The following is a 70,344-nucleotide window of genomic DNA, read 5'->3' as shown; positions in this document are numbered from 1 at the left end:
TAGATAACTTTCAAATATTATTATTGAATTTAGAACCATTACTTTTTATGAGAGGACAAAAATATCGATGACAAGTGTTAACCACCGTAAACCAACTTTTATATCGGTTATATAACTAAAAATAATAATTTTAGCAATAAAAATGTATAATCCGATAAGGAACCGAAACCTGAATCGGAACCGACTTAATTAATGGATATGGATCTGGGTTTTCAAAATATAAGAAAAAACTGAAAGAACCGAACTCGATAGTAACTGCTAAAAATAGACTCAGAATCGAAACCGATAAGAACCGAACCATGAACACCCCTTATCCAAACTACTTACATTAAATACAGCCATAATTGAAGACATTAGGCATGTTGATGTTATGTGGATGTAATTTTGTGGATGTAATTTCTTGAATTAATGCATAATTTACATAGAAATATTAAGGCATCTCCTCGCTGAATCAATGTTTTTTTTTTATTAGTAAAAAAGTGTCATATTATAGATAATGAGGTATTAAGGAGATCCAAGGGAAACATCCAACAATATACCCTTACAGTGACGGAGATCTCACATTGATAACAGAGTTAAAATCGAAAAAATCAAGTACACAATAGTATTAAAAGAACGAATCAATGCAGATTTTTTGTTGATTAGATTGATCATAACCAACCTTTCTTGACAATCAATTCAAATCAGTAGTCGCATGGCATGGCATGTAATGTCGTTATACACTCGACAATCAATTCAAAACAGAAAAAATACTGGTCCCACACAAGTTGACCGAGATCTCACATTGATAACAGAAAAAATATCTACACAACAGTATTAAAAGAAAATCAATGCGTTTTTTTGTTGATTAGATTAATGATAACCAATCTTTCTTGACAATCAATTCAAATTAGTGGTCGCATGGCTAGAGTGTTTATGGGTCGGTTCTTATCGGTTTTGGTTCTGGGTCTATTTTTAGCGGTTGACTCATACCCATTAATTAAGTCGGTTCCGATTTCGGTTTTGATTTCTTATCGGGTTATATATTTTTATTGCTAAAATTATTTTTTTTAGTTATATAACCGAGATAAAAATTGGTTTACGGCGACTATAACACTTGTCATCGATATTTTTGTCCTCTCATAAAAAATAATGGTCTTAAATTCAATAATAATATTTGAAAGTTATCTAAAATTTTTAAATATATTCTCATACATTATACGTATGTGTATATTTTAAATCGAACATATGTATATTATACTATACGTAATGCGTCATATATAGAATAAATACCACATGTACTACAATTGTTAGTTAGCATTGTACGTATTCGCTATCTAATATATATACATGTAATGTATCAAGCACGTACACGTTCATACATTAGTTAATATAGACAGTGCATTAGTTAATTCATAGTATACGACTATACGTGTAGACGTAGACATGTAAACATTATTATTAATATTTATAATACACATATTTAATGTAATATTATAAAAAATACATTTAATAATACACATTCAGTATTATATTAAATGTTATATATATTTAGTATAATTTTATATCTAACAAATATAGACTATATATAATAATAATATTTGGGTTTGTTTTTATTTAGTGTAATATAATACTAAATTCTATATATCAAAATCAAACTAATCGGTTTCAGTTTCAGTTCGGGTACCCATCAGTTTTTTATTATTCGGTTCTAACGGTTTCGGTTTTTATCGGGTCGGTTTTTGAAGACCCACTTTAAATGGGTCTAATACTTTAGAACCCAGAAACGTTATAAATAGTTTGGGTTCTGGTTCCGGTTTAGATAATTGGGTACCCATGCACTCCCCTATATGGTTAAACACTGGTTTAAGAACATAATCCACACCACTAAAACTATTGGGTTGCGCTTATCCCACACGCGTGGGCTGATAGCAGCCGACTTTGTGCAAACACGAATTTGGAATAAAACCTCTCGACGTAACAGATTTGTTTTTTCTATAATTGGCATAATGGAAAATTATAGTTTCAACTTTCAACCATACACTGCTGGTGGGCCATAATCTTACATTGACGCTACAGTTAGTTCAATACTTCAATGTACATAGGTTGCTTCTTATCATTAGTTCTTCATTGCTCTGTTTCTCTATTTTTTTCGCTATAATTTTACTCTGTCTCTATTATGATTAGTTCATTATTATGAAGTATTAACATTGGTAAAACTATTGTTTTTGCCCCGTGTTTTTTTTTTATAAAAGTTTTGTTTGCATTTTCTATAGAGGAAAGGAACAGGTATTGATGCAGGTGCTAACAAGATGGTAAAGCTTTTAGGTGACTATATCCATGGCAGGCTTGTCAATCAATATATAATTATATGGGTGGGTAAATCTATGGTGCGCAGGGTGTATTGAATCTGGACCACTCATCCAAATGGGGTGAGAGTGTATTGCATCACAAAGTACTGCATACTGCATCTATGGTCTCTTGGAGCCTGCGCACCATACATCTCGCGCACTGAAGAGACAGGGTGTCAAATTTTTGGAATTATTTGTCAATTTGAATGCTTGAAAGTTTTGATACTTCACCAAATATACCGTGCCAGAGTACCTTAGAGCATCTTTAGCAGTGATATCAACCTAGCATCAAACACTAAATTCTCAAGAATTTGATGGCTTTTCAACTTCAGGAGAACTACATATTGATGAAAACACAAAAAAAAACACCAAACCAAACACCAAATCGACCAATATTTGGTTCCAGGTTTGGTGCTGTATCAAATCACTCACGCAGTTTTACCAAACCCGCGCAGTTTTGGCAACACCGCGTGGGCTTGGGCTGCTAAATGGGCTTTTATGACGCGGTTTTGGCAAAACCACGTGGGCTTGGGCTTCAATGATGTGCTTTTGCCAAAACCGCGTCGTTTTTTTTTTCAAATTAGAACGTAGTGCATAGAACTTGAAAAATTATGAGTTGTGCATAGAAGTTAAGAAATTAACAATTGTGCAATTGAAGAAATTAAGAATTGTAATTCAAAATCGAAAAAATTAAAGAAATTAAAAATCTATGATTATGATTATGCAGTCCAAAATCTATAATTATGATATAACCATATAATATCCAAAATAATCCAAAACCTATCATATTACATCAAATTTATTTAGCTCTCTTCTTATGCTCTTTACCACTCGATCCCTCTCCTCTCTATTTGGGCGTTCAAGTCGCTCTCCTCTAAGTTTCTAATCGAGCATTATGATCTTCTCTCGCCTACCGCGGAGGTTAACTACTTCAACTGAAGTTCCTCATATCCCCGATGTTCTTTGCGTGTACACTTCCCGCATATCCTCATCGCTTTTCGAAGTCTCGTCATATAATGACCGAGAGATTAATTATATGTCCGAGAATATGCCTCCTCTCTTTATTGGCTATAATAATATAGGCGATCCTCATCCCATCAAACATAAGAACACGGTTCTCATATCTTTCCAACCTCGGCTGAAAATCCAAGAAAATACGATGTGAGTACATATTATATATATAATGAAGAAGATAAATAAAATAATTAAACTCACCATGGTATATCTTGATCAAGATCGCGCTCTAACTTCGAGAAACGAGCATGAGGCACCTCGGGAATGGAAATATAAGTAGGCTCCCCATCGTCCACACCGCGGCAAACATCCGAGGATTCTTGGCGGACCACGAGAGATGGTCGATATGCATTCGAGAGGTTGTGGGTTGTAAACATCTTTGTGGCGGATGAGGAATCACGTAGCTCACGCCTCATCCCTTCCAGGCCCACAAACTTCGAAGTTGCTAGCCCGACCAACGAGGAGGCAACAACGGACCCATGGAACACGGTTCCACCATCTATAATACGATAAGCGATCGCTCAACAACAAAAGAAGACGATCCGGCCAAGGACCACCACTGGCATGAACTTCATGAACTTGAATTCTACCCCACGACTTTGCATCACTAACATCTGGCATGGGAGCACATGGAACTCCATAACGTCCAGTCATCTGCCTCCAACATCTGTCGCCATAGTACCAAACCTGACAGTCACGTGCGGCAAAAACAACTCTGTGACATGACAATACACAAGCATGCTGTACAACTGAATCGTCAAAGGCAGTAGACAAACGCCAAGGTCTCCACTCAATAGATGACAATGATCTAATATCAATCTGAGCACGAGCCATACAGATATTATTCCTAATTTGCCCTCTGTTACGAGTCAAGTGAGGCCCTGACCAACTAGCAAATCTAGGGCGAGTATCAGCAATCATGTCTATGTTAAGACAAAAAGACATCGAAAGTACTCATAAAACCAAATCTCTAAAAGTCCCGTGAATCCTGCGAATCTAAGGGACTTCTACTTCCGAATGTCCGTGAAGCTTTATCTAACGCCGATATCAATGTGGCATATCTTGAGCTACTCGGTCATAATCTCTCATAGTATGCAAATCGGATACATAAGCATAATATCTCGATTAAATGCAGAGAGAATGACCATTGGGAAACAAAACATGCCCAATAAAAACATAAAAAAGCCCTAACATATCTTGACGGGCACCCTCACTACCCGGTAGAATAGTCAAAGCTAACTCCGCTCGTGTATCAGGATGCAAGAGGGGTTCCATATATGCAGTCTTAATATGAGATAGCTTAATCCCAGAAGAATCATAAGCATCCGCACCCAAACGAGGAAAACTCATAAGCATACTATCCATATTCTCATAATTTGTATGAAAAGGTATCGGTTGGCCTATACCGATACTCAACCCAAAAATCATAGTGAAGTCTAGTGGTGTGAACCCTAACTCCGCTGGGAAAATGAAATGTATGAGTTCTACTCCACCATCTTTCTACTAAAGCTATGACCACGCCTGATCAACCTTCTCATAATCCGTATCAATCAAAATACCCAAAGGTGTATACAAAATACTATCTCTAATATGTACAAACTCATCCAAACTCCTAATAACCTTCCACCACTCTCTAACACCAAGTAAAGCCGATCTAACTCGGTAGTCAACAACATCTTTGATATTATAAAAAAAATAATAATGCGTATAAGATAAATAATTAATTGGTCTAACTCAACTAATTAATATTCAAAATATTTAATCAAAACTAATTAATTACCTGAGTATTAGCCACTGCACTCGACACGTGTTTTGTATCACGTGTAGAAGACACAACTTCCATATCAAGTGCTTCTCCAGGTGCAAATTGCCAATCGAAGTCGTTCATCTGATACTCCAGTACATAGGGATGTCTATCAGTCGGCGCGACATCCTCGGGTTCTTCTTCCCCACTGTCTTCTCCCCCACCGTATTCTACTTCCTCATGTTCTTCTCCCTCATCGCCAATGTCGTCTGTGTACTGCCAATCATCACCGTCGAAAGGTTCAAAAGGATCCATATCAAATTTTAAGAGTTTAGGTAGGATTTTATTTTTTTTTTAACTAAGGAAAGGGTTTTATAATTGTGAGAAGAGGTGAAAGTGACTGAACTGCGCGGCTTTGGAGCTGTTTATATAGAAGTAGCCGCTGTTTCGAACGAACACCGCCGTTTTGCCAAAACCGCGTGGGCTTGGGCCTGTCGGTTGGGCTTTAGTGGCGCGGTTTTGGCAAAACCGCGTGGGCTATATATAAGTTTTTGCAAAACCGCGTAGTTGCTTGGTGTTTTTTTGATGTTGCTCCTACAGTTGCTTGGTGTTTTTTTGGTTCAAAATTTTGGTGTTTTTTTGGTTGCTCTGCTAAAGATGCTCTTAAGTCTGTAATACATCGTGTCATGTCACTCGAAAACTAAAATTCTAAGAGACAAGTTTTCAGATTTTCAGACGAAATAGACAATAATGACATTTATAAGAGACAAATTTAAAGAGCCATCCTTTTATGTTAAAAGCTTTACATAAAGTCCCACCAATGGTAAATAGCACACAACTGTACATTGCTCATATCACACCAGTCGTGTAGCGGGCAGAACCAAAACAGGGGGCTAGTTTCAAGTTCACTTCTATGATTTTTTTTTTCTTAATAGAACCAATCAAATCAAATCATTCCATCTACTCCTTTTGTCAAACGAAACTAAACGAATATCTATTTGAGATCATAATTAACTAACATTGTAAACAAAAGAGTCGACATTTTCATTATAACACTAAAATGAACAAAAGAATGAGTGTCGTCACTACAAACCTAGACAACTATAACAAAGACATTTAAACAAAATACAAAGTATTGCACTAGTGAAATTTTACCTTACGTAGCTTCTTAATAAATTCATCTACTATCCCATCCAAATCGACTTCTTCAGCAAACTCTCATTCAATATAGACAATCATACAACCAGCAAGAAATACATCCCCCATCTTGTTATGAAGCCGTGTTTTGACGATTTTCATAGCTGAAAATGCTCGTTCTGTAGTTGTCGTGGAAACAAGGAAGTGTTAAGATAAGACAAATCAATCTATCAATAAAAAAAATAGTGTTTTGACTTTTTTGTTTCAACTAATCCTTGACATAACTTGGAGATTGTAAACATTTTCTGAAAAAGAACATGATTAACCACATCAATCTTGTAATGTTGTAGTTGATTTCTCAAAATATATATCTCTTGCTTAGTAAAGTTTTCACAATAAAAACAATCAGCGAGCTTGCAAATATCATCAATATCAAAGAACTTAAAAGTACAACTTGGATCCAAAGTTGAGCTAAGAGAAAGAAGCTTCATTGCTTCATCAGGGAATCTATTCTTTAACTTCAGTAACTGGTAATCTATTATAGCATTAAAAATATCGAAGTGGTAATGATGCTCAACTGTAATGTAATCTCTCTGCTGACAAGAACGACTTGTACCGACCTGTAATGATGCTCAGATTTGTAACAAGCAAATTGTAATGAGCAAGGACATTGGATATAACTTCTTTCAAAATCAATGCACAAGTGTTTTTTACGCCGATAATGCCCAAAAACCGCTCTCTAACAAAACCACCACTATCAACAAATCTTATGACAATCGTCATTTGTTTTTTGTTTGAACTATCTTGTGCTTCATTGACAAAGATATAAAATTTTGCATTACCAACTTCTTCATGAATCCTCTTTCTCACTTTTTCAGCATATATATTTAAAAGTTCCTTTTGAATTTTAGGTGAGGTATATTTGGCATTTCTCTGAACCCCACCTATTAATTCCGTAACTTTTTTATTCAACATCGCCGCAAACTTCAACACTTTCTTGAAATTCCCACTATTCTTTGATTCGGTTGACTCGTCATGACTTCTAAAAGAAATCCCTCATAGCGCAAGCAATTGAATGCATTGAACAATAGCTTTGACTAGCAAACGATTATTAGCAAGCTCTTCTTGACATTGTGTTTTAAACATATTATCAATGTGTCGAGAAGAATTCATAAAATTCTCACAAGACAAGGTGGCTGACCTATGTGGTGAACATGGACCTCCTTCATGTTGCCCTCGTAGCGCAAGTAATTGAATACATTGAACAATAGCTTTGACTAGCAAACGATTATTAGCAAGCTCTTCTTGACATTGTGTTTTAAACATATTATCAATGTGTCGAGAAGAATTCATAAAATTCTCACAAGACAAGGTGGCTGACCTATGTGGTGAACATGGAACTCCTTCATGTTGCAAGAAAGCACACTTCTTTATATCATTAACTTTCTTCTAGTTTGTAAAACCTTCAATAAAAAATTATAGACGTTTTGGCGGATTTGTTTAAAAAATGAAACAAGAAAAACAATAAGCTTTATCCTTCTTTATTGAGCACTCTAACCAAGGAAATTGTGAGAACCAATTATACTTGAACTAACGACATTGCTTTCCAAACTTAGTGCTTGGATATTATTTTTCATGTAGATGAGGTTGTGTAGGCCCCTTGGAGAGATAATATATTCTAACCACTTCTTGTTGATCAACCGGGTATTTGTAAATTGGAACACGTAAACCCGGATCTTGTTCAAATGAAGAAGTCGCATCAACTTCTTGAAGCACAACACTTTTGACTTGAGGGGAATGCTTAACTTCGTTGATCACGACCGGTTGGATTTGAAGAGAAGGTTCACTTTCTTCTATCACAACCCTTTGGACTCTGGAAAGACGTTGCTCATTGCCATCAACTTTTAAAGTATCAAGATTAGGCATAAGAGTTTCTTCACTTTCCGATATAGCAGCTTTACGCTTAAAAAACGATAATAGAGTTTTTGTTTTCTTTGGCTGTTGGTGTTGCGACATGGTAACCTAAGATAGTAGATCTAAACTCTTTCGACAATTCCGCAATTCGACAATCAATGAATCAAGTGATCAACAATGTGGAGTTGGTGTGCGCAATTCAACAATCTCGCAATTCGATAATCAGAGTTGGTTGGTGTGCGCGAGGCCGTGAGCTGAATGCCTCAATGAGAGAGAGGGAAGAAACAAGCCAGGGTTTGAAGCCCGAAAAAGTGAAAAGTTTGTTTTTGTTTCCGTAAGTCAACTTCTCGTTTTTTTTTTTTTACTAGTATATATACCTTTTTTTTAAGGAAATTTGGGGGTTCTTTGTTAGCCCTCCCTGTTGAACCCCATAGGCGTGTAGCCTCATTGTTAAACATACATTTATTTTGTATAATTTGTGTCAATCAAATTTCAATAAAAAGACCATGTCCACTGCAACAATCAAGTCCTAAGGAATTTGAGCTCATCTTTGCCCTTTATGCTAAATTTACTGTATTAGTAATGGGGATGGTTATATGAACTCCACTTAAAATGACTCTAAAAAAACTCCACCACTAAATATAATGAATTAGAAACTGATTTTTTGTGGAGATGTTCTCCACATAATAAAGATTATCCTCACAAAAAATTAGTTCATTTGAAGATGTAAAACATTGCCAAAATCGTTTAGAACTAGGTATTGCCCGTGTCGAAGACACGGATGATATTACCAACTTTCTCTACACTATATATACCTCATCCGTATATTAGAATCACCTCCCAGCTGAAATACTTTCTATAATTTTTAGATATTGTTTTATAATTTGTTTGGGGGCTAAAGTCTTAAAAAAGAATAACCGGTGTAGACAAATTTGTTTCTATAATAAAAACTGTGAAATATAATATTAATACCACCAATTCCAATCATTTGTACACATTTACACACACAATTAGAAAGTGTTATTATCAATTATATTAAACTAAAATCAGTAGAAAGAACATGTTATTCTTGATCAATGTAACAAATCTATTCCAAAGATGTAAGAATGAGGCTACATCCAAGATTCCACTCCCTTAAAACAATTAGGCGAGTACATAGTCATTATGAGTATATAACTTTTATACAAATTTAGCATAAGGTTGTAACAATAAGTTGTCATTCCGAAAAGCAGGCAACAAAAGATATTTCATGGTATCTATGTAAAAGTGTAATATTCCTACTTGCAATGTCTTTCTATCTCCCTCCCCCTCAATTGTAGCACCCATGAAGCTATATATAGGCATTGACTAAGTTTGAACACACTTTTTCATACCACCTATTCTTCAACACTTTGGTAGAGTTTCAAATTGAGAACTTTGGTTTACATATTCTTACGCTAAAAAGAAAATATATTTTATTCCATTCAATCAATTTACACCAATTTGGAAAAGGAAATGAAGAAAGACCTTTAACACTTGATGTTTGCCATACAATCAATACTTTTTCTTTTTTCTTTTTTCTTTTACTTTTTGGCAAAACTCAAGCTGTGGTGAAATGAAAATCCCTACTATAAGGGCATCTCCAATGGGGGGTGTAAACCGTATAAAGTGAAAATTTTACACTCCAAATATAAAAAAAAACTCTCTCCAATGGGGGTGCTATACCGTAGGTAATAGTGTATTAGCTAATAGAGAGGGTGGGGAATTTCCCCTCTCGCTATTGACGTCTGAGTGAAATAATTTTCCGACGTCACTTGGAGTAACGTCCCTTTCTAATTCTAAAGTAATTTTTTAACTCGGACGTCATTAAACTGGGACGTCACTTAAAGTGACGTCCGAGTTTAAAATCTATTTTTTTTTTACACTTCTCCATTGGAGAGTATAGAGTTTGGATATTTATAAGCTATACAATAGTATACAATTAGAGGTGTAAAATCCTAATGGCACCTACGTGGAGCCTAGGTGGAGGTGTAATTTTACACCCCCCATTGGAGATGCCCTAAGAAAACACAATAAATAAGTTTGTTTTATCAAATATCATGTCTTGAGTATCATTTCTAAATTGAGTTGCAATTTTATTTGAGAAAAGGATATGCAAACACCATCAGTTTGTCCCAACTCCAGCAAGTAGATGCTAACTGCTAAGGTATCAACCACCTTGTTAGCTTCTCTGTGAAAACGCGTGGCTAGAAAACCGCCGTGTATTGTTCACATGTTCATTTGTTAAATTATACCTTTAAACGACCTATCAAAGAATTTACATCTAAAGTTGCGTAAATTTTTCGAATACTTGTCTATGCTTAGTACCACTAATAAGGAAAACAAAGTACTACCATTTGTACATTCCCATGATCCACCATTCGAAACCCTCTATGTCCCTTTGTGTTTCAGTAGCTTGACCACGCGATTTAACTCCCTTTTTGAACCTGCAAAAAGTAAACCCAAAAAATAAATAATTAAGTTAATATCAATCAGCAAGGACTTTGCTTCATTTTCTTACTTAGAGACATAAAAATGTTTGGGGTATTTTCTCATACGGACTGTAAGATAACAACAATATCTTAGATGCTTGAAAAAAAAATAGTCTCAATTGGTTGTTCGCCATTAGTTTAAAGGATCGAGGATACCTTACAAGCGTTAGCAATGATAGATTAAACAAACAATACCAATTGACCGTTTAAATAAGGGATTGACCCTATGAGAAATTACATCTGACTATCGCAATAAAAAAATTCAATTAAAGTATAATCTGGCTTTTCAAATTATGAAAGGAAAAATAAAATTAAGATTTGCTGAACCAAGTAAAATAAGTTGTTCGAACAAATTTTTGAATTGAGTATGTAATTAAAATGGGTAAGCAAATTTAAAAGAAATTGAAGTTGATGGCTATTTGAAAGGAGATTTTCCATTTGATAAGTGCTTACACACAATGAAAGACAAAATGGCGAATTAGAATACATTATTCTGAGAAAAAATCATACCCTTGCTTGTGTTAAAATGAGCTAACCCTTTCTCACGAGAACAAAAACATAAAGATTTCAAAAAAGTCATTTGTACCTAAACTACCAATCCATTTAGAAGCAACCTTTTGAGTTATAAGACACCAATAACCACAAATTGATTAGTACAAAGTACAAACTACAAAATTATGAAAGATCTGCAAAGCAATCTTATAACCAAAACTGAAATTAAATCTTATATTATAAAACAAATCCAAAGATTCCAATAATGAGAAACATGAGCAAGCATAAGTTCTTCGACAGGCAACTTTTCGGTTGTTGTCAAAGATAACGAGTTCTAATAAAAATATCACCTTAAAAGCGAACTTTAAAAGTATAGATTGAGTAGTCCACAAAATTATTAGTGTAATGGTGCATGAAACCAAACAAGAGACATCTACCTTCACCTGCAAATTGGAGATAAGAAGTCGAGCATAAAAGTGCCACAAATTTCCCAAAGAAGTTAAATCATAAAAATAAGTAGCATAAAAATTTGAGGGAATAAGGATACTTTCGGTGTTGTTGTGGTGGTGGATGAAGTGAATTCCTCGTGTCAATTAGTGAGGGGGTTGAGGGAGGAAAGGGGTGTAATATGGGAAATCATCTGAATCCATCACCCGGATGACAATTTCTCGATCATTACATGTGCATCCCAAGTTTAAATCCCTTCCAAAAATAAAGCCTTGGAAAATTGTCGAAATAAACATACAGAAAATTAGAGAGCATGATAGAAGAGAGAGAGATTACATGATAACAAATACGAAGAGAGTAAAGATTAGAGTTGGAGTTGAGGAGATGAGGAGTTGAGACTTTAGAGGGGCAAGCAAGAGTGCGACATTTATTTGAAAGTTATATTAAAAAGTGTTTAGAAGCCCATGCCCATGCAAGGTTAAGTTGCCTCACATCTCTGCATTCGGTTACTGTATGAGTATGAGTATATGGAAACATATAATTAATGGAAACATTTCCTGAGATTAAATTCGTATAAATTCGATGTAAAGCTCAAAAGAGCTAAATAGGAAAGATAAACAATTTAGCAAAATATTTAGATGAGCAGTTACGGTTTCCTTCTCTCTTATGATAAAGAAGAGTTATGGTATTGAAAACCTCTATGGTAGGGATCTGTATTTTGATTTCCATTATAGCAAGTTCATTCCCTTTAAACACTCTTGGATGGCCCTTCTGGTTGATATGCTCTGCCTACTCAGCCCACCCATAAATGTTTAGAAACCAACTGAATTAGGTAACATATTTTGCCCACCAGGAAAGCTCGCTCACTCACAGAAATATTGGGCAAGTAACCAATATGCTTATTGGGAGTCCTCTTCACATCCCCAAAGTTCAAGGAGGAAATCATTAAATAAAGCCATCAATTACCACGTGCAAGAGCCAATGAGCATTTGGAAAGATGACCAGTTTACTAATTTACTTACATAGAGGACGTGGCGAAAACAGTAAGCTACCTCCCTTTCTTTGTTAAACACATAGTTGCACCATTATAGTACAAAGCTTTATACTCAAGTTAATTAATAATGGCAAAACAAAGCAGAAAATACAGCTCCTAGTTTAAAATACCTACTCTCACGAAATACATACACCATAAACGTACATTACAAAGAAATTTATTAAACATGGGTTGCACTTATAAGAGTCACAAAGTAAAATTATAACATGAAGCCTTGGGAGTAATAAGTTGTTTATTAGCCCAAGAGTTCAAAAATGGAACACCACCATTATTGTGGTTTTATCAAACTTGTCAATTAAAGGTGTTTCATACTCACTAAACACTTGTCTCCTCTCTAATAAAATCTCAACCTAATCCGGGTTTTCTTTATCAGTCCAAATTCTCAACAAATTCCAATTTACAACCCAATATCATTTGAAAGCTAGCATAGGAAATATATATGAAGTTTACATTGGTTTTTTCCCTAACTTTTTCTTAACAATGACATCCTTAGTGGACATGTATATACCATTATTTCCACTTCAATTGATTTCTAAATTCTTGGGAAATGAATCACAGGACCTTGATTACACTAAGCATATGCCTATCGACTTTCTAAAACCAAGTACTCCTCGGTATTTAGCTAACAATACCTCCTTTTAATGACTACTACCCTACCACCCTACATAACACACATACAAAACCCCAAATAATCATTTTTTTTCTTTTTAAAAAAAAAAAAAAAAACTCACAGTCTACAAAGACAAAACCCCATGAAAAAGTAAACATGCCTTGTTTATCTCAGCAAGGCATGGAAACACCTATTCCTGCAATACTCTCCTTCCAATATTCGGTTCCTTTTGTTGTCCCTATTCAACTCAAAAGTTCATATATAATCAAGTTTTGAATCTCAAACACAGTTTACAAAAACATAATTTTGAAAATGAAAAAGAAAATAGGGAAGCATGCCATTTCCATGGAAATCACCATAAGAGCAATAATGCAGTTGTTTTGCTTAGTAAAATCACATAAGCGAAGATAACTACTAACACTATTACTACCATGCAAATCTCTTGAAAGAAAAAAAAACATACTATAAACACCACGAAATCCAATGTCTCTTCACCTCTGTTTCAATCATTATTTGGTTTCTACATTTCAACCAACACCCCATGTGCCTTGAAGTTCACTTATTGTCGTCTTTCACTTCAACTCTGCGGTCGAGACACATTTTTTTTAAAACAACTTTCCTCTTACATTTTCCCTTGTTTTATGATAGTAAAATCAACCAATTGATAAATTATTTAAAATGTCCAAATAAAGTTTTACCATGTAAGACCCGTCTCTTCCCATTTCTTTCAATTTTTTCTATTTTAACCCTTCCATTTTATGCGTAGTTCTTCTTGAAAGGCTCACAGTGGATTTTCCATTCCTAGATGTTGGATCACACCTTGAATCTGAAGGTAACAATGCAAAGTGTTGGTAATATGGTTCTCAATATTAATAGGATGCGTAACCAATAACAAACTCTTGCCAAAACCAAAAACCAAACTATTAGCCTAAAATGATTTATTTGTAACCAAACATTCATGGCAGAGAATGGACCTTTGAATCAATACATTGACTAAGTTGTCTAAAAAAACTCAAAATTAGTAACGTCAATGTTTTCCAAATTGATGTAAAGCAAAATATACATTGTATGGATTATTTGTAACCACACATTCATGGCAAAGGTAATTCACATTGGATGAATATGAAGAGAGCTTAAGTAATTATCTAGTTTAGGTGAAATAACAACTTAGGTGTATGGTTACTATGAAGAGCTTTTCTTGAAAAAATAAAAGAAATGAAGAATTATAAATAAAATAATGAATCTAACACAAAAAAGCTCTAGGAAAACAGATAACAGGATTAGAGTTGTGCTTCTTGATTAGAGTTTATACCCTTTTCCAATTATGGTCAAGTCGAGTTTTGATCGGCTGCAAGTTCGTCATTGGACCTGAGTTAAGAAAAAAAAAGTTACTTCGTTGAGGCACTCTAACAAACAATAGTTCTTTCTATATTACTGATTAGAATATAACAAACACTTCGGGAAGTATAATTCGAATTCCATATTCAGTCAACAAAACAACAAATTAGAAAAGAAAAACTAAACCAAAATATATAAAAAAAAATTGCTTAGCCAAGAACATAGAAAATTTACAAATTGTAACATATGTGATTCAAGCTAGTGAATAATCAACACTCAGAAGGAACATTTAGTGAAGTCGAGAGTTAAACCAAGGCGTACTTAGACATGCACGAAACAATTGTACCTGAAAGGCCATCTTCATGTGATAAATGTTCTGCACAATGCAAACAAAGAACCTAGGCGATAAAACATAATCATATCAGTTTATAAGTGATCATCGTTCTAAAATAGAGTAATTTATTTTCGGGGATAGAAGAGTCGGTATTCCAGGGGTTTTTGGAATGGTTTCTGATTTTTTTTTGCTGGATTCTGACGTTACTCAAAAAGAATCCTTTAATGTCGTTTTAGCTTGGAAACGCTAGTTTTAAACTTCCTAGATTCATTAAATAAGATTCCAATGTGTCATACCTTGGGAAAGACTGCATTTCAAGCTACACCATTTATCTCACTTTCTCTTATCATGATTATCTGACTCAAATCACTGTCATTACAGAGAGATTGGCCAATAAATATGATACAAAAAGAAATTAAAGATTATTGTTAGAAAGTAAAAATTACGCATAAGTGTTCTTAAATGTTTGTTGAATTTTTTATTTGGAACTGTAATATTGATGATGCTAAAAATAAATAAGAGAAGAACAGTTATACATAGAATTATACAAATGGATGCACCTAATTCAATGGAGCCATGAACCATTATCAGAGAAAAGGAGAAGTTCGAAAATGTTTGTATACCTTCAATGTTGCACAAAAGACATGCTTCACAGAGTCTTGCCCATGCCTTTATTTATTATCTAGCAAACCAAATGAGATGGTTTTGAAGAAGAGTGAGATAACAACACCATTCCATACAATGAGAACGCCTAGGGACAGGGAATAAACTTGAAACGAAATTGTTTCACTTTTTGAATGAGGGAGATAGAAGGTTTAGAAGATGACGACTCTCATAATGTACCTTTCTGATTACAATTGTTAACATTCATCGAGAATTAATTAGGGGATTTACCTTGTGAATCCATTTAACCATGAACCATTAACGTCCGAAGCCCATTGCTTTTTTTCTCGTTTGTTTCTGTGTTCGCAAACCAACCATTCAGTCAACAACATTTGAACTTGTGTGGAACAGTCAAGTGGCACTATTAGTTCAAAATTGAGTAACAAAAAAATGTAAATCAATAAAATTAGCAATAGAATTCATTTTGCAAAAGAAAAAAGGGGGAGAAAAAAAAAATTGCTAGCAACCTAACCTTAAAAATGAAGAGAATGGAGTCGTGGAGACAAATGGTTGTTATTTCACTGTGTATTGAAAAGAAGAGTCTCTATTCAATTCAATAAATGAGAAAAGCATTCAATCGTTCAGTTTGTGCGTTTTAGTATTTATTATTTAAACCATGTAGAAAGAGCTTTTTGGATTCCATAGAATGTCATCTTATGCTTGAAACTGACAATCCAAGGGCAATGAAAATGCCCATATTTGAATTCGTTCAAAGTTTCAAAAAAAAAAATGTTTGATGAATGAAAGGAGAAGTTTGTGGGGGGAAAAAATCGAACAATCGAAAGAGAACCTACCTGAGAAAAGAGGAGTGGTGCATCATGGCAGTCGCAATCCATCTCAAGGATCAGAAATTGTTGGGAGAGGATGAGAGACACCGGAGTCGAGATGTTGAGTTTAGTTGTTGAAGCAACTTTGTTTTAAGCAAGTCTTGATGGTGGAGTTAATTCAGGGTCTATTGGAAGTGTTGACGTTTTGGTTTCTTCCTTTACGTTTTGTTTAGTCTAATAGAAACAAAGCCCAATCCAAAAGCCCACAACCCCCAAAGAGAAGCCGTTATAAATTTTGTTAATTGTTATAAAAAGAACAAACTTAAAGTTAGCCCATTAAATTTTTATTAATTAAAATTTTAATTAAATTAAAGTAGGCATCCGATGTGTAACCAGTGTATGAATTGAACACAAATTATGTGGTTCCAATGCTTAGGTTTAGCTCATTAAATTATTATTAATTGAAATATTGATTACATATCAATGCATGCATGCATTGAATTTGTATTACAAAACATTTAGTTCATCAAGTAATACTTTTAAATGGCATTGAAAAGGAGTTTCAAAATGCTCTAGATCGTACATCTGCTCTAATCTAACTCAGATCCCTAGACGATCCCGACCACTCTTTGTCCTGCCATTGTGTTTTATTATAATAGATGTTATAAAATTATCCAACGGCCTACATTTTTTTAATTTCATAACAATTTTTGACAAGGTTAAACTAATTCAATTGAACTTATTTTTTGTAGGAGTGTTCTACATCATGTGATGTATATCTACACAAAATATTAGCCCTCAATTCATCTTGTAAGTCTACTTTTAGGTGGAGTAATTTTAGAGTCACCATAAGATGGAGTTCATATAACTATCCCTAATTCCCTATTAGTAATTGCTATATATAAGTATGAAATATTGATAGAATACCAGAAAAACATTGGAAGATAGATTTTTTTGTTTTGCTTTTTTTTTTTTGGTGTGGTTTGTGGACAGGGTATGTTGAAGGAATGAAAGTTTAACTTGAAACAACGATACCGCATGCTGACTTTTTGGTATAATGATATCAACAACAACCAAATTTGATAAAGGGTGCCTAAGCAATTGTTGGACACGTTTTTGTTTGGATCTGCCAAAGGCCAGTCAAGTTTTCAGGATTGCATTAGTAAATGTTCCATGCTTCCTAACCACATTCACAGATTGACCCCAAAAGAAAGGGTAACAAATGCCAATAGTAGAAAAAATGGGAAAAAGAGAAGTCTTCCTTAATAAATGCTCCAAAGTTTCCAACCAATAGCACTTAAACAGCACCCAATAGGCCAAAAACTGTCTCAGTAATAAATTGTCCTGCAGGATAATCTAATCTACTTTTAACATCTGCAATGAGTTCAATTCAATGTAAGAAGGATGGGTGTACTGATTTGGGCAGAGATTGTTGACACAGTCTAATTTTCGACCGACATGATGGCACAAAAGCTAGGGAGGAGAGTGACTATTGCACATTATTTTAGTACAATTACCACTTGCCTTAAAAGGAGACTTTTGTTATAGGAAAAAATAACAAGAATAGAAAGAAAACATTATAATTACAATACTATTGCACATTATTTTAGTACAATTACCACTTGCCTTAAAAGGAGACCTTTGTTATAGGAAAAAATAACAAGAGTAGAAAGAAAAAATTATAATTACAATTTTTGCACTCCCAAAGACATTTTGATGTCAAACTGTTGTCTAAAGACACCATTGTTGAAATCACCCTAAAATCCAGAAATCTAATAAGACATTTCTATTTTCTAACCCTGCCTTCAAACTTTTACCTTTGATTTTAAAAGCATCCATTGATCCTTTAGCTTGGCATGCATCCCCGGCTGAGCCTTGAAAAAAGCACCTTTTAAGGCCTATTGCTAAGTACACTAGCAAAAATGCACGTGCTATGCTTATGGGCAATAGAGATTTTGGTTTCGAAATTTGTCCTTTGAAATTGGCATGCAGTATGTACATATAATTTTTTTTAGGATATGATTATTTGTTCTGTTGTTCATAGAGCGACAAGCTGAGATAATCTTAGAAAATGTCACATGGTTTTAGAGGTGGAAAGTTGAACACAATTATGTGTTATGAGAGTATGAGACTATTGAGTGAACAAATTTGAAAGGTCGACACAAAGTTGTACACAAAGACTTAGAGTTGCTCAATATCCCCATAATTTATTTATTATTTATTATTTATTTATTTATTATTATTTATTATTTATTTAAGTTTAGAGGTTACGACAAACCTCAACCTGTATTAGAAGAAATTCTCAAGTACATAGTTCTTTTTCTATCCTCTTCCACAATGCTATGTAACTTAAAATCAAGAGGAGGATTAAAGAAAATGGCAAAATCATCTTGAGATCTGTACAACTTTGAAAGGTAATCAGCTGCTGATTACCCTCTCTATAGACATGCTTAAAACAGTATTTGACAAAGTGTCTTCTAAGAGATTCAATTTGGACCACAATGTTGGAACAGTACCATGGGCTTTGACCTGGGCCTGGATGATATTAATAGCTCCTATGGAGTCTGAGTTGACTTCAAGATTGGAGATTCTTTGCTATTTCGCGTGTTGAAAGCCATTAGCTATAGTGAGGAGTTCCTGGTATATAACCGAGGGTTTATATGAACTACCTGCATACGCCAGAGTAACATTCCCCAAGAATCTCTGATGATCCCTCCAAATCCATTTCAATTGTCATGGACGGAGCCGTCTATATTTAGCATGTATGAGTCCTCCTCTAATGATGCCCATTTGATCCAGTTGGGAGCTGGCTTTTTGAAGTTTAGCTTCAGTCCCAATCTTGCTGCCAATATCCCCATAGTTAAGCTGCCCCTGCCTTCACCAAGCAAACTTCTTATTCATATAGATTCATGAGCAAAAAAAAAAAAAAAAAAAAAAATCCTATAATCGTTCAACAAATACTTGTCATAAACACAAACCTTTAAAAAAAATGTCAGATTTGTTTCCACATTGCAATAGTATGAGGACTAGTTACCATAAGCTAGATTGAGTGTTTAGACATCAAATACATTCCACAAAAATTGTATTAAATTTTTGGTACTTGCATAATCTCTAAAGTGGAGTAAACCACAATAGATCTACCTGAGGACTAAACTAAAACTGCCCTACCTACTTACACATTAATTTTTTTGTTAAATTAACGACTATACCTACTACCCTCATCCGTGGTGGAAAAAATATTAATTCCAAGAAACATCTCTATACTTCACACCATCGATCCAATATAAAGTTCAACTTCATCCCCTTAAGTAATCTCTAAATTGTGGGCATGGCACTGTCTTCTGAAGTTATATGCGGTTTGCACCAAAGAGCCCGATGCACAACATGTTTGTATAAGTTTTGTTCCGTGTGAAACCTGTAAATAATTCAGCCATTTTTTTTTTTTTTTATGAATGTGTAAATATATGATTAAGGGACTAAGTGAATGGAGAAACAAAAGTAGCGCAAGATAGTAAAATTGAATATAGACACACAAAAATGGTCAATTCTAAAATAAACCAAGAAATTCTAACCCATATCATTTTTTTTAATCTTAGAATGTTGAAACTTGAGGTTTAGTGCGCTATAGTTTCTTTGATTCATGGGGTAGAAGCTTAGTATAATAGTTCTCATTCGAAACCATAAAATACATAATAAGAAAGGATAACCTTTAGCTATGTCACAAAAACTTAAAAAATCACTCTTTGATTAAAATCACGCCACAAATAAATATGCAAGTGTGAGGTATCAGGGAGGCAAAAAGTTCAAAACCATTATAACAAACCACGTTGGAAATATGAATAGTCTAAAGCGTTGAAATCATAAAATGGAAGCAAAAAAGGTATGTGAGAATCACTGATGAGATAAGCGGCTTTCTCTCTTTTAAAATGAGATGAGTACTTTACCTTTATATATCCTAAGCACTTGTAACTCTAGGAGATAATATAAAGAAACCCACCAATTCTTAACAAAATTAAGTAAAATGAAGCAACCAAAATATGTCCAGTTAAGAGAAAGGGGGTGGGGAGTTGAACTTTTTAAGTTCAAACCCACCAAGCCTTGACAAAATTAAGTAAAATGAAGCAACCAAAATATGGACACTTAAGAGATGGATAGGGTGTGGGGAATTGAACTTTTCACAGTTAAGAGATAGGGTGGAGGGAGTTGAACTTTTCAAGTTCAAACCCATGAAATACCATAGCTGATGGAATAAATATTATCAGACAAATTACTGAAGATATATCATGCATAACTAACAATACCAAACTCAATAAAATATGGAAACTTTCTCATCAATGATGCATATCAAAGACAATTATGAACTCCCCATATGCAAGTAGCTAGAAAACTTTATAAATGGTTAAAGCATATAACTACATACAATTCAGCCCCATTCATATATTAAAAGCAAACATTTCCCTTTCTCTCCATTTTTGATAAATCCTTGTAAACTATGGCTTCAAGGGGATAATGAATGGTTGTTGTTCATGCCCATGAAATACCATAGAAAATGCAACAAATATATACCTAAAGCATATCACTGATATCTGGATTCTTAAAGGATATAACATGCATAGCTAACAATAACATGCACATGTGTAAGACGTACAATTATCAACTCACCAGAGCAAGTAGAAATCTGAAAAAATGGGTCAAAGTTTATAACAACATACAATTCAGCCCACCTTTTAGCTTCTTCCTTAATGGTAATTGTATTGAGTAAAAGAAAAAAGTTACAAAGATACATAAAATGTTTGTATCCAAATGATAGCTTCAAGCTCTTCTCAACTTGGATTCAATCAATAACCCTACAATTCAACCTCAGTCACTAAAAAATGACCCATCCCATTATCTCTGCTTTTGGTAAATTTTTTGTAAACACTCAAATCCTATTTTTGTGAAGATTCTGAAATTGGCACCTCATTTTTATTAAAGTATGAGTGGAAAATCAAGGAATGGGACACCCTCTAACATCCAGAAAAGCCCATGCGATCATTCTAATGTCTAATACTCCAGAAAATAAAATATGTACTGACTAATCCTGGTGAAAAAGTATCAAGAGGTGCTCAAGGATTATGTAATACCTCCGAATACATAGAATATATAGTCTATATTTGCATTTTGATTCAATCAGTAATACATTCAATTAAGCCATGGTAAACATCAAAATTCTGTTGTTATGCATATCTATCTACGCCCCATGTATAGAGTAGGAAATTGGCCAACATTTCTATATTTCACATAATATGTAAATGCTATAGAGTTTATATGGCATGTGGATAGCAACCCACCTGTAAACCATGTTGTCCGGCATGGTACTTGTTATCACCTTCAAGATTTTCAACTCCAACATTCTTGTCAAGAGAAGCATAAACATCCAGACCACCTTTAACACCCAGCTGAAGGTCTGCCACACACATTTTTCAGATTTATGTAAGAACAAAACCCTTATTTTCTAAACTTATAAAGTGTTGACTTTAGCCTAGAAAGAATACCATAAATGACTCTTTCGTCATAGAACTATGATCCACGTTCATGAATTGAATAAAACTTATGAGATCCCCTTCAAATAACCATTGTATGGTACTCTCTACAATAGTTCCCTGCATCAATAAACAAATATCTCATACTATCTCACAACCAACCCCTCCCCCCCACAAGGCCACAATAACACCTCAAAACAACTCAGACCATCTCAAACATGTCCTCAGCATAAAACCATAGTACAATACCTTCATTTTGTCTTCAAGCCTTTCGCAAAGAACTCTATTGAGTTCTTGCACGTCATGCTGCATGGAAGAATCATCTATATCCCATCCAAAAGATTTGGTAAGCTCTTATGTCGCAATACTATTCTCGGCTTCTCGTTGTATTGGAGCTCATAGAACAAACTCTGCAAAGCTAGAATGAGGCTACTTGATTGCATATCACTAACTGTTCACTGTTGTTGGCATGTGGTAAACAACCTATAGTTCAATAAAAGTACTATTAAAACACAAACTTCTTTTTAAAAAATAGTATCTCAAAATTCAGCGTACATCATAAATTATTGTCTAAAAGATAAGTACTCATCCATCATTCATTATTCTCATATATTGTCTTGAAAGTCTCCATAAATTAGTATTTAGGCATGCAAAGACCACCAAATATTATGACAATTCTACAATTCTAGCACCAAATATTCTTATATATTAGTGCTACCGAGAAACATATTAATTTTAAAAAATGAGCAAGGAAAATGAATCCCCAACTACCTAAGTATTTTCTTGGTGAGACCATCATAGTCTCTATCTACTATATATAATGAAAATCTTATCAACTGGCATGTTAGCTCTTCCCTTCACAATACCTCGTTACAATGATGGACATGATATAAGTTGGATAATCACAATAACACAAAGATAGAGGTTAATGAAGTATAAAAATAAAATTAGAAAGAAAGTCATCATACCTGCCATTGACTTCTTGACTGTGGTAGATTTTCCCATACAATAACTCTTGCATTGAAAAAAAAAAAAAAAAAAATATATATATATATATATATATATATATATATATATATATATATATATATATAATAATAATAATAATAATAATAACATAATTAAGATACTAACCTTTGATGAAGCACTCTCGTACTTCATGTTGTTCAGCAAAAGTGGCTATTGACAAAAGATCCTAGAGAAAACCAAAGCGAAAATAATATCCGAAATAAGAGTCACTCAGTTAAAGGTATACATATGGATCAAATTGAATATAGCATTTATGAAACTAGACTCTTGTACTAGACTCTTGTTCTTCCTCTTCTGTGACCAAAGCAATAAGTAGTGGTTTCTCTTCCTCTTCTACGGGAAGTGGTGGTAAAATTGTCATCAATCCTTGAAGAAAGAAATTTTTCGGGTGGCAAGTACAATATATGTAAGAAAGTGGCGTCACAGTAATTATTCAAATGAATGCATGTACAAAGAGATAAAAATGATGTAACACTTTTGTGGCTTTTAATTGTGCTTAAATGTTATTCTTGTGTACGTGCTATGCATAATTGGAGTTGAGGGTATGTAGTTTTAGATATCAATGCTTAGACTCCCTCTATGAAGACCTATCAAGCACTTGGTATGGCTAGTTGTCTATCTCATAGCCTTAAGCATACATGGAGACTTAAACCCTTTGCTCTCTGTAAATAAAAGTTAATAATATCCGAAGGACCCTCTTGTTCATGTTCAATAACTCCATAATTCTCATGATCATGATCATAAGGATCATATTTTTCCTTCCACTACACTACTTTCAAGCTCTATGTAATTTATGTCGAAGCATTAACTTTTCCTTTCCAATCACTTCTCTCAAACGATTCATCATTTCTCCAATAACCCTATACTATAACAGAATCTTCAAATGTTTTTCCTCAAATTTGTTAGTACTTGCCATACATGTCTAAACCCTAGCTGATGGAAGTGGATAGCTTGCTTTGCCTAGCGGGGGCTTAATTAGCATTGTATGGCTTGTTAGGAAGGGTTGGTGATGGGTAATATGGATATTGGTACGGCTCCAGTCCATATAACTGGCCATCATGTCAATTGTAGGAATTGGTGATTGAGAAAGGCATATTCACATTATATGGATAACTGAAACCATGATACATGCCCCCATAAACTCCTATAAATGAATATGAAAACTTAAGATAAAGTGATAAACTGACGATTCGACAAACTGGTAAAATTCTTGACAGATAAAAGAGAAAACCTCATTAATTTATATAGAAAACAAACCAAGAGGTCCAATGAAAACAATACTAATTGCATGTTAAACTAAGTTTAACGAACATACAGGGTGGGCATGAACCCTCTACCACAATGCTTTCTATGAGTGAAGTCCTTGTTTTTAGGGGTTTTTAGGACTTCCATTCCCTTTTTACATGGATTTGCACATGGTTTGAAATTTTTTATATTCTGCATTCGGGATTTGTGTGCGAAATTCAATTTCTGCAATGCATACTTGGGATATGCATAAATAGTAAGAAACACAATATCTATAAACTATATCAGTGGTGCTCAACCATGGTCTTACTTTGTAAGCATACAATGAGTGAGCGTAGCAAATCAAGATTGTAACAAAAGTTCAATTTTACTGCTCAACCATTAAAATTCAATTTTACTGTTAGCAACAACAACGATATCCATTAAAACACCTTTGGACATCCATTCGTGATCTATTCCATCTCCAAAATCTAGCAATAAATGCATGTGATATGCATCTCAAGTTAACTTCTATAAAAAAACTATTTTTAATTCCTAGGGCTTTAAATATTTAAAACTTTGAAATTCATATTCTTATAAAATGAAAAATTGTATATCATTTGTGAAGTGTGAAGTAAATGCAGTCAATTGAGACTTACCCCAAAATCCTCACAAAATAGAACTTCCATGGCTTTCCTTGTTTCATAAATCTAGTTCGAAGGAGTGGTGAACAAAAATATGTCAAAATTAGTTTTACAATGAAGAAAGAAGAAAATTGGGAATATAACAGGTGTGTTAATCTACTGCTCATCTCTAATCTCGTTTATAAGATGAAACTAGAAACTCTAAGAAATACCTAAAAGAATGAGCGACAATAGTAAATTGGACGTCTTCGGCACTATAACTTGACTGGTCGACTTTAACTGCATAGAAGCAAGTTTGATACTATTGAAGAAGCAACAAAGAATTGAGTAATAGAAGGTACATGTACATGTAACAAAGAAAAAATGCTTCAATAATATAAGATAATTGGAAATGAACAAACAACCTCATGAAAGCCACCTATTCTTCCCATATCAACAACCTTGTAACCTGATGAATGTTATCTATCTGAACCTGAACCATATTTACAATAACAATATTCATGTGGAGCTTAGAAAACACATCATACAAAGGTAATAAATCACCACCATACCATCTACCAACTACTTACATGCAGTAAAGTCCAATGAAAGAAGACACATAAACGTTGTTTATCTGCTAACCATCCCTAGGAAAGTGTTCAACCATATGAGTAGAAATCCAGTACATAATACCATGACCTTACAGATTTGGTTTTACAACGGATGTGGAAAAAAGAAGAAGAATATAATTTCTTAATTCAAATATAGTGTTGGACCAATGTACTATAGAATTAGCACTAAAGGAATTGAATACAATATTGATTTGGTTTTGCAGCAACGAACAAAACCAATACACTGTCCTCTAATTCAACCGACACGCAAGTTTCTCTTCATTTTTTTTTCTAGTGTTATCCCCATATCTTCGGATTGAAATATTATGCTAAAAATCAAATTTGATAATTCTACATATGCAATCAATTAGTACAATCAAATTGAATTGAATTCAGCCGTATAATGATCCATGCCCAAAACTAATTCAATATATGGGAGTATGTCAAGAAAGCAGTTCCCCCGGCAAGCATATGGATGAAAGAAAACGTAGCGGCTCCTACAATTAAAAAAGTACCATATTCACCTGAATAAGTCCATATGACTATTCACTTGTCATATACACTGGCACATATATATGAAGTTTGATTATTTTCTTATTTTCCACCAGTAGCATCTGTGGCCTTGCTGAGAAGTGAGAACAGAAAAGGCCTTCATATCGAGGATCTGATTTTGGGTCCACTACGTTTGATGTTGTTTCACTCAATTTTAATAAAGACACCATTCTTAAACTTTGAAATAATTAAATTTTGTATGAGATGATAATTTCTACTGCCTAATGGATGAAAATAAGTTTAAATACAACTATAAATTTATATTCCCTGCAATATAACACATATAAGCATTACAATTGTATGAGAAGGTAAATAATTGTCGAATATAGAGACAGGTCATTCCAAACTAACTAATAAGAAAGAGACATACCTTTAGCTCCTCAGCCATAATCTTGTTGTTTGTATTTTGAATTCCATGCTTGACAACAATCTTTGCAACTTTGGTGGGTATTCTGACCAGTCCTTTCACCTTCAGAGTTCCAGTCTTTGCACCAGTCATAAGATCATCACACACTTTCTCGAGATTCTTGACATTCTTACAGGAAAAAATAATCCTCATACGATGTTCATCAGGTACTTTCTCCTCGTAACCCTGCTTTGCAGGCTTCTGCATACCCATCGCCAATCAAATCGAAGTATAGTGTTTCTCTCTTATCAACACCCCAAAAAGCGATGTAGAAAACAAATAAGGGAATTTACATAAAATAAACAACAAATCATAAGAACTGGTACTACGTTACAAGAGGAAAAAGTTAGGATTTTTTTTTTGAGAAAACCACTTTCAGATACTACACGAGGAAATATCTTATCTTTTGAAATCGAGAATTTTTTTTTGTGCTTTAATCGGCAGCAGAGATACAATTAAGGATATATGTTTTGTTTTGTTTTTAGGCTTTTAGCTTTTTTAAGAGAGAGCTAATGAGGGGAGATTTGAGAGAAGAAGAGACGTCTGGTTTTCCAGCATTTAAATTGGATATAAATGATAATAAATTCGATATTAATTTGAAGGGTAAGTCGCGAACAATTGAATAGTGGCGTGTAGTTAATTTCCGACCTGAATTTACACATACGTCCTTAAGTTATTATGTAATCTTAAGGGTATAGATGGTACTAAATTTTGAAATGACTAAGTAGTCCTTCTTAAAGGCATTGAATAATTGATTTTAATATTTTATCAAGGGTATTTCATGGTAGAAAAAAGGCTAGTCCAATTTAAATGTCCATATTAATTATGGTATACTCTACTAATTGAGATATACCTAATAAGAATATCTGGTTCAACCTTTGACACCATTGATTATGCACAATGGTCCAAGACGTGCATCTAGTACAACTTTGAGGTTTGATACTTTGAGTCTACCTTAGCTGTAGTGCAGTACTACATTTGAGTTTTGACTTCTGCCATATGGCATGTTTGAGCGGGTTGCATAGTGCAACTTCGTAAAGGGATTGCTGCTTAGCGTTCCTATTGCTAGCTTGATATTAGATGGGTTGGTTGTTAAACGATTAATAGTTTGGCGCATTTATTTTAATTATCACAAAAATATCTTATGAACTATCAACTATGAGGATTGCTGCTTAGCATTCCTATTAAGCTAGCTTGATATTAGATGGGTTGGCTGTTAAACGATCAACAGTTTGGCTCATTTATTTTAATTATCAAAAAAATATCTTATGAACTTTCAACTAACTATGAGGATTGCTGCTTAACGTTCCTATTGCTAGCTTGATATTAGATGGGTTGGCTGTTAAACGATCAACAGTTTGGCGCATTTATTTTAATTATCAAAAAAATATCTTATGAACTATCAACTATGAGGATTGCTGCTTAGCGTTCCTATTGCTAGCTTGATATTAGATGGGTTGGCTGTTAAACGATCAACAGTTTGGCGCATTTATTTTAATTATCAAAAAAATATCTTATGAACTATCAACTATGAGGATTGCTGCTTAGCGTTCCTATTGCTAGCTTGATATTAGATGGGTTGGCTGTTAAAAGATCAGCAGTTTGGCGCATTTATTTTAATTATCAAAAAAATATCTTATGAAGTATAAACTATGAGGATTGCTGCTTAGCATTCCTATTGCTAGCTTGCTATTAGATGGGTTGATTGGCTGTTAAACGATCAACAGTTTGGTGCATTTATTTTAATTATCACAAAAATATCTTATGAACTATCAACTATGAGAATTGCTGCTTAGCATTCCTATTGCTAGCTTGATATTAGATGGGTTGGCTGTTAAACGACCAATAGTTTGGCGTATTTATTTTAATTATCAAAAAAATATCTTATGAACTATGGGTTAGCGGTTAAACGATCAACAGTTTGGCGCATTTATTTTAATTATCACAAAAATATCTTATTAACTATCAATTATGAGGATTGCTACTTAGCGTTTCCATTGCTAGCTTGATATTGATATAACAATCAAGAGTTTGGCGCATTTATTTTAATTATCACAAAAATATCAACTATGACTCTGCGAAGAGTTCCATTTATTTTAATTATCACAAAAAATATCGTATTTATCAAAAATCTATATATCTTTTCAGCAATCTGCGAGGAACCGTTCAAAAATATAAAGATTTCTATATTCCGCTTTCAACCCATGTGACGTGGTTATTCCGGATTTTTTGAATATTATCATGACAGGGTGTTGTGTTGGCATGACAGGGTGTTGTGTGGAGAGAAGGGTGTTAAACAGTTAGAATAATGAATGCATGAACTGATGAACAAAGCGTGCTCCCATAATAACAATTTGGGCCCGTTTTTGCATGTTCATGGAACTATGGAAGAAGGATGCATCCAAAATTATGCATCATTCAAATTTTTTTCCTGCCACCTCCAATCTTCAAGCAGCTACTAGCTAGCTCGCCAATTGTCTATATCCCATCTCGAAACTCGGACCAAATTCTTGAATTTTCTAGTATGTATACATGATTTTTTTTGAAACATGAATGAATCTTCCCAAACACCATTCCGTGCACAGATGAAAGTTTTTGTTATAAACTTATATCTGACCAAATGTGCTAAACGTTTTGGTATTTCAATAATCAACTTCAAGACCTACAATAGATTTCATACTGGTCTTATGATATGTGCTGAACTAGTTTGAAACTCTGAATTATATTTCACTTATATTTCATGAATAATAAATTTGGTTTTTCGAGACTTCGAATTCCAGCCAGTTAGAGATCGATTTTTATTCATGTGTTGAAACATCCCTGGCCACCAGACTCTACCCTGCAATATTCAGTTTATTATTTACTTGAAGAACAGGGTTTAGGATATGTATGATTGATGTATGGCTGAGATTTATGGAGCTACCTAAATAGAGTGGTGATACATGCATTATCATGCATCATAGAAGGGTCGTATTCAATAAACGGTATTGAATTTGTACATATGTTGTCAGCACAAGGAAACAGTTAGATTCAGCTGTACACACATTTCGTATCTGCATTTATAACTAGTGCATGAAATATTCAATATTCATACCTAAACCTTAGAGCATCTCCAGGGTTGGTAGTATATTTTTCAAATTTGAAGAATTTTTTTAGAGAATCTGGTCACAAATTTCGACTAATTCTAGGTGGTCGCAAATATCGACCACAAAATTAATTATAGACCCCACCACGCACGCCATTAGTAATGTTGCATGTCAGTACTACTGTCGCGCGCCAATACTAATGTCGCGTGCTATTGAGTAGAAAGTCGGAAATTTCATAAATTGCTTCATTCTCACCCAACACTCCAAAATTATCTCCACAACCATAGCTTCTTCTTCATCATTCCAAAAAACTAGCCAATATACCAATGTTGGCGAATCAACTCAACAATCATGTTATTTTGATATACTCAATCAAGAAAGGTGCCAAATTTACACCTCAAGAAAACACCTTGCATTATCATACAAGTATCTGAACAAAATGTGTCATAAAGCACCACATTGTCAAGGTTATATATTCTTACCTAGAAGTTGTAACGAAGATGACGAAGAAGTAAAAATTTTGAAATGCATGTATGATATATGTCATGGTATGGAATATATATATATAGACAGTTTGTTGATATGCACATGTTGTGGTGAGGATGATCATTGGTATAGGTATTGTCCCTATGCACAGATACCATGCCCAAATGGTTGTGATGGTGTTAGAGAGTTGAAAAAGTTTGCGAACCTTGAAGAAAATGTCTTGATCTATTGAAGTGTTTAGTGTGTGAAAAATGTGAGTGGTTAGGTGCTGTAATAGAAAATGTTAAGAGTAATTAATCATTTTATTTTCTATGACTATGTACCTTAATATGTTTTTTTTTAATATGAATAAACTTTTATTTTATATAAATATATGATAGTTTAAATTAAATAAATAAATATATATATATATAATAAAATAGAAATTGATTAACATTGTTTATTGATGATTAAGAATAAATATGCATCTACAAAATTAAATTAAATTACAACAATCAACGTCGGTCATCCCTAATGCTCCATAGACGCTCGACAAGGTCGCTTTTAAGTCTATCATGTATAGTTTTTAATTGAACTTGTAGAGTCCCCTCAATGTAGTGTTCCCGAGTAGGTGGGATCTGTGGTTGCCTTTCTGGATCAGGAATGCACCTCTTCATTTCATAATTTTTATTCTTAGCTCCAATTATCATATTGTGCAATATGATACATGCTCTCATAACAGTACCGTACCCATTGTCTCCACATGCCATAATTTGCAAAGTTTTACCAAAATCCCAAATTTAGATTGCAAAACCCCAAAAGCTCTTTTAATATCTTTCCTTGCAGCTTCTTGCATCGTTGTGAACCAATTCGTCTTTATAGCATTATGGTTTGAAATTGTTTGTATAAATGCCGCATAGTCAAGATAGATACCATCAACTAAATAATAACCCATATTATAGCTATACTGATTTACATCAAAATAAACAGGTGAAGAAGTACCATTGATCACGTGCTCAAATACCGGCGAGTTGTCCAACACGTTAATGTCATTGTGTGACCTTGACATCCCAAAGAAAGAATGTCATATCCACAAGTCTTCGGTTGCAACAGCTTCGAGAATAACAGATGGTTTTCCAGAATGACCACTGTAAGCACTTTGCCATCCAGTTGGACAATTATGTCATTCCTAATGCATATATACAATCAATGCTTCCTAACATACCCGGCCATCTACATATGGCAGAATGTGCAAGCAAGCGTTCTGTATTTGTAATATTTGGCCTTCGCAAGTAGACTGAACCGTACAATTTGATAATTGCATCACAGAAATGCCTCAACGCCTGGTTTCAAGTTTGCTCGAAAATGTATAATTGATCGTCAAGTTGATCAGCCACCGTACCATAACCAAGAATACGCAAAGCTGCAGCCACCTTGATCAGAGGATCTATACTAGGTTTACCAGCATTGTTAAATTTAGGCTGAAAGTACTTAAAATGAGTCTGAATATCGTTGAAGATGTGAAGAAATAAAGATTTTTTTCATACGAAAGCGCCGTTTGAAATTCTCTTTCGGAAAAACAGGACGATCGACGAAGTAGTTGGCTTTCAAGATTTCCAAAGTCAGAGCATAGTTTCTATATTTCACTTTTTGACCCTTCTTTGAACCACCATGTGGTGCTTTCGGAGCATGTACTTGTGCTTGTGCAAGTACAACCAAATGATGTTTCATAAGGGGAATGACGTTAACAAATTCTTCATCAAGACTATTTACCGAGTCTTCCGCTGGAGAAGATGAAGAAGAAGACAACAATGAAGATAAAAATTGAAGGAGAAAAATCTCATACACTTCATAATCTATTTTTTTGGCAATGTGTGTGTGTGTTGTTTGTTAATGATTGATGTGAAATGATTGAGTTATTTGATAAAAATGTTTGAGTTGAGTGTATGTAAAATGAAAAAAGAGATGAGTGTAGATATAGGATATAGAATTCTGGCCGTTTTTTGCCCGTTGGAACACGCGACATTAGGAGTGGCGCGCGACAGTACGACTGGTGCGCAGCGCTGGTCAAAGTCAAAAAAAATATTGAAGCGACATTTGCAATGGCGCGCGATATTATCAATGTCGCTCCGCATCCGCATTCAAATTGCCAAATTTGCGATCAAGCAGGTGATGCGACCAATTTGAGGCCACCTAGAGATGGAATTTCGAGAAATTTCAAAATTTTCTTCAAAATTTAAGAATTTAACATGTTATCCTACCACCTAGTGCTCTTAAGGGAATTGAAACTGCCTTCAAGACTAAGTTATATAAAGCGAGCAGAGAAGAACCACATCAGAGAACAAAGAAAAGAACGAAAGAAGGATGGCTACTAATCCTGGAATTCTCACTGACTGGCCTTGGACAAAACTGGGAAGGTTCAAGGTATTCTCAAATTATTTAGCACTTCTTTTCTTCCTACTTAAGTGAATGTTTGATTGCACTAGTTTGCTAGAAGATACAAGTATTAAGAATTTAAGATCATAACTGCTTGCAACTGTTTAAAAAATGTTTCTTTCTTTGGTTCAAACTTCAAAGGTGGGCCTTCAACTATTTCCTGTCTTGCATTTTGTAGTTAGTTAGCGATTGCATTTTTGTGTACTTTTGGCTTGCTCATTGTAGTAAATTTCCTGTAACTAACTTACTTCGCTGGTCTTATGTACATAGGGCACTTAGAGTAGTCTCAAATTGATAGGAATGATTAAGAAAATCACAAATGCTACAACACTTTTTTGGTGTAAAATTAGATAACGTCATACGCATTATCATATTCATATGCATTGTATTGAACAAGATTGGGGGAGTGGGGCATGACATAGAAGTTCAAAGATACAGAGAATGTGAACTTATCAAAAAAAAAAAAAAAAAAAAAAAAAATGAAACGAAAGACAGAAAGATGCCAGAGGATGTTTGCAAGAAAACAGAGATCGACCAGTCGACCACCACTCGATTCTTTATACAAGTAGTTTATCCCCCGGCCCACATTAAGTTGTAACTTGTAACCAATAAAGGTTACCACATATATTAAGTGTAGTGTATGTAACTTTGAAGGGTAGCACAGCTGGTCCGGTTTTGGGTTTACTCTCCAATTCCCTTCGGAGCCAATGACGAGAGGCAGTATGCGTAAGCTGGCCCGGACACCGGTCAGAAAAATAATTTTTTAGTAATACCTAGGAAGCATGCAGAAAAAAGTGCTGAAAAATTACAAAATGAACCGACCAAAGTGGTAAGATTATGGACCCTTCGGTAGGGCTTCTGCCTTTTTGGCAAGTTTGGTAGGGATCAATGAATGGGCCACTTGCAGTCTCTAGTATATATCGTTTTCATGTTTCTTTTTTAACATAAAAAATATCTATGTACTCATTTAAAATTTTGTCTGGAGTTGAACAGGTCGCAATTAACTATGTAACCATATATTTTACATTTTACGTTCAGTAAGCCGTAAAATTTTATATTATGCTAATTTTTCTTCTCGTTTGTTTGAAGTACATCGTTTTGGTCCCTTGGGTGGGACGTAGCATATATTCCTACACAACAAAAGGAGAAGGAGAGAGGGATTTGACCAACTTTCTGATTCTCTCTATGATTATATGGCGAGTAATACACAACCAAATGTGGATTAGCTTTTCCCGTTACCAAACTGCGAGAGGGAAGAATAGGATTGTTGACAAGAGTATAGAATTCGAACAAGTTGACAGAGAAAGTAACTGGTAAGTCTTATTTATTTAAGTAACAATGTAACCATACTATATTCAAGGACGGAACCAAAAACTAAAGTTCGGGTGCGAATTACATGTATTATTATCTTTTACTATTTTAAAAATCCTGACCCCCACCTACAGTGGAGTCTTAGTGACCCCACCTACAGTCCGTAAAAAAAAAAAAACTACATATAAAAAGGTTAAATAAGTAATTCAATTTTTGTAGATTACTTTATAGAATGGCCATTGGTGCATCAGACTAGTAAATTTATAATTGACCTCTCAAATCTTCCCTAGGCGCACCCTGTGTTTCCATCCTTCGTTATATGTATAAATGGATTGATAATTTATTCGGTTTAATATGCTTGAGTTTGATGAATGGAGTGCAGGGATGATCAGATTATATTCAATGCTTTGCTATTTTACGTGGGGAATAATTACTTAAAAGGATTCCAAAATCTACCATTCTGGAGAACTGATGGTGTTCTGTTAACTGCTCTAATTCATATCGGTCCAGTGGAGTTCCTCTATTACTGGCTTCATAGAGCATTGCACCACCACTACCTTTACACACGCTACCACTCTCACCATCATTCCTCCATTGCGACTGAACCCATAACATGTAAGACTATCAAATTGGACTATATATTACATATGTCAACTAAGTAAAGGCGCAAATATATGCACCAACCATATTTTGTAACCAATTTTTCGTTTTCAAGAACTAATCTGTTTGGTTTATTTCAGCTGTGATTCATCCATTTGGAGAGCATATCGCGTATTTCTTGCTGTTTGGAATCCCAGTATTGTCCCTTGTCTTTACTGGAACAGCTTCTGTAGTAGCTGTTGCTGGATATATCACATATATTGATCTCATGAACAACATGGGGCATTGCAATTTTGAGTTTCTTCCCAAGTGGCTCTTCAAAGTATTCCCTATCATCAAGTATCTCATGTACACTCCATCGTAAGTACATAATGTTTGACAAGACAAAAGCAACCAACATTTCAAAATTTGCATTTTTACTGATATTGATAATTTACTCGGCAGGTTTCACTCTCTCCATCACACTCAGTTTCGGACCAACTACTCGCTTTTCATGCCATTCTACGATTACATATATGGTACTATGGATAAATCTACAGATACCCTATACGAAAGCTCACTTAGCCGACGTGATAATTCGCCACATGTAGTTTATCTCACTCATCCAACTACACTGGACTCAATCTACCATCTACATGTGGGATTGGCCTCCTTCGCGGCTGACCCCTACAAATCCAAATGGTACATGTGGATGCTGTGGCCACTAACCCTGTGGTCTGTGTTGCTAACTTGGGTGTCTAGTCACTCCTTTGTTGTGGAAAGAAACATATTCAATCATTTGAAAATGCAGACATGGGCTGTTCCAAGATATCGCTTCCAAGTAAGAATTATGCTATATCTCTGATATTTTCAAATCCAAATCGTCTCTGTCAGGGAGTCAATATTGAATTTTATCAGCAACGTTGGAATTAACACGCTTTTAATTTTCTTGCAGTATCTTTTACCATGGCAAAAAGAGAAAATAAACAGATTGATTGAAGAAGCCATCTTGGATGCAGATGCAGCAGGTGTGAAGGTGTTGAGTTTAGGCCTTCTAAACCAGGTGTTGACACGAACTATATTTCATTCTGAATTACATCAGTAACATATTCATGATCACTAGGGTGTAGAACATATTATTACAAATTTGTTGCCTCCTCTATAATCTTGTAGTAATCTCAAATGAAAACTTAACATTGTAACTCAATTTACCTTAATTTCTCATATTGGATTAACATTTTTTCCATTTCTTCAAACATACAAATACTTATATGCTCCCAAACATGCAGGGGGATGAACTTAACGGGAATGGTGAGCTGTACATCCAGAAACACCCAAATCTAAATGTGAGGCTGGTGGATGGGAATAGCTTGGCTGTTGCTAGTGTGGTTAATAGTATTCCCAATGGCACAAAACAAGTACTTCTGAGAGGAAACCTGTCTAAGGTGGCTTATGCTGTTGCCAGAGGATTATGTGAAAAGGGTGTCAAGGTGCATAAACTCACTTGTATCTATTTGTTTCATGAAAATCATTTCATCGGAAGTTTATCTGTTAATTTAAGTCATTTCTGGTTATTTATTTATCTCTAGATGTAGTTTAAACAAAACGTATTTATTAACTAACCCCTTAATGAACAGGTTGCCACACCTTGCAAGGAAGAGTATGAGAAGCTCAAAGGAAGGCTTGGCTCAGAATTGGGAAGTAATTTGATCCTTACAAGCAGTTATGCTGATGAGGTACATTGTATATCAAACTTATGTATATAAGTTTATTGTAGCTAGGTAAACACATAGTTTAACAAAGCCGTAAACTAACTTGCAGGTTTGGTTGGTGGGAGATGGACTGACTGATGATGAGCAAAATAAGGCAGGAAAGAACACAATATTCATTCCGTTCTCACAATTCCCTCCTATTAGAGTTCGAATAAATTGCATCTACTACAGTACTCCTGCATTTATCATCCCCAAAGCTGTCGAAAACATGGACTCCTGTGAGGTTAGTAAGACTTCAATGAATCACATCCATGCTCACATTAGAATTACGTTCTAAAAATATTCTAGTCTCATTTTGTCATACTCTTCAAGTATTCTAACTAAATATTTTCTGTATCCTCTGTTTTCATTTGCAGAATTGGTTACCAAGAAGGGTGATGAGTGCATGGCGGGTGGCTGGAATAGTTCATGCCATGGAAGAATGTGGCAAACATGAGTGTGGCAAGACAATGTTTGATATAGAGAAAGTATGGCAAGCAGCTCTTCGACATGGATTCCGTCCATTACATTCCACCTGATCCCATCACACCAACTATTGTTCTTCTACGGACATAAATGTACTCTTGACTCTTGAACAAGACTTTCTATATCATATCATACGTATTAGTGACTTTTAGTAAAAGCTATGTAATGGAATATAATTTCTGCAACAAGAACAAACTGTGAATATAAAGAAGGTTGGCTGAGACACGAATCGGAATGCTTTCTTTAAGGTTGTTTCGCGGCTGTTCCTCTTTATGCAGACAGAGCAAGTCAACCCCCAAGATACAACAGCCAGTTATACTCTCCTTTGTTTATTGCAGATAAACCAAAGAAGAAAAGGAAGAACCACGATACTGATCTTATGATTGCCCAAAACATAGTTTAGAAATTAGTTTTGCAGATACTATAGGCTGCTGTTATAGGAGTATTTATAGAGAAAAAACGTGGAGCACTTAATAGATCCAAATTGTAGGAAATTGCTTCAGTTTCCCGATAAGGATTGGATTCTACAAGTCCATCATGTTTCTGTTTCCCAAGCCATATCCAATTCTGTTTCCAACCCTATTAGGAAACATATTTTACCAAAAAGAAAATAAGGGATCAAAGAGCCTAAGCCCAAGCCCAAGTTCACCTATTGTTTTATTCAAAATAACACAACAATCCCCCACTTATTTTTTATAAAAACAAAATATAAAATATATTTAAGGGCAATCAATATCAGTATCAACATGTTATGCATAGATGAAGGTGTCAAAGACTTAAACCTTTACGTAGTGAAAGTTACTTAAAGTATAAGAGCCATAAGTCACTAGTTTTAATCACGCAAAACATATCCAGTGTTCTCCTTTCATATTCTGCACATTAAAGGCCCTGTGCTCTCTTCCTGGATCCGTGAATGATCTAGAGAATCAACCATCATTCTCATAGAAAGCGGCCTCTACTTTCACATTCACTAGGTGAGTCTATCAAGAGTGCTCCTGTAGCTATGCACTCCGCCCATAAGGACTATAGAACTTCATTAAGAGTTTTTTCCGAAAACCCTCAACCTATACTTATCGCTGCAGGATTTCATACATTTTACTATATATTCAACTACGGGACAGATAAGTAACAATGCATGTCTCACAACCAACATTCTATGACTTGTTCTTCCCTTTGAACCTAGTTCTTGGGATCTCCAGTCCCTAGGTTGGGTTACCAACATAGATGTTCATCTTTCAATTGACTTCAATCCCATGCTAATAGAGCAATCCACATTGTATCTCTGGCCAGAGCTTTGGTTTGTGAATCTGCAAGGTTATCTTAAGATCTCACAAAATCAAAATAATATGGACTCTCCCAGTAATAGCTGTAATGCTATCAACAAATAAGTATCATTGTAATTAATACCGTCTATCTTAGACTAGTATGTGAGTAAAAAGGCCTTGTACTCAACTAGCTTCTTCACTCGTACTAGCTAAAGCAATAATTTCAGACTCCATAGCATACTATGATATAATGGTCTGTTTCTTGGACTTCCAAGATATAATACCTCCACCAATGCTAAACACATAGCCACTGGTGAGCTCGGAGTTTTCTAAAAGGATGTTCCAATCCAAATCTATTGCTTGCTAGTGTACCTGCAAATAACACCTACTGCATAGGTAATGTCAGGTCTTATACAATCTGTAGCATATCTCAAACTACCAATGATACTTGCATATTCCTTCTGATTCACAGGTTCACCATTATTCACAAATAATTTAACACAGTGATCAAAAGGAGTACCAACAACCATGCAATCGGAGTAGTTATACTTTTTCAACATTTTTCTCAATGTAGTGTGACTGATCCAACCATTTGCCATTAGATGATCTTGTAATTTTAATTACCAACATTACATCAGCCTCACCTAAGTCCTTCATATCAAAGTTAGAAGACAACAGGTTCTTGGTCTCTTTCACAACATGTAAATTAGAACCAAATATTAGTAGATCATCAACATATAAGCATATGATAACACATATCCCATTAAAGTACTTATAATAAATGCACTTGTCACTTTCATTTATCTTTAACCCACTGGTAATTATAAAGTTATCAAACTTCTTATGCCACTGTTTAGGTGCCTGTTTTAACCCATAAAGTGACTTAAGTAATCTACATACCTTTTTACCATTACCTAGTTCCACGTAACCTGTTGGCTGATCCATGTAAATCTCATCTTCTAAATCCCCATTTAAAAGGTTGTCTTAACATCCAGCTGATGAATAACAAGATTATGAACAACATCAATAGAAAATAATACTCAAATGGATGTTATCCGTGTAACAGGTGAATATATGTCAAAGAAATCAAAGTTATCTCTATGTCTAAAGCCCTTCATAACAAGCCTTGCTTTAAACTTGTCCATTGAACCATCAGTTTTAAACTTACTTCTTAAAACCCATTTGATTCCTTTAGTTTTACAACCAATAGGCAAATCAACAAGTTTCCAAGTTTTGTTTTCCATGAGAGAATCAATCTCACTCGAATGACTTCTCTCCAAAACTTGAAATCAAAAGATATGAGAGCTTTTTCAATGGAAGAGGGATCTCCTTCCAAAGTAAAGTGACAAAGTCGGGTCCCAAAACCTTATCTCTTTTATATCTTCTAGGTTCATCTTCTGTGTCCATGATCCTATCATGCAATCTAGATATGTCAGTGTCAGAAACATCAATATTAGGGGCCTTAGAGGATACTACCCCCACTAGCACCTCCACTATTTCTAGATAAATATGGAAATCTATCTTCAAGCAACTCAGCATAAGATGATCAACAAAAACATTTACTCTTCATATCTAGAAAAATGTAGGCATTGCTATCCATAGCATTGCCTAAAAAGACACACTCAAAAGCCTTACTCTCAAGCTTTGAGATTTTAGGATCATGCTTTTTTACAAAAGCCAGACATCCCTATGTTCTGTAGTAACTCAAATTAGGCTTCCTGTTCCTCAATAGCTCATAAAGTGTAACCTTTGTATTAGAATTAACAATTCTATCCAACACATATATAGCTAACAATCAAAACAAAACAACTTCATGCACAAATTTGAGGGTGCTCCATAACTAAGCAACATAGCAACAAATTAATCCCTTTAAGTGTTCTGTTCTTATGTTCATCTACTCTATTCATTTCAGGTGAATAAGGAGCTATCATCTTATGAATAATATCATGTGATTGCAAGAAAAAGATTAAAATTAGCATAACCATATTCAGTACCTCAATCACTTTGAATTGCTTTAATGTTCCTATCATGCTGATTTTGAACCTCAAGTACATAAGCTTTAAAAGCACGAAAAACACCACTTTTTATCTTCAGCAAATAAACATATGTAAATTTCGAGCAATCATCAATGAACGTAATAAAATATATTTTACCACCTCTAGTCAGAACACCATCAAGCTCAGAAATATCAGTGTATACCAAGTTTAGTAGATTTGTACTTCTTTCAATTGACTTGTGACACTTCTTTGTGATTTTGGCCTTAGTGCAAGATTCACCATGTACAAAATCATCATTTAAATTAGGAATTAAACCAAGTATGCTTATGTTCTTAACATATTTCGTGTTAATATGACATAAGCTACCATGCCAAACATTTACAGAACAAGAAATCATGTAAGTAGACGTAAAAGATTATTAAGATCAACAACATCTAATTCGGTCCATACACCTAACAATCCATACACCTAACAATCTCCATATTCCATGGTACTCTCCCAGATGTCTCACCCAAGACCGGCGTCATCTGGTCTAACCCAATCCTCGGTTGGACCTCACCTAAGTTGTGGGGTTCTATATCAATAGAAGTGTATGTTTTTGTCTCCTGAAACCCATTATATGTAGGCATGACTAGCTTTTAATTTTGGTTGATGTGCTAAAGCCTATTTGACCATCCATATATATATATATATATAGTTCCTAGCGTTAGCTTTTGCCGAAACAGTAACATTATGAAGTTACAAATATAATTAATTGAAGATTATAAGTTCGATTCATTTCAAATTAATCCCAAACTTGTTAACATAACAATGGAGAAAAATGAATCTTATTGAAGAACAATTTTAAGAGTAAGAAAGTTCTCACATGTTATTTAACAATGTTAGCAAACCATTGTATTCAAAGTTTCTCAGTGAACGGAAATTACATGAGTTATAACTTTTAAGACGTGGACATTACTAAGAACTTAACATGGTCTTATATCAATCAATGGTCATTTATTTTTCTATTATTTATTCATAGCTAGCCAAAGAACCTCACCTAGTGATTGTGTGATGCAATCCTAGCTAGCCATGAAACAAAAGATTAGGTAAGAGCTGTGATGCTTGCAACTTGGTGAAAGAGGAGATATTTGTTGTTGAAGAGTAGTTGCAAACTTCTAACTTGCCTTGAAAAGAACATAAAGTTAAAAGAAGACTAAAAAAGCTTGAAGAAGTAAAGAGAAGATGATCATTGGAAACACAAAAATGAACTGCCATTGCCATTGAATATATCAGTAGATAAGTAGATACACAAAATTTCAATAGACACAAAAATACGACAAAATTCCGCACGTTCAACTTTATATTTCTCTTTCACATTTCACATAGAGAGCAATACATTTACATAACTAAATGATCTCATTAGTAGTCCTAAACTCTCACACACTCCAAAAACTCGTTCAAGTGTACATTTTTTTTTGCTTTTTCATACAAAAAAACTATCTGCATAGTCTAATCACTCTCTATGGTATACCACATAATATAATTGTTTTATGCAGTGATCCTTCATTGTTTGGTACTTGTACGACCATAAATAGTTGCAATTTGTTGTGCACCATGAACATATTTGTTGTGCACCTTGAAAGTGGCCATGTGATTAACCACTGATCTTTGCATCCCTAGAGGCTGCAATGCCAAAAGAAGGTCAATATACCACACCAATTCAAAAGTCTATTCAAAAAATCTAAGCTATGTGCTTATATATATAACAAACATGCATATTGTGTACATGTTGGTTTTGTATATGTGCCAAATTATGTTGTTACCAATATGTCTAGCCTAAACTTTGAATGGAATATCTAATATATTGCCAAATGCAAATAAATATATTTAGTGGTAGTTCTAACTGCATATATCATATATATCACAACCATAATATTTGTTAAGCAGGGTATGTTGGACTCACTTTGCTTGTCGTTGGCTCATAATGGTCTTGTTTCAAATCACCGTACAATTTTTCTAGAGCCTCCAAGCGAGTGCCTTTGGTTCTTCAATTTTTTAAGCTTCTATAGCTGCTGAAATTATTGATGAAAACAATATTAGAAATTTTAAATGCAAGAGTAAACAGATTATCACATTTGTCACTGTTATATATACTGACCGACATCCCTAGCATAGGTAACAAAGTGCCTGATCAAAACTAATGGAACCATTTTATGAGACAACTCCTCAAACAGTCAAACTCACAATTAAAACCATTTGATCACATAAAAAAATAGCCATTAATTTGACTAAAGAATAGGAAAAAAAATAATCAAACTTTCTTAGAAAGCAAAAATCTATATTATTAATTATTAGGAGGGACAACCAAAAGCTACCGCAACGTCTAAGAGCTCCAGAAAATGCTAAGCATTCAACTGCCCGTTACTGACTTGCAAACATCTTACATAGTAACTTGAAGTCAGATAATATAATACTATTTTGATGAGAAATAAAAGTTACATTAGCGGAAAGTAGGCCTATATTTCCACCAATGTGACACACCACAAATTAAGTTAGCTTTCTCTTTAGGTGTGGGAAAGTTAATCAGTATGGAACGCAAAAGTAATCACTAACTACTTTAGAACCATGAACCATGAAACATATAATAAAACAATTGCATAGAATCGAAGGAAATAAAGATTATAGATAAACTAAATGAAACCCGATAACTAAAAGAACTACCATGTGAATTGCATTTTTCTGAGAAAAACATAAATGAAAAATCAATGAAAGGCCAGAATCCAATATCAGACAAAGACGCAAAAAGAAGACATAGTTGAACTATGCGTGCAATCTATCAAGCTGAACTTTATAGTAAAAATATAAAGCATAGAATGTACAACATATCGATGATTCATTGTACTCATATAAATGCGCCGACAACAAATTGATGATGGTATGCATCAATGAAGAAAGAATGAGCTATTTTAATTTGTAATGAAGATAAATAAGACTAATATACTTATCTCTCAACAAACCTCAAGAAGCTTCATGTGTACCCTAGAAATCTCTAGACGCTCCATTCATTATTATTATTGAATTCTCCTAGAATACAAAAGCAGATTAAAGTAAAACACGTGTACATTCAAGCACTTCTTATTGATAATGTGTACCCACATTACACATTTGTGAGGCCTCTATTAAGACTTAATTTGTAGCCAAGGATTGGAGGAGCAGAAGTGTATTCCTTTGCCTCAGAGTCTCATACTAGTAAGGACTTGATAATTAAAAATATAAACAAATATAAAAAATTAAAAACTAACTGATGATCAAACATTGATAATTAAAAACCAAAATACAGTTGTTAAACATTGTGTACCTGAACAGCAGTTGATTGAAGGTGAAACATATCTGATTTCAAACTTGGGAGATCAATGTCGATACTCAGTAATCAATACTATGATAGAAAGGTGACAATCTATCGTTTAGTAACCGCTGAAACTGACTTATCCTCCCTAAAACACTCTCCATCTTCATCTCTCTTGGCATCACCGACCCTTTCTTCCTCTCATCATCATCTCATCATCACCACCACCACCACCACGGCCAGCTTCAATCACATCCCCATAAGACCCCGATCTCGGAGGTGGCCTTGTTCCATACCCACCAAAATCATCTCTAAACCCTCCACCATACCCTCCAGGTGGCGATCTATAAGGCTCTACTCGCCTTCCACCAAACCTATCATCATGCCCACTTCCACTACCCGATCTATAAGGCTCGTCTCGCCTTCCACCATACCTATCACCACCACCACTACCTTGTCGTTTCTTCTCATAAACTAAACACTCCAACTTCTGATCAAGATACAGTGCATAAGTCCGTACAAAAGCAGAATGGTCCCAAGAATTAGAATGAGCCTCATCTCTAAAATTAAACAAATTAAGTAACCTCGTACCTTTCCTCGTAGCATACAAAATCTCTTGTTGAAAAACAGGATCTCCTTCACTTAAAAGCCTGTGAACTAACATCAAAGCTTTTAATCCAACAATCTAATCACATACATTCTTGAATAAGAAGTAAGTGTTAGAATTTCACGGATATATTTCTCATCCGTCGGGTCATCGTCATGTGTCATGGCTTTGACTATGGCTACTTCTAGATAAAAAAATGATGAATTCTCAATTTATGGTACAAAAGTCAAGGTTGCAAACTTCCAAATCCGATATACCTTCACAGATCCATTCAGTAAGCTTTTCTTCAATAAATGAATTCCATATGTACCAAATTGAAGCTTCTTGCTGCTAGGCACCATCATCATGCCAATCTATATTCTGCCGCTACAGTATATCTGAACCGTCTTGACAATAAATATAGAAAACCAAGAAACATTTCAATCTAACGGCATGGTGAGCGACTTTTAAATCAATTATTATGATCAGAACTCAGATCTAAGGAATAGTAGTAGAATCTGAATGAACAGCCAGAAGACGCAGATGCAAAATTGGCCAAAAGCTTCCCATGTTCTCGAGCCTTCACTTTACAAATGGCACACCGGATGGAACCTGTTGTGCATACTCCTCATATTGGGATCCAAAGTACTGCTTCAGGAAATACTCTTCATATCTTAAATAAGAAGTAAGTGTTAGAATTTCACGGATATATTTCTCGCTCGTCTAGTCGTTGTCATGTGTCATGGCTTTGACTATGGCTACTTCTAGATCTGGTGTTGTATTGCTTGCTACTTTTGCTATTCCAATACTTGTTTGATCTTTCAAAGCAGGAATTGGAGGATGGATCTGTTTGTTTTTTAAGAGGAGGTGGTGTTTATTAACTTAGTTTTGTGATTGTTTATTGGGTTTTGTATTTCTAACGGCCGAATAGAAAAAGCATGCGTGTGTTTACTTTTTCATTTTAGACACAATTGAAAAGACCAAAAAATTCTTTTATAAATTACTATACACATCAATAATAAGGTTAACTTCGACCAACTAATTATTTGTTAAGTGAGGACTTTTTTGAAAATTTTGCTGATGTGGCTCACTATGAGCATCATGGGAGAATGGATATTAATGTAGGTAGGATGGGATCAACAAACTTTAATATCTCCTTACATGCATGTCCTTTACCAACAAACACACCAACCTTGGTGATCATATATGTACAAAAGAGAAATTAATCTCAAACAATTATATCTAGTCAATGAAAAAACTTTCAATGCATGTTAACCAACACCCAGTGCCATAACATATTGACTAGATAAATAACTAGAACATATAGACTTAGGTTTTAAATTTTCTTAAATTAAAAACCCTAGCATGTAATTCTATGTTTTAATTCATCTCACAATATAAAATAAAGAATTGCATAGATTTGGTAAGGAATAAGATACCTATCCGATTGAAAAATTGGATTACCACGTTTTGCTATTCGACGAGAAATTGGCCCATAAAGAACTGTAAAAGTGAATCAGCTCTGGACAAATTAGACTTCAAGACATACACCGTTGGAAACATCTCTAAGTTAGCTTTCTAACGCAAAAAGCGGATTGCAAAACCGATCACCAAGAAGAAAGTTATAGCCGTTTTCGTCAGACGTGTCCCGTGTGCTATTTTTTCCTTTTTCGATAATTTTCAAATATCGAACCACCCGAGTCCAGTCCAAGACAAGAGATCTAAGCCCAAACCATATGCTTCTTGAAGTGGAGATCTCATAATGCTTCCCTTTACCGCTGGCATCATCTTCCACAGTAGAATTTCGCAATCGTTCTTTATGACACAGTCAAAGCCCTCCACAAGCTCTTTTTAACAAGTACTTTTGCTTTATACCATTGTAAAGTCTCTGTTATGAAAGTAACTATGCCTTCCCAGGCTTTGTAGTTTGTAGGTGCATTGCACCTCATGCAGTACTGTTGTGTTATATAAAAGGCGAAACATGCAGGATCGAACTAATGCGACGAGGTAGAGTGATAATGTGAACAAGGTCAGCATCTGACTGTTGAACTTACAATATTGATTTGTTGACACGATACCTTCTTCTTTTCGATAAACTTCAGGGAAGAATTTCTTCAAGAAGGGAGACATCGATGTAACTCCACCATAAATTCCAAGGTCATACCCAAAAAGCATCCCACCAAAGCCAGCAATAATACATGTGATCACCACGTACCATGTCAACTTCCCAGGTATTGCTTGTCATTAGACGAGGGTGAGACCGAACCACCAGCCATAATATACTATCTTCTTAACCTGTTATCTTCAACTCATAATAGTTTAACCCATAAACAAAAACTATGAAACAACCTTAGCTGTATGAACCTAAAAACTATATTACAAGACACCCTTATCTTCTCTTCCTAGTCTTCTCTCTCTCTCTCTCTTTTTCCTCCTTTTTCCTTCTCTCCTTCTTTCCTCTTCTCCTATTTTTTTTATATCCCTTTCCTTTTCTTCTTGTCTGTTGATCTTCTTTCTCATCCTTTGGCCATGATCTCCCCCCTGTCTCTTTAGGATTACTGCTGCCCTGTTCCAGTGCTCCCATTTCTTCTTCTCTTATCTCTCGTCTGTTCTCATTGGTCATCCTTATGACATCATTAACTACTGACATCACCCTCGGGATCCGCAGCTGTGATCCCCTGCATCGCGCTCCTACTTCCTTACTCTGCTCTGGGCCAAGTTGGCTGCCACCTTACTAGTCATAAAATGGGTTGATACAAATGCCCCCTCTTGGCCCTCAAATAGATATAGGTCCGCAGGTTGAGACCCAATAGCTGACTAGTTGTAGAGTTGTCTTGTCTCTGACTCTTTGTTCAAATACGAATCATTATTTTTTTTTGGTTGGTAAATATGAATCATTATTGTCTCTGACATCCATGTTCTCCCCTCTGTCTTGATCCTTGAACCCCTGCCACGTGTCCCTAGGCACGTTCCCCTCATTGCATGCCTGCCTATCTTTGCCCCTTTGATTCTTGTGAAGATACGCATCCATATTTGGGCAGTTCGTGCCCCTGCTTACGTGTTCTTCCATGCCCTTTTTATCATTGTCTCATCAAATCCCGCCCAAATGTCTTTTCATGCACCCCTTTATTTCTCCAACTCTTCAGTTTTCCTTTTCACTCACAGTCTTTTAATTTTCCCTTACCTTCTTCTCCCACTCTCTCAACTTTCCCAACCTTTCTCCCTACTCCTACCGGCAAAGCCCTCTCCACCTCGCTTCTGCGCATCTGTCACTCTTTGCTTGGCTACAACTCTACCCCACTCAAGTTTGTGTTTCTCATTCTCATTTCAATTTTGATACACGTTAGTGGATCGTGTTTGTTTTTCTGTTTTCTGTGTTCGTTCCCCTTTTCCCTCACCGAGGGCCATACCCCTATCTTGCTTCTTTTCTCCTCCAACTGCTGGTTCCTATCATGTCAGATCCTGATTATGGTGGTTCATCCGCTACCAGATCTGTGTCCTCGATCCCCCAATCTGTGTCTTCACCCCTTAGATCTGCTGACTCCTCCCACAAATCTAGATCCTCCAGCCCCGCCGCTGACCTCTCGGACTCCCCTTCTCCTATTCCCACTCAACCGTCCGCTACCCCTTCTACCTCTAGGAAACAATTTACACTTCCTACCCCACCATCCTATTATCGCCGACCTAATCTGGCCGCGATCCAAGCGGCTTACGACATTCCTGACGACGTGATCTTAGAACACGTGACTGGTGTCACCCACTTTCCTCACCTAGTCCCACCGCGGCCAGGCTATCTAGTAGTCACCGTGGGGCAGATAGCCGTCGGGTTACACATCCCCCTATCTTTATTAGATGTTGAGGTTTGCAATCACTTCAATATCCCGCCTTGCAAGGGCATCGACAACTTCTGGCGGATCATATATGCCGCCAACTACTACAACAAATCGCACACTCCGTAGATTCGCCTCCACGACATCACAACCCACTACTTTCTCAAGAAAAGCACCAAGTTTGGGAGCATAGGATACCAATCCTTCTGTGTACGTTTGCGGAAGAAATCTTTTGTCCTCCGCATGACCACTTCTGATAAAGTCTGGCACCACTACCCACTGTATGTTTTGGGGAGCTTCCTGTCTGCGGACCTTCCCCCTGAAGTAACCTTGAGGCACTTTCACTTTCTTAGAAGCGGTGAGTGTGGCTAAGTGTTCTGCTTGGTCTCCTGAGAACCCTACCGTACTAATGCATATCTTCTTTCATGTGTTTCAGGTTGGATTCCTGATTCGCTATCTCGGATATACACCGGTGTCTCATCTGACATTTTCTCCAAGCTCTGCGACCTAGGGAGTGGCCAGTGCAGCGTTCTCGGCATTGACCCAGATAAAGGCAGCCCCCTCCTTCTTGACCCTTCCCTCAAGGACATTGGCAAGTACTAGGGTCCTCTTTATAGATTACCACCGCCAAAAGAACGAAAACCCAAACCTTCTCCGCCAAAATCTCGTAAGGAGAATCGCCCGGTCCACCAATCTTTCGGCTATACCACCAAGATTTCTCGTTCCAAAGTGCTAGCTCAGAAAGCTGCCGCCACCGCCGCACATACATCTCCTGCTGTTTCTCCTTCCACTGTGCCTAGCAGCATTCCTCGGTCATACTCCTCCATTGCTGACTGGGAGGACGACTTTGCTAACCCCACTGCCACTACAACTGCCATGGACGTGTCTAAGCTCAGACTTTAGGACAGCGACTCTGACGGAGACGCCCCTGCTGATGCTGCCGCCAAGGGTCCTCCCACCAAAAGGCCAAGGTCACCGCCTCCACCACTCTCGTCAATGAAGTGCGCCAAGGATCACTGCGGCCTGTGGCTCCACCACGCCGCATTGTGAAGGAAGCTGTCCCCATTGGTCCCCTGCCCCCAGGGCCAGTAGAAATCTGGCACCCACAATTCAAGGCGAGGGACTGGGATGTTACCACTCGCGACTCTGCGCTGGACAATCTGACGGTGGCTGCGTCCCTGTTCTTCAGTTCCCATCTCCCTAGGGACCAATCTTATGGGGATTCTGGCTCCTTCGCCTCCCAAAGAGCTACGATCTATACCGGCTGGGAAAGGGTATGTCCTTCCCCTTGTCTTTCTCCTTCCTTGATATTTGAGTTTTTTTTAACCTTGTCCTTATCTCCAGTTGAGCCTTGATGTCGGCTATGTCATCCGCGGTCTCACCAACACCCTGGATGCACTAGAGTCTGTAAAAAATGAGATCCACGGTCCTGAGGGGTGGAAGGTGAAGTACGCCCAGTTGGAAAAGGAAAGAGATGATGCCCGCCTCTCAGCACTTAATCATCACAAGGACTTCCAGTGCGCTGAACAAGCCCACAAGGACTATGTGGCTGGTGTCACCTCACAGCTGGAGGTCCAGAGGGAAGTTGACCGAGTTGCTGCGCAAGCCGTCTTAGAGAAGTCACTGATGGAGGCCACTGAACATTTCAAGGCCTTGGCCTCCAAGAAGATTGCCAGGGAGTTAAAGCAACAACTGGATGCCCTGACCACAGCCGGCCGCCTCCTCCTAGTTCAGCCTTCTGCCTCGACCATTCCAGATTCTGCAGCTCCTCCCCAAGCAGCTGAGACTGAGGCCGCTATCTCTATTGGGGTAGCGACCTCCCCTATTGATGTCGATGCAACTATTGTGGGTGAGAATGGGGGGCAGACTTCCGCGGATGCAACTGAAGATCCCCAGTGACCCTTTTTTCGATGTTTTGTAATTTCACATTAGGCCTGGTATTTCTGGGTACTCCCAGCAGGGCACAACAAATATGATTTCCTATCAAACACTTGACTCAGATATGTTTTCCGATTTGCATATCAAATTTTGTTTCATGCATTGTCCTTGACTCATGATTACAACAAGAGTACTGTGCTTGCAACTTCCGCTGCCCTATACATGGTGGGGGCAACCACACCGGGGTGTGCCCCCACGCTGAAAATGGAGATGTTGGGGGCAGGTCAGTTCAGCCCCCAAGTTGAATCTGGGCCTCATGGTCCGCCGCCCTGGAGATGTTGGGGGCGACCCGGGTTGCCCCCAACTTGACCATGGAGATGTTAGGGGCAGGTCAGTTTAGGCCCCAAGTTAAATTTGGGCCTCGTGGTCTGCGGTCTTTGGCCTAATCCACATACAAACGACTAAACACGAATCAGATAGAGGAACTTGCTATCATTTTCATTGGCATTCTAAAAGGCTCAAAATATCATTACACAGCTTGGTGTTCACACATTATGAAGCAAATAGATTCCCATTTCATAGTACCCAAGACTATATACAAAACTACTCATGGAACTTTTTCAACATCCTGATATTCCACGGTCGCTTGATGCTCTCCCCCAGGGGTGTCTGTAGCTTGTAGGCCCCAGTCACTCCAGCCTCTACCACAATATACGGTCCCTCCCAGTTGGGGCCCAACTTTCCATCTGTATCTTTCTTAGTGGCTGGGGTCACCTACCGGAGCCGCTCTCGGTCACCAACACTAAATTTTCGCGGCTTCACCCGCTTGTTATATTATCTCTGCAGCCTCCTGTGGTACTCTTCCAATCTTAGGTGTGCAGTGTCTCTCCTTTCCTCTGTAAGATTAAGTTCCTCGGCTAGTACTATCCCGTTAACTCCTGTTTCAACATCTTTGGTTCTGGTCATCGCGGCTATCATTTCCACAAGAATCATGGCCTCCACTCCATAAGCCATTGCAAACGGTGACTCCCCCGTAGATGTCCGCGAGTCGTGCGGTATGCCTAGAGTGCCCTGTGCAACTCCTCCGCCCAAGACCCTTTGCGCTCCTCTAGCTTCTTCTTCAGATTATCTAATATAACTTTGTTCGAGGACTCTGCCTACCCATTTCCTTCTGGGTTATACGATGCCGAGAATCCTTGCTTCACTCCGAACGCCTGGAGGAATGCTTTCACTTTCCCCCCTGTAAACTGGGTCCCGTTATCTACAATGATGGTGTGTGGGAGTCCGAACCTACATATGATATTTTCCCATAGGAACTTCCTTACTTGTTCTTCCTTCACCTATTGCAGAGCCACGCCCTCAACCCATTTTGTAAAGTAATTTGTCGCGGCCAGCATAAACTTTCTTTTGCCGCTTGCCATAGGCAGGGGTCCGACGATATCCAACGCCCACATAGCAAATGGCCATGGACTATATACCTGGTGTAAGGGCTCTGCTGGTGTGTGTATCAGTGGTGCGAAGCTCTGGCATTTCTGGCACTGATAAGAGCCCAAAACTGTAGTTTTATCCCCTTAACAATAATACTTTTAGACCAATTATGCGAGTAATAAATAAGAGTTAATGTTGATTATGTGCTTTTATGTATTTTAGGCATTGGAGTCAATTATGTGTAGAAATGTGTCACTTTGGTGAGATAAAGGAGCAAGGGTTGGTTGCTAAGAAGTTCTGTGATTTAAGGCCAAGATTCGAGGAGAAAAAGCCTTTTTAAAGCCCAATCAAAGCTAAAAAGTCAAAGTCAACGCGGGCAGAAATAGCGCACAAAAGTCAGCAGAACTTCCAAAGCTTGTATCTTTGGACTCAGACCTCGGAATTGGGCCTACCTTATGTCAAAACGACCAACTCGGAAAAAGCTTTCTAATGGTTCATGCCTTGACCCAATCAAAGGAGCAAAAGTGGACGCAAAGTCTGTTGAAGTCAAATCTAGCTGAAAAGACCTCTGTGGACTGAAGAAATTGGGCTTTGGGATCGATTTTCAGGCCCAAAACATGGCTCCTCAGCCCATGCACGAAAAAGTGGATCTTGTCTCCTCTATTGGAACACACAAGACTTAACTCTTAATCAATCTAGTTTTTAGTTAGCCATTGGGGAATAATTCTAGATCTAGTTTTTACATTCAATTAATTAGTTTGAACAAAGTAGATTATTAATTTAGTTATTGAATCATTGTTTTATTCTTCATTAGATTAATAAAAGTAGTTAGTTATTCATAATTTCAGTTTTGGTTTATTAAATTACTTAGATCTAAATTCAGTTCTTAGTTGTTAATCATTTCTTAGTTGTTAATTTAGATTTGAATTCTTGATTAGATTAATATAGTAAAGTTATAATCTTGATATCATGTCTTGCTTACATTCATATAGAAATGATAGTTTTATGAATCAAGGCTAAACCTCCATTAGAGGGGTTTGAGGAAGTCTTGATGAAAACTTGATTGTGTAGTGTAGAATTAGTTGTAAGATTCTATTCCACTCTAGAAGGGAGTTGATTCGCCCATGAGAATGGGTGGAACTTCCTCACATGCTAGTTATTTATTTGGTAGAGATTGCTATGAATGATTAGGGATTAGAACAACCAATTCTTATTGTAAGAATGTAAGAATTGGATTACAACAGTCTATGCTAGTTTATTAAGTTGGATTCAAGGTGGAATCAAATTCCCCTAATTCTTTATCTAGATTCAAATCTTAGTATTTCCGTAGTTTGCATTATCGTATCTTGTTAGTATAATTTCAATCGTAGTATAATCTTCGTGTTTCTCTCATTGACCTTGGCAGATTGATAATCTTAGTAAACGCTAATTCTAAAGAACTAGGAGTGGAACGAATTCTCTACTCCACTTAGTGCAATAGCATCGAGAGTGTAGAAAACTTTGATAACCTAGACAACAAAATAGTATTAGTTTTACTTGCGTTCAAGTTTCATCATTTATTCGTAGGTAAAACTATTCATTTTACTTTTATCAGATGGTGCTGCTGCCATCTTAGTTCCCTTTAGAATTGTTTTCATTAGTATTATTAGTATTTCCAAAGTCCCATTCAACCCACCCACCCTTGTTTGCTTCTAACTGTGGCTGTTTGCTTCGGAACATATTTTTTTTTAGGATTGCACTGAGCGTACCCTGCGCCCTTGGTAGGCAAAGTTGGAGCGCACCCTGCGCCCAAATCACTGGACATCAGCTAAGGCTAGAGCGCACCCCGCGCCCTCCCAAGGCTTAACCAGAGCACAACCCGCGCCCAAAGTGCCTGGACATCAACCAAGGCACGAGCGTACCCTGCGCCCTTGGAAGGCAAAGTTAGAGTGCACCCCGCGCCCAAGTGCCTGGACCTCGAGTCAGACACGAGTGCACCCCGCGCTCATCCAAGGCTATTTCAGAGCGCACCCTGCGCCCTCTTCTGAACCGCCCGATTTCCACAAGTTAGTTCAAACTTCCATTACTTCAAGTTATTCAGTGTTTCTAACTCATTATACACATTGAGCTCGGGTATACAAGACGCTATTCATAAGCGAAGCAAGGAGGCATTCAGGTACTTCTTTCTTCCACTCCTCGCATCTCCTGTTAGAGGTTTATACTAACATATCAGAATTGTTTTGAGTGTTTTCGTGTTTAGTTAAGATTGGTCTTAGCCTTGCATGAGATTAAGGTCAGGTAGAAGAAAAACACCTAACGTAATCAACCGGCAACGTCAACAAATACGCCTTTCTAGTATACCACTCACTGCATCTCTAGCTAATATACCACACATTACACCTGAAATAATAGCTGAAGAAAGAGAGTCTCCTCTCTCTGACTTTTACAAAGCCTTGAACGATAGCCCAAAATCTTGCATCGTTCTTGTAGACCCAGTGGGGGATTTCCGAATCCCGAAAATCCCCCCAAATATATTTAATTTGTTACCCGTTTTTCATGGGTTAGACCATGGAAAACCTTATTAGCACATGCGTAGGATTGAACAAGTTCTTACCATATTCCACCATCCTACGGTTGGTGCTGAACAAATTAAACTGAGGGTATTTCCTTTCACCCTAGCCGACAAGGCGACGTCTTTGTTAACTGCCCAAACGCCTAATTCTGTTGACTCGTGGGCCAAACTTGTTCAACTATTTATGAAACATTTTTACCCACCACTGAAGACAGATGAAATGCTTTCCAAGATTCATTTCTTTCGGCAGAATCCTCATGAATTATTTTCAGAGGCTTGGAATCATTTCACCGATCTTCTTATAGAGTGTCCACATCATAACCTCGCGAAAGACACGTTAGTTCGTGCCTTTTTCAAAGGACTTTTACACCACCATAAAGAAGTCCTTGACATAATGAATGGGGGTAGTTTTCTCAGTAAAGGAGCTTCAGAGGCTTATAAATTTTTAGAAGATCAAACAAAGCGTAATAATAACTGGGGGATAGTGACGATATACCCCACAACGCTAGTTCTTCTACAACAGTTAAGACCACCGATATGTTTGAGATGAAACCCGATCCTGAACTAAAAACTTTAATCGAATCTCTCACTAAAAAGGTAGAGGCTATTTATGTTCAGCAAAAGCCTATCCCCGACATGAATGTCAACTCCAATCCATGTAATTTCTGTTTGAGTCCTGAGCATCCCGATTCCTATTGTCCTCTAGCTTATGAACAACAAACATCACAACAAGATAACGTTTGCTCAATTAATAGTTATCCTATTCTTAACGCCCCTTGGAGACAATATCCCAACTTCAGTTGGAGAAATAATCAACAAGTAACACCTCCAAGGTTTAATAATCAAAATGTTAGGCCAACAAACAATTACAACCAAGCTCCACCACAACAAGGACAAGGTCAGGGTAATTATAATAATTATAATAATATTAATTATAATGCTAATAAAGGTATCATTCCAGTAAATAATAACTATCACAACCCACCAATTAATAATCAACGTGACATAGTTCCTGTCACACAACCTATAACAAATACAACTCCACAACCAGATCATTTTGATGCCTTTATGGAATCCCAACAATAGATTTTACAAGCCATCCAACTTTCTTTACAGCAGTTAGCACAAGAAAAAGTACAACCCAAAGGTGTGTTTCCAGGTCAAGCGATACCTAATCCTAAAATAACAAACACAGCCTTTGAGGTGAACGGTAATACTAATATGGAAAATGCAAACGTAGGTGAGCTAAATACCATCACCACTTTTCATTCTGGTATAGTAGTTGATAACAAAGTAACTATGCCTATAGTTACCCCACCTGTAGCCCCTACACCGGATATTGAACTAGATACCGAAATAGAAACTGAAGAGCCTACCACTGTAGAGGTACCAGTTAAACTACAACCTAAGAAATAGAAAGCAAATGTTAGACATCCAGTTGATCCATATGCTAAATATAGAGAGAAACCACCGTTTCCCCAGAGATTAGCTATGTTAAACAAGGATACAAACTTTGACGAGATTAGAGAAGTTTTCAAAAATCTAACGATAAACCTACCCTTTCTTGAAGCAATTAAAAAGTTACTTCACCACGCTAAGTTTCTTAAAGAGTTGTGCACTACTAGGCGTAAGACAAATATTCCTAAAGACGCCTTTCTAACTGAACAGTTTCCAACTTTATTAGAACATAATGGAATCGTTAAGTACAAGGACCTTGGTCGTCCTACTCTATAATGCACCTTAGGAGATTCCCACACGACCACTTTATTAGACCTGGGCGAAGTGTTAACTTACTCCCGTATTATTTATACAAACAAATACTAAAATGACGTTGAGATTAGCGGATCGGTCTATTAAGTATCCTAAGGGTGTGGTTGAAAACATGCTTGTTAAGGTTCAGGATTTCTAATATCCTGCTGATTTTGTTATCCTTGATACGGAAGTCGTTAACGACTCTGTTCCGATCATCTTAGGGCGTCCCTTCTTGGCAACTGCCATCACGCTTGTAAATTGTCGCGATAGTTCGATGTCATTATCTTTTGGCCATCTTTCTGTTGAGATAAATGTTTTTAAAATGATGAAATAGTTACCAGATTCGTCTGTAGATGGGGAGGTTAGCATGATCGAGAGCTTAGCTCAAGATTATTTTAACAACACGTTTCCCAAAAACCAGATGCATAAATTCCTTTTTTTTTGGAAGTTCAGATTTTGTCGATGACTCCTACTTAGAGGAAGTTAACACCATCTTTGAGTCTACACCTATCGTAGACCCTTCTGTTTCTCCATCTACTCAATTTGAAGACCTGCTGCCTAAGCAAGTATTCATTACTCAAGATGAGGACCCTCCAGAAGCATTTATTGATATTCCTTCCACCCCGGTGCTTCAACCTCTTCCTTCTGAGTTAAAATATACTCAACTTGATCCGGATGGTAGTCATCTGATAATTATATCTTCTCTGTTATCTAAGGAAGAAGAGACACGTTTGATTAGGGTGATTAGGGAACATTGTTTTGTGATTGGTTGGTCCCTAGCCGATATTAAGGGAATTGACCCTAATGTGTGCACTCATCGTGTCCATTTGGATGATAACGCAAAGACTTCTCGCGAACCTCAACGTCGTTTGAACCCTGCCATGAAAAGGTGGTCAGGGAAGAAATCTTATGGTTACTCGATGTGGGTATCATATACCCAATATCTGATAGCGAATGGATAAGTCCCATTCATATAGTTCCTAAGAAATCAGGGATTACCATGGTACGTAATGCCAAGGGTGAATATCTTGCAACGCATGGTCCTATGAAATGGAGGATCTGTATCGATTACAGACGTTTAAATGCCATGACACGAAAGGATCATTTTCCTTTACTCTTTATAGATTAGATGCTTGAACGTCTAGTTAGTTAATAAAACGTAAAATGAATAGTTTTACCTACGAATACAATTACGCATAGGTAAGTAAAACTAAAACTAAATTTTACTAGAGATGTTATCAAAGATTATTCTACTCTCGATTCTATCGAAATAGAGTGGAGTAAAAGATTCGCACCACTCCTAGTTCGTTAGTATTCAATATTTTCTACGATTATCGGTCTATCCAAAGTTAATGAGAGTAATGGTGGGAAATTATACTACTATGTGAATTCAAATAACAAGATATGAATAACTTAACTACAAAATGCTAAGGTTTGAATCTAGATAAAGAATTAGGGGAATTTGATTCCACCTTGAATCCAACTTAATAAACTAGTATATATTGTTGTAATCCAATTCTTGCGATCTTACGATAAGAATTGGTCGTTCTAATCCCTAATCAATCATGACAATCTCTACCAAATAATGACTAGTATGTGAGGAAGTCCAACCCATTCTCATGGCAAATTAACAACCTTCTAGAGTGGAATAGACTCTTACAACTAGTTATATATTACACAATCAAGTTTTCATCAAGGCTTCATCAAACCCTCTCTAATGGAGGTTTAGCCTTGATTCATCAAACTATCATTTCCAATTGAATTTAAATAAGACATAATATAAAGATTCTAACTTTATTAATATAAAGATTCTAATCAATAATTCAAAACTAAACTAATAACTATGAAATGATTAACAACTAAGATATGAATTTAAATCTAAGTAATTTAATAAATCAAAATCGAAATTATGAAGAACTAACTATTTTTATTAATCTAATAAAGGAATAAAAATAATTCAATAATCTAAATTAAAACAAGATATGAAAACTAATTAATTGAAGAAAACTAGATCTAGAACTATGCTCTAATGGCTACTTGCTACCTAACTTAATTGATTCCTTTCCTAAGAGCTAAGTCTTGTGTGTTGAAATGGAAGAGACCAGATCCACATTTTCGTGCATGGGCTGAGGAGCCATGTTTTGGGCCGGAAAATCGAGCCCAAAGCCTAATTTCTTCCGTCCACATAGCCCTTTTCAGCTGACTTTGACCTCAACAGACTTTTCATCCACTTTTGCTCCTCTGATTGGGTCAAGCTTGGACCAATTGGAAAGGTCTTTCTGAGCCGGTCATTTTGACATAAGGTAGGCCCAATTCCAACGCCTGAGTCCAAAGATACGGTATTCAAAAGTTCTGCTGACTTTTATGTGTTGTTTCTGCCCGCGTTGATTTTGACTTTTCAGCTTTTGACTGGGCTTTACAAAGGCTTTTTCTCCTTGAATCTTGGCCTTTAATCACAAAACTTCTTAGCAACCAACCCTTGCTCCTTTATCTCGCCAAAGTGGCACATTTTTGCACATAATTGACTTCAATACCTGAAATACATAAAAGCACGTAATAAGCATTAACTCTTATTTATTGCTCGCATAATTGGTCTAAAAGTATTATTGTTAAGGGGTTAAAACTACAGTTTTGGGCTCTTATCAATGGTCATACTTTTTATTATTTTTTGGATGGCTACTCTGGCTATTTTTAAATTATTATTGATATTGATGACCAATAAAAGACTACCTTCACATGTCCTTTTGGAACATACGCCTATAAACGAATGCCTTTTGGCCTTTATAATGTTACTGGTACCTTCTAGCGTTGTATGCTTCATATATTTAGTGACATGGTAGAACGCTTCATAGAAGTATTCATGGATGGTTTTTCTATCTATGGAGACTCTTTCACTGACTACCTGTCTAAGGTTTTGACACGGTGTAAAGAGAAGAGTCTGGTTTTGAATTGGGAAAAATGTTATTTCATAGTGAAAAAGGGAATAGTGCTAGGTCACATTGTATCTAGTGATGACATCGAAGTAGATAATGCCAAACTAGATAAGATAGCGACTCTACCTATACCATGGACTGTCCGTGATATTAGAGCCTTTCTAGGCCATGTAGGTTTTTATAGGCGTTTTATAAAAGATTTTTCGAAAATAGCTAGGCCTTTAACTAATCTGCTTTTAAAGGATGCCATCTTTGATTTTAATTTTAACTGTAAACATGCTTTTGAAACTTTAAAAGCCGCCTTAACATCTGCACCCATTATACAGCCTCCCGATTGGTCTAAACCTTTTGAACTCATGTGTGATGCTATAGTGATTATGCTGTTGGTGCTGTCTTGGGACATGAACTAGATAATAAGTCCACTGTTATTTATTATGCTAGTAAAACTTTAAACGATGCACAAATGAATTATATAACTACTGAAAAAGAATTCTTAGCTGTCGTTTATGCTTTAGATAAGTTTCTTCCTTATTTGGTTGGTTCTAAGACTCTAGTTTACACAGACCATGCAGCCCTTAGGTACCTTCTCGCAAAGAAGAATGCTAAGCAGAGATTAATCCGATGGATTCTTCTCCTGCAAAAGTTCACATTAGAAACAAAGGACAAAAGAGGGGTCGAAAATGTTGTTGCCGACCACTTATCTAGACTTACAAATGAAGATGATAGTGATTCTGAGTCCATACCTGACTCTTTTCCTGATGAGCATCTGTATGCTATTTTTTCTACACCATGGTATGCTGACATTGTCAATTATTTAGCTTATGATGTTATTCTTTATGATTGGTCAAGAAATGAACTTAAAAAGTTCTTGGCCAGAGTTAAGCTATACTACTGGGATGAGCCTTACCTTTTTAAGTATTGTGCGGATCAGATTATTCGTCGTTGTATTCCCCAGTGGGAATATAATGAGGTTCTCTCATTCTGCCACGACAAAGAGTGTGGTGACCATTTTAGTGGTATGAAAACAGCTGCTAAAATTCTTTAATGTGAGTTTTATTGGGCTACTCTCTTTAAAGATGCCCAAGTGCATTGCAAGACGTGTGTTCGTTGCCAACAACTTGGGCGAATCACGAAGTGTAATATGATGCCATTAAATCCAATCATGGTGGTAGAAATTTTTGACGTATGGGGCATTGATTTCATGGGTCCTTTTCCTGTTTCCCATGGGTTCATTTATATTCTAGTTGCCGTGGACTACGCGTCTAAATGGATAGAGGCCATGGCTTGCCATAGCAATGACCATAAGACAGTGTGTTTTTTGTTAAGGAGTATATTTTCTGTCGATTTGGCATTCCTAAAGCCATCATTAGTGATGGTGGAACACATTTTTGCAATAGAGTTGTTGCATCTCTAGTGAAAAAGTATGGAGTTACACATAAGATAGCAACTCCGTATCATCTATAAACTAGCGGACAAGTAGAAGTTTCTAATAGGGAAATAAAAAAGATCTTAGAAACAACTGTAAATCCTGATAGAAAAGATTGGTTGAAGAGTCTATCTGATGCCTTATGGGCGTATAGGACTGCTTTCAAAACTCCTATAGGTATGTCTCCCTTTAGACTTGTATTTGGGAAACCTTGTCATTTGCCCGTTGAATTGGAGCACCATGCTATGTGGGTTATAAAAAACCTTAACTTCAAGTTTGATGAGGCGGGTGTCAAGCGCAAGTTACAATTGAATGAGCTTGAAGAAATCCGTAGCGATTCTTATGATCTAGTGAAGGATTATAAAGCTAACATGAAACACGTTCATGATAAGCAAATCTTGCGCAAAGAGTTTGTGGTAGGTCAAAAGTCTTACTTTACAACTCCCGTCTACATATTTTTCCCGGGAAATTAAAAACCCGTTAGTTCGGTCCTTTTCTGGTTACTGAAGTCACCCCTTATGGGGCAATCACCTTGGTAAATCTCAAGGACAACAGTACCTTTCAAGTCAATGGCCAATGGTTAAAACATTTTCACGAGCTTTTGTCCCCTGATGTGGAGGAAGTCCTTTTACAGGACCCTGTCTATGAGGACTGACCTTTGTTGTTGGTGTACTTTCTATCACTTCCATATATGGATAAGTGCACCATTCAGGTAACCGGGCCCTCCCTATGGAATGTGTGGCTGTAAGTACCGGATTCTAAGTTCACGTTTAACATAATTCACGTTTTCCACTCTTGCATGTTTTCTCGGTTTTTGAGTCATGTTCCTCTATGGTGTGAATTATGTCCTTATTGCTTTTCATTTTTATTATAGTAAACATTATGCATAAAAATTAAAAAATTTCTAAAATCATAAAAATAGTAATTTAGGAAGTCTCAGGAATCTGACTTTAAAAGACCCACATTTAAAACAAATTTTCTAAACTCTGTTGTCTAAATTTTGTTTGGGGGTGGCGTCTTGGTTTTTCCATCCATGATTGCTAAACTATCTATTTGTGTTGCTTAGGTCGTTTAATCGTATTTTGATTCGGGTTGACATTATCTATGAATTTAGATTTTATTCGTTCGCATAACTTACATCACGCACGCACTTTGAGGTGTTTTCAATCTTCTTATATGTCACCCACAGTTAGAATCGAGTATTTTATGGATCATTGGATTGGAAATTCTCTCCTGATCGTTTCTATATCTCATTCGCAAAAATTAAACCGGTAACGAAGCGGCAATTTTAGTTTGAAGTTGCATAAAAAATCACAAAATTTCAGAATTCGAATTGGGCTTGGGCCAATACCGCAAGCACGTGCGCGACACGCACGTCCCCTTCCTCCAAAAACAAAACAGTCACGAGTTTTGCTTCCCAAATCCGCCATTAACGACTTTCAAACCCTAAATAAAAAATAAATAGAAAACCTAAATACAACCATGCCCACAGTTTAAACCCACCCCAAATCTTCTTCACAACTTATCCCCCACCATTTCCAACCCTTGCACCACCAAAAATACAAAAAAATACCAAACTATAACATTTTTGCTCCACCACCTCCCATTGTTTTAAGTGAGTTTGGTTTCAAACTATTTCCCTACTTTATTCAAACCCACAAATCGTCTATGACCTTCAATGGCTCAAAAACGACGAATTTTGCCGGAACAAGCTTTTACTGCCGACCGCTTCACGCCGTTTTACAATGACGAGATGATTTACCGGCGGTGGAAAGGGTTGTGGTATTCAAAGAATGACTTTTATCATGAAGATTTGGTCCAACAATTTTACAAGAAGAGGGAGTTGGATGGGAATAAGATTTTTGTTAAGGTGAATGGGGCGAGGAGAGAAGTTTCTAGAGATGTGTTGGATTATTTTCTAGGCATTACACCACAACCCCATCTCGACGCCACCTTGCAGGAATCCCAGTATGTTGGAATTCTGGCATTGATGAATGACACTATGGTGGAGGGCGAGTACAATGTGGCCTCGCATTGCATCCAATAACGGTCAATGAGAACCAACCAGGTGGCTGTAGCCCAGTGGGTTGGTAAGAACATCATCGGGAAAGAGAAGTTTAGCGACATCGGTCTAAACTGTCTGCACATTCTCTGGATATTGTAGAACAAGAGGTATTAATTTTGTATCCTCGATTTTATATTAAATATGATTAGAGGAGTTGGAAACACTATTGCACCTTTCCCGGTGATGATCACTAAGATCATGTTGAACTTTAGAGCAGTTCCAAAAACTGAGTGTACTATGATTAAGTTGCATACGAATGTCATAGCATATACAAACTGTGTTCGTTGCCTGGAGAGAGGGTAATGGAAGAGACTGAGTCGGAGGATGATAAGGAGGACACGACATGTTTTGATGTCGATGCCATGGAGAGATGTACTTCGGATGCGGAACGCATGTCAGTGCTTCATTGTGGCATGCGTTATCTAAATACTATTTGTGAAAATCTCCAGACTTGGCAGACTACCATTCATCATAACTTTGAGACTCGTGCCCAGCGCGAGGATGAGGGTTGGGAAGAGATGAAGGCCTAGATGGAAGCACATCGCAAGTTCCAAGAAGAAATGTGAGAACGCTTCCCACCCCATGGGGGTTCTTCTTCTAAGGGCACTAGTAGAAAAAAGGGTTTTTGTGACTATTTTAAAATGTTATTTGTGACTGTTTTATTCGAAACGGTCACAAATGGCAGAAAGGGGCTTTTGTGACTGTTTTGAAATGTTTTTTGTGACCGTCGGATCTAGAACCGTGACAAATTCTTTTTTCTAGGAAAGGTTCATGTATTACGGATTATTTGTGACTATTTTCCCAAAACAGTTAGATACCCCCACTTTATGTCACAGTCTCATATGAGTATATGACCCATTTAGTTTTCAATCCAGTGCACCACAACTCCACTAAAAATAACTACTTAGATACACAAAGTCACAAACACAAATTTCCGGTGAGCCCATCGCTCAGATTCATGGGCTTCCTTCAAACACTTCCAGCCCATACCGTACGTGCTCTCCTCTACACAAAATGAAAAACAAGAAAAAAAGGTTCGAACACCCACGACTCTCTCTTCACTCCAATTTCAGAAAGAAAATTTGGTTGGTTGGGAACTCCAAAAATAGTCTCACTGAAACTCCCTAATTTCTCCCCAATTTAAACTTCTAGAAAATCGTCTGTCACTAGGGTTTTCGCTCCCCAGTTTTTGCTTGATCTATCTCCCCGATTTCTCCACACACCCGTGGATAAAATGGCAAGGTTACTCTTTTTCTACTAGTTTGTTCTTGTTTTGGTTAATTAAACTTCTCAAACTTTATTGAGTAGATGCAAAGTCGCCATTTTCTTGTAAGTAAGAAATAATAAGTTCTTATTATTGAACTTGAAGAAACTGTTCTTCGTAATTTTTCTTTTCAAAATTTAGAGTCTTAAATTTCCTCTGTGTGAAATTAACTTTTATAATTGCAGTTCACTTTTGGGCTCCAACTTTGAAATGGGGTATTAGCATAGCTAATATTGTTGACTTTGCAAAGCCCCCAGAGAAACTATCATATATATCCCCAGGAAATAGGTATTCAATTTTTAAATGAGAACTTTCTCCGTCCTTCTTTCATGGATACATTATGAAATTTCTCCTCTACACAGTTTTGTGTTATTGATATATCAAATTTTTTTGTGGTATGCCGTTGTCACATACACTGGAGTTATCTGGGGGCGCTACAGCGCAGTTATTACACCTGTAAGTTGGTTTGGCACCTCTATAGTGTGCCTTGGCTTCTTTCGACCCATGTCTTCTACAGAGTAGTCACTTGAATATAAATTTAAAATCAATTATATTGTACTGGGCTGCAGAAAAATTGGAACCTTGTCAGTGTAAATCTTGCAATGGCTGGAACGGGAATTTACCAACTTTACCACAAAATGCTGTACGTTACTGACCTTCCCCCCCCGTTCTTCTTTTGATGTGGAGGGATTATTACTTATATAACAACATTGTGTTATGACTGGAGAAACAGAGCTAATTAATATTTTTCTAATTTCCTTTCTTGCAAAAGGATTTGAAGGATTGAATCTTCCAGAATAGATTGTGAATGTCAACTTACAATGTTAATAAGGTAGCCTACTACGACTTTGAATCCAAAAGTAGCAAGGATCAGGATGCATAATCTCCTAGATACTTCCATCCGTTCCTTTGTTTTTTATGCTAGATAGCTTTAACTTAACTTAGTTCATGCTGAAAATTGAAATCCACAACTCCCCATGGTCCATTACTCATCCATTATGTCTCCCCGGTTATGCTTTCGGTAATGGCCTGGTGATTGCCTGTATAGTGGCTTGGTGTAATGTCTTGAATTTTAGCCTAGGTTAGTTTGATAATTTTGATTCAATGTTGTAGGTTTTTGCTAGTGGAGTTAGTGTTAAGTTATTGTGAGCTTGGTTATTAAAATTACTCATTTTGAGTACTAGGTAAGTGATATTTTATTGAATTCATTATTCAATTGTTTTCCTTGTTTAGTTTAGTTAATTAAGCTTTATTGTTGGGAAATTCAAGATTTTAATGTTATATAGGACTTGTTTATGCCAATTGAATGCTGATTTTAGAACACGTGAATTAAATAGGAGAGGTTGGGTGTGTACGTGGAGAAATGATTAGGATAGGTATATAGTTAAGTAATTGAAATGTATGTCTTGAAGATTTGGATGGTTTTAAATGGTGGAATTTTGTTTCAGATAAGGAGGAAAACGATAGTAATTGGCCAATTCCTGACCATATTGGGAGGCATGAGCTCAGATTGTGATATGGAATGAGCACAACTCATTTACTACTTCAAAGATCGAGTCACTTGTAGATGTGCAAAGTTGCCATGATCCAGAAGGCTTCGTATCTTCTATTATCTTGTTCAGGTTGGTGAAACACATAACTAACAATTTAATAGTAGTTATGGTTTTTTTGGCTTGCTATTGCATCGTTACAAGAACACAAGGTGTGAGTAAAGGCCATGTACATCTGCGTAGAACTCAAAAGTATTTTGGCCATGGCATTATAGGAAATTAAGAAGCATGTTCTTATCTTTGCACATCTAACATTTTATAATTTGTATTTATTGAATGTTAATCTTTAGTAGTTCTAAAGATAGTTGCAGTTGCACACTTAGCTTGTACTTTACACTAGAGCTCTATTTCACTAATACTTAGTTTTTCATTTATGGTAGTGTTCAGCTCAATCCTTTGCTTGCCATTATTTTCAGCTCATGTACACTTGTACGGATTTAGGACCTTGACAGGTAATCATAAACCAATTGATGCTTCCGAATCCAATATAATTTTTTTTTCTTATGTATTTGAATATTAATAAAAAAATATCCTCTAATATGTGAAAATGTGCAACCACGGATATTAATTAATGGATTGCCATCTAATTAATCAGTTTTAGCATTTTTTTTTGTTAATTATATATTATAACTTGGGTTCTTAAATTTGTGGCACATGCCTGCTGGGCAGTCGGGTCTGGGAGTCCGTGCTCTTTGTTTGAAGTTCAGGTTTATGTTTCTTTCATTAATTTCCTTTTTGGCTTGTCGTGATGTGTAAAAGGATGTCCTAAATTTATTTTTCTCAGGCACTTGTTGTCTTGTACATGATATCGATCCAAATTGGGAGCTTCTCAGTGATGCCATCAGTATTACTCTACAATTCAAGGTATACTGGATTTGGATTTCATATTTCTTATCCCAAATCCTTAATATCTACCTCACTTTTCTTATATTTTTTTCAAGTCATTGTTATTAAACTTTCCAAGATTCTTCTAATTTCATCTCTTCGTGAAGAATAAGAAATGCTAATTTGATTTTCCTGTCCGACCCTCACAATGTATATATAGAAACCATAAAGTATGCAAAGAATGCCACAAAATTTTAATGGACAGGAACGCTGGTGATGGGGCTGATAGTGCGGAAGATTTAGGGACTTCCCAACCTTATCCGTCCACTTTACCAGGCATTCCGAAGGTATAAATGTTTGAAATTGTTGTAAAATTTGAATTGTGTTTTAGATTTGGACCAATAGTTTCCATTTTTTTTTATACCTGTCACTTTCACTAATCTTATCTTTTTGGATACCATGCCATTCATTAGGGCAGTGCTAGACAATTGTTTCAACGTTTGCAAGGACCTATGGAAGAGGATACTCTGAAGTCTCATTTTGAGTGTGTAGGAACAACATCATCCTCGCTGAACTCAGGTTTGTTTATAAATATTTCATACCACCACATGATTATCTTTGGCGTCAGTGTCGTTTCCACTCCTCTTTTTGCAATTGTTGTTAAGTTGGGAGTTTAATTTAGGTTATTAGGCATTGTGGCTTTTGTTTTCCAATTGGCACGAGAGTTACTTCTTGGTAGAACACAAATATGGATTCTCTTGTAAATGCCTTTAGGTGCTACCACTTGTTTGCATGTTAATATCTTTCATTTTTCCTCAATGCATGCATGGTGTTCGTGTCATACTAATCTAAGTTGTACGCTTTTTTTTGGCAAGTCAACATGGTTTTGACATCCTAATTATGTGTTGTTGGATGTTTATTCGTCATTTGAATATGTTATCCATGGTTTCATTAAATATTTTCTTGTTTTAGTTCTTATGCTAGTTTGTAATTTTGATTTATTGATTTATCTATTTACTAATTTTTGTTTTGTTTTGTTTCCTTTTATTTCTTCCGAAGAGTGATAAACAGGGGACTAAATTTGTACCAATTCACAATTCTCATATTGTTGCTCTTTCCAAAGTCCTGCCCAAATAACTTGATTTGAGTAATTTTAACGCAAGTCCTTGTGTTTGTCTATTATTCCATGAATTTGTCTACTCATTTATCTTTTATCAATATTTACTAAATCTCATTGGGGTATTGTTTTGTATGTTGATTGAAGTCTCTTTGGACTATATATATCCATATTGAGTATTTTATTTGATTTAATAATGGTCTCTTGATCTTTGTGACCCAACTACATCAAGTTCATACCTTGCATATAAAGGTTCTCATACTAGTGGATTGCCCATCTCAAACCAGGGTCCTACTCCACCAGTACATCCTACATCCGTGCAAACTCCATCTCTACAAAGGATTTGTTTTTTGCCATTGTCTATGAAAATAGTTTGTCACCACCATCATGCTGCATTCAATACCTCTTCCAGATTTGTTAGATAGCTATCAAATTTCTTTGCCACCCTTAATTTTGTTCATTCATGCTTACCACTAGTTGTTTATCATATATAAGGGATGCTCAAAGATATGGTGTGCTGCGACCAGCGTCGGTATCGAATAATGAAAGTCAAAAGATGCAACCATACAATCAAATAATGCTTCCTAGTAAAAATATTCAACATTCCGGCATGGCTACTCCTGGGTCTTGCAAAAAATCGTGGCGTTCGTATGCTACTTGGTGCAAATAGTACGGGTATGATGTGTGGGATAAGAGGAATGATGATGCCTCGGCCTGGATTTTAGGGAATTGGCTCACTGGCTATGTTAAATATGGTCTCATCGGTTATCTAAGTCTATCTTGGTTTGTAAAGTTTCAACGGAATAAGTGTTTGTGAATACTATTTTGAAACTTAATGGATTATGTTTGTTTAGAAAAAAGATTATGAGTAGTTTTTGTTTCGCATGTATTCACTATTTTTTTTTTGAAAAAAAAAGTATATTTATCACAATTTTAAGAAAACCGTCATGACTAGGTTTCCTTTATGTGATGGTTATAGGATGATTACAATATTGTTTTGTTAAAAGCGTCACAAATGATTTGATTTTTTGTGACAGTTTTTAAGTTTTTGTTACTATTTTATGTAGTGGATATAAGCTTATCTGGAACAAATATTTGTGACGGTTTTGAGAAAAAAAATAAATGACTCCCACTCCGTCACGGTTTTGGAAAAAAAAAAAACAGTGACAAAAGACTTTTTGTCACTGTTTTTAACAGTGATATAAAGCCTTTTTTCTTGTAGTGGGAGGCGTCTGTGAGGCACGAGCATCGTCGCCGAAGGACAGATGGCTCTGGCCCATCGGGAGCTCAAGACCCATCTTCATCTCATGTTCCATCGTCAAACAGTAGCGGATGGTTTAGGGAGTTTATTGATTGATGTTGTTTTTATTTGTTTTTATTAGTTCGGATGTTAAGTTGTTGAATTCAGTAGTTAAATTTTGAATTTGGTAGTTAATTGTATTTGAATTTGAATTTGAATTTAATTTGGTTATTTTCAAATTGTGCATTGATTTTATTGTTAATCCCACCTTCCTGAATTGTTTGTGGGTGGTATTATTTATTCTAGCATGATTTTTATATGATCCACAATTTTAGAAGTTGTTTTGGAGTGATTATTGGGAATATTGCCGATATTGGCATGCCTATGATTAGATGTTGTGGTAGGATGAAATTTCAAAAAGTTTAGAAGTTACTATTCTAAGTTCAATCTAAAAGATATTAGGTTTGTTTTAGAATAATGAATATGAGTTGTTTCTGTTTTAAGTTTTAGAAATATTTTGTTTCCGGCAATTGCCTTAAAGCTTTTTGGCAACTTGTTAATCCGTTTTAGAAACCAATACCCTATATAAATTTCCTTTATTCTACACTCACAACCCACACTACAAACCTTGCATTCTCACCTTTCACTCTCAAGTTTTTCTCTTTTTCTTCTTCACTTCAACACTCAAACTACCCGGAGCGCACCCTGCACTTGACCTATTTGTTACTAAGTTTAGACCAGAGCACACCTTGCGCCCTCACAAGAACAAATCTGAGCACACCCCACACTCAAAACACTGGAAGTTGGCCAAGGCACGAGTGCACCCCGCGCACATCCCAGGCTAAAAGTGAGCGCGCCTTGCGCCCAAAGTGCCTGGAACTCGACCACAGCCAAAGCGCTCCCTGCGCCCATCCAAGGCTAAGCTTGAGCGCACCCCGCGCTCTGACATCCGTAGGCACGAAAAATTCCGATTTTTTGTGTGTTGTTCCAGGATCATTTGCAGTTGTTCTCGAGAATAGTTTTTGATGAAATCTCCAACAGTCATACCTGAGTAGTCTTTCGAAGACTTGTTCCAAAGCGCCACCTATGGTGTTTGGTTTCGCGAGGTGATCATACACGTAGGCTGGGAACCGCTAATGGTAAGACCAGATGAACATTATTCTCCAACACTTATATATTATTTTTATGATAATTGCATGTTCTTTGATAGACCGGATGGAGAACAAGTGTTCTCCATCACCATTGAGGATGAACCAATGGAAATTACCAGGTTCTTGCTAGCCTTTGTTCTTGGACTTGCTATGCCAGTTGAAATACAAGACCCATGGGGTTATTGGGTAGATAATATGTATGTCCACACCTATGAGTTTTTGCATGAGGCTTATGGGGCAGGAATTTTCTGTATCGAGGACCAAGGGGAATACAATGTCGCCCTTGGTAGCCTGTCCATGAACGTGGACACTGTTATGTTTTGGATTATGCTAAACATATTAGGGGAATGACATTTTTCGTCTGTGAATGATGCCACTTGCAGCGTCTTCCTTGCTTTAGCCACGGGACTTATGTTCTATGACCTTCCCTGAACCTTAGTTTCTAGTTTAGCGCGATCCTATAGCATGAGGCATAACTACCTTCTTAGGCCTGTTTTAGTTTGCCATATTATGCTATGTTTCTTGCTTGTTTTTTGTACCTGTTTCACGGATTGGGTTAGGGTCGACACTGTGAGACCCACCAATTCTATTATTCAATCTTTATGTGCAATGACTTGGTAAGGGTGGAGGATACAACCTCATCAGGTTGCACCTTACACCCCATCCGACCAAGTGGCGCTTAACAGGTTAGCATCCATAGATGATAAATGACGTCAAGCCTAGCAAATCATCATGGCGTGGCAGGATGCGAAGGAACCTCATTTCTTTATAGAAGGAGAGGATGAGGACAATGCTTAAACGCTGAAGAGGAGGTAAGTTTTTAGTTTCAGTTAGTGTCTGCTTATGTCCCAAGCAATTTAATTCTTGTTAACCCCATAACGGGTGGAACTCCTATAAAGTTGCGTCAGTTTTTATTTTCTATATTAGTATGTTTTAACCTTGTTTTGCAGATGTTCTAGAATTTCACGCATTTCCATGGTATTTTTCTACCCTTTTTATTTAAATGCTTTGAGGACAAAGCATGCTTCTTGTTTGGGGGTGGGCATAGAAACACGTGTAATTAAGGCATCCGTTAGGATATAGATATGTACAATATGCACTTGTTTTCTAGTTAAAATTTCAAAAATTTCAAAAAGTCAAAAATATAAATAAAAAGTTATGCTATACACTTAGGAATATTGGTATTATTTTCTTTCTCTATGCTCTTAATAATCTAGAAGTCTCATGTAGCTTTTGCATTAGAATAGTTTTTAGAAACTTAGGTTAATAAGTAGATAATAATCTTTGCATCTTTCTATAAATATATTACATGAGTATCTATGATTGTTTGGCAGTAAGTTTCTGAAATCTAGGCTAGAGTACTTATTCTACAAATCCTGTGAGAATATAGCCTAAAACCTTATATAAGTGAAACATTTGAGAAATGACACAAGGGAGAAGTAAAATCCGGATAAAGAAATCACACTTCCACTTGCTTGATCACTATACCATATCCTAAGCGAGAATTTAGGCCCTCTTTGGATCGATATAGCCAGAAATTCAAACCTTATGAAATTATTTTCTGCTAGTCACCCTTTTAAGTCTTTCTTTAGCCTTTTATAAACCGCAAATCCTTTAACCTTTTACAAAACAAAATAAAAATAAAAATCAGCCTACCCATTCTTTGAATGAGTCTGAGAATAGAGATGAAGAATAGGAAAGAGAAAGACCTTTGAAATCAATA

General features: G+C 36.3%; 4 protein-coding genes across 6 annotated transcripts; 1 reads left to right on the top strand and 3 right to left on the bottom strand.

Annotated features, from left to right (window-relative positions):
• Nucleotides 1–3,541: 3,541 nt before the first annotated feature.
• LOC147477819 (uncharacterized) lies at nt 3,542–5,483 on the bottom strand. Its single transcript, XM_086586089.1, has 3 exons — nt 5,125–5,483; nt 3,899–4,031; nt 3,542–3,789 (listed from the first exon to the last, which is right to left on the bottom strand). The coding sequence occupies exons 1-3, from the start codon at nt 5,401–5,403 to the stop codon at nt 3,542–3,544; spliced, it is 660 nt and encodes a 219-aa protein (XP_086442215.1). The 5' UTR covers nt 5,404–5,483.
• Nucleotides 5,484–18,621: 13,138 nt separating this feature from the next.
• LOC147477818 (uncharacterized) lies at nt 18,622–23,173 on the bottom strand. 2 transcript variants are annotated; one of them, XM_086584557.1, is made up of 5 exons: nt 23,011–23,173; nt 22,126–22,359; nt 21,889–21,996; nt 21,685–21,800; nt 18,622–19,225 (listed from the first exon to the last, which is right to left on the bottom strand). In XM_086584557.1, exons 2-5 carry the CDS (start codon nt 22,186–22,188, stop codon nt 19,081–19,083), a joined length of 432 nt encoding a protein of 143 aa, XP_086440683.1. In that variant the 5' UTR covers nt 22,189–22,359; nt 23,011–23,173; the 3' UTR covers nt 18,622–19,080. The 2 variants fall into 2 exon arrangements, with proteins under 2 accessions (XP_086440683.1, XP_086440684.1); XM_086584558.1 differs by lacking the exon at nt 23,011–23,173 and having other exon boundaries at nt 22,126–22,872.
• A 3-nt stretch (nt 23,174–23,176) lies between these two features.
• Nucleotides 23,177–27,164, bottom strand: LOC147477817 (small ribosomal subunit protein uS10z/uS10x-like). Of its 2 annotated transcripts, none has more exons than XM_086584560.1 (6): nt 26,286–27,164; nt 25,343–25,399; nt 25,178–25,245; nt 24,986–25,074; nt 24,789–24,839; nt 23,177–23,238 (listed from the first exon to the last, which is right to left on the bottom strand). In XM_086584560.1, exons 1-3 carry the CDS (start codon nt 26,532–26,534, stop codon nt 25,192–25,194), a joined length of 360 nt encoding a protein of 119 aa, XP_086440686.1. In that variant the 5' UTR covers nt 26,535–27,164; the 3' UTR covers nt 23,177–23,238; nt 24,789–24,839; nt 24,986–25,074; nt 25,178–25,191. The 2 variants fall into 2 exon arrangements, with proteins under 2 accessions (XP_086440686.1, XP_086440685.1); XM_086584559.1 differs by having other exon boundaries at nt 23,177–23,271; nt 24,986–25,052.
• A 4,976-nt stretch (nt 27,165–32,140) lies between these two features.
• Nucleotides 32,141–36,687, top strand: LOC147477816 (very-long-chain aldehyde decarbonylase CER1-like). The gene is made up of 10 exons (XM_086583729.1): nt 32,141–32,296; nt 33,398–33,621; nt 34,002–34,234; nt 34,360–34,579; nt 34,664–35,039; nt 35,154–35,261; nt 35,488–35,688; nt 35,836–35,934; nt 36,020–36,193; nt 36,327–36,687. Exons 1-10 carry the CDS (start codon nt 32,237–32,239, stop codon nt 36,486–36,488), a joined length of 1,857 nt encoding a protein of 618 aa, XP_086439855.1. The 5' UTR covers nt 32,141–32,236; the 3' UTR covers nt 36,489–36,687.
• The last annotated feature ends 33,657 nt before the right edge of the window (nt 36,688–70,344 follow it).

Source organism: Coptis chinensis, chromosome 9 (genome assembly GCF_015680905.1).
Source record: "Coptis chinensis isolate HL-2020 chromosome 9, ASM1568090v1, whole genome shotgun sequence".
Classification (NCBI taxonomy): Eukaryota; Viridiplantae; Streptophyta; class Magnoliopsida; order Ranunculales; family Ranunculaceae; genus Coptis; species Coptis chinensis.
Note: the sequence above shows the minus strand (reverse complement) of the source record. Positions and strands in the feature narration are given on the sequence as shown.

Coding starts and splice junctions, on each gene's coding strand:
- LOC147477817 (XM_086584560.1), bottom strand. CDS start 26,534: ATGGGTATGCAGAAGCCTGCAAAGCAGGGTTACGAGGAGAAAGTACCT. Junction 25,400..26,285: donor TTATGGCTGAGGAGCTAAAG/GTATGTCTCTTT, acceptor ACACTTTCCTAG/GGATGGTTAGCAGATAAACA. Junction 25,246..25,342: donor TTCATTGGACTTTACTGCAT/GTAAGTAGTTGG, acceptor AATATGGTTCAG/GTTCAGATAGATAACATTCA.
- LOC147477818 (XM_086584557.1), bottom strand. CDS start 22,188: ATGCAGCATGACGTGCAAGAACTCAATAGAGTTCTTTGCGAAAGGCTT. Junction 21,997..22,125: donor GGCTTGAAGACAAAATGAAG/GTATTGTACTAT, acceptor TTATTGATGCAG/GGAACTATTGTAGAGAGTAC. Junction 19,226..21,684: donor CCGGACAACATGGTTTACAG/GTGGGTTGCTAT, acceptor TGGTGAAGGCAG/GGGCAGCTTAACTATGGGGA.
- LOC147477819 (XM_086586089.1), bottom strand. CDS start 5,403: ATGGATCCTTTTGAACCTTTCGACGGTGATGATTGGCAGTACACAGAC. Junction 4,032..5,124: donor GTGCAGTGGCTAATACTCAG/GTAATTAATTAG, acceptor CGTGACTGTCAG/GTTTGGTACTATGGCGACAG. Junction 3,790..3,898: donor TGAAGTTCATGCCAGTGGTG/GTCCTTGGCCGG, acceptor TGGTCGGGCTAG/CAACTTCGAAGTTTGTGGGC.
- LOC147477816 (XM_086583729.1), top strand. CDS start 32,237: ATGGCTACTAATCCTGGAATTCTCACTGACTGGCCTTGGACAAAACTG. Junction 34,580..34,663: donor TATCTCATGTACACTCCATC/GTAAGTACATAA, acceptor TTTACTCGGCAG/GTTTCACTCTCTCCATCACA. Junction 35,935..36,019: donor CAAGCAGTTATGCTGATGAG/GTACATTGTATA, acceptor ACTAACTTGCAG/GTTTGGTTGGTGGGAGATGG.